We start from the raw sequence: 68,432 nt of genomic DNA on the forward strand, positions 1-68,432 counted from the left end.
ATCAGCAGTTCCTGTGGGCAGAGCCACTAAGAGGGGGCCCTCTAGGAATGCCTGCCACAGGGAAATCCTCTGCCTTTCTGGTCAGGGGGCCTGGCTTCCTTGCTCTCTCTTTCCACCTGCCAGACACATGGGTCCAGTGGCGGCTGCTACTCCATTCCCTCATCTCAGGGTAGGGGTGATGAGAAAGGGGTAGGGGCTTTTAGGTTACAATATATCCTTATAATGGAAATACCATGCAGCCAATAGAACTGATGACATAGAAGGTATACCTGACATAGAAGAGTGTTATAGTATATTAAGTTTAAAAAGCACCTATCCTAGTCTGAAGACCATGGAAACTGCAAAAGAGCAGGAAATGCTTCTGGTTCCAGAGGAAAAGAGTGGCAAAAGTAACGAGAAGAGCCAGATTTTTTGCTATCACCCTCGCCTATAAGTCCCCATTTCACCAGCCCAGTTGCACCCCCCTTACCCATCATGAGCAGTGTCAAAAGCAAGCTGCTGATCTCTTGCAGCATCGGTGGGCCCAGGACCAGCAGCAACCCAGCTAGCAGTTCCAGCCAGCCCACAGCCACCTGGTAGCTCCCGGGATCTGGCTGGTAGCCGAACACCTTCAGCGGAAACACCTCAGCGAACTGCACGAACAGGGCTTTCTAGGGGCGGCAGGGAGTGCCTGTCAGCCATAGTCACCAAGGATCCGCTGCCCAGATGCTCCACAGCGGCATTCTGTGCCAGTGCCCTCAACTCCCCCAGCAAAGGAGATACTACTCTAGGCCAGGTCCAGGGCTAAGGTCAGCCAGCCTGGAAAGGAGAGGGCCTCCCTGGGGGGCTGAGCTTTGGAATCACAAAACAGGCTTTACGCTCCAAGAAGGGTGGGGTGGTGGTACAGAGATGGACTGATTTTCTCACCAGATTACAACCCAACCCCAAATTCCGGGAAGAGGAAGCTAGGCTTGGGCTTTCTCATCTAGTGCCAAGGCCTTGGGAACCCTGCCACTTCTCTTTCTTTCTGTTTGGCCTGGTTTCTCTTCAGGCTACTATGCAGGGAATATTTGGTGAGGAGGAAGGGAATGGAAGGGGAGATTCTTGTTCATTAAACAGATTCTACTCAATATCGTATGCTGGGACCTGGATCTCATTGCAGTAGATAGAAGGGGAGTTGAGGGGGTCAAAGTGAGTGACTCACCTCGCTTGCTAAGTCAAGCTCTGTCCTGGGCCACATGACAACTTCACCTGGACCCTTAGGTTGGCTACCTTTGCTGGCTCTCCCACCTCAGCTCTACCTCCCCTACTCAGTGCTCTAAGGAAGAAACTCTAAGCTGTCTGGTTCTGAGGATGTACTTCCCCAAACAACCCACCACCCTAAGCCAGGCCTGGGAGAAGGAAACTAGCAGAGATCTAGAAGTCTGGCTTATTTGAGGGACTGGGCAGATTGGTGTCTAGAAGGACATGACAACTTTCCAGAGAGTCTGGAACTAGACAGGAAGTCGAAGGGCGACTTCTAGGCCTCCCTCTCAGGCTCCGGGAAGGGCTCTCTGGATTCTAAGTTAGGAGAGTGTCTAAAGTTTGGGTCCTGCTTCTTGACTAGCTGTGTAACCTTTAGCAGATACACTTCACCTTCAGGGCAGGTTTCCTACCCTGACAAGCTGGGATTAATAAACCCCTGCCTCATGAACCCCCCCAAGAACCCCCCAAGAACTCAAGCAAAGGAAGGAGGGCAGAAAGGGAGCTCGGTCCCTCTCCCTCCCCAAGGGTCCCAGAGCATTCCTCCTCGGCTCAAGATTTGCCTGGGGCCAAAAATGCCCGAATGGAAGGGAATGTGACCGTCCCCTTCCAGGGAAAATCCAGAGAACTCGGAGGAACTCCCGAGGCAGGGGCCCACGTCTAAGGAGCTGTCCAGGTGCTCCCCCCGGCTCTAGCGCCGTCTGGCCCGAAGACAGGAGGGTCCGCGGGGCGCGCGCGGGCGGGCGGGGCGGGGGCCGGCCGGGCACCTGGGTAATGGCCGGGGTCGCAGCCCCCGCCGCCGTGCGGCTAGTCCCCCGCCCAACCGCCCGCCGCCCACCCCGCGCCGCTCACCATCTGCTCAGACACCGGAGCCGAGATCTGCTCCGAGAGCTTGGCCGCCCCCGTGAGCGCGAAGAAGCCGCCCAACAGTACGCGCAGAGCGGCGAGCGGGAGCGCCATGGCCACGCAGGCCTCCGGGACGCGCCCGCCCCAGGGTGGGCCCCGCCGAAAACCCGCCCCCTACCGCCCGTCCGTTTCCTCCCTCCCGGGGCGGCCGGAAGACCTGCGCCAGAGCCGCCGCTCCTCGCCCCCTAGGGGGTTGCCGCCCTCTTTTGGGCCAGCACGGGCTGAGGGAGGAGACGGCGCTTGGACAGGGCAGCCCCATCTCACAGATGGGGACACTGAGGCCCACTTGCTCTTAACTAAACGGGCCCCTCCGAATTCAGGGAGTCTCCCAGCTAATATGGACAGAGTAAAATCAAACATGGGTATATGGACGTGACGTGAAGAGTTCTGTTATGGTCAAAAGACGTTGCGCGGCGGAGGGGGGCGGGGGTGGGGTAGGGGGGTAGGGGAGGAGGGAGTCGCTCCTGCCCTTGCCACACTAGCTTGGCGATCTGAGCTGTCACCTAACCTCTGCGGGCCTCAGTAGCGTCTGCATCTGTAAATGGGGATAATCCCGTATCAGTTCTGAGCCTATAGGAGGCCTAGCACAATGCCTGGCACATGTTAAGAGCTCAGAATTATTTGTAAATTAGTAAATTTATGAAATTATTAAGAATAAATCAATAACTAGTAATTTTTAAATAAATTGTTCTTTTCTATCATTGCCTGAAATATATTTTCCCTCTAATATCTCTCAGCTGAAATTAAAATGTGAAAGGTGTTTGAAAATTCAGATTCTTACAGCCATGGGTAGAGAGGCTTTCACTGAACAAACACCCTACAGGCCACTCCTGGCCCATCTGCTTTTACCTGGAAATCTATCTAGACCTGGATGAGAAAACTATGACAAATTCAGAAAGCGCTCTGGTTTTACTCCCTTCCCCTCCCTCAGCTAACAATGTTTGTTTGTTTACATTTTTTAATAAAATTTTTTAAGGCAGCTTTCATGACGCCTGAAAATTATATGAAATTCATGTTTCAGTGTTCATAAATAAGTTCATAAACTGTGGTTTATTGAACCACACTTTGCGTATTGTCTACCACTTTTGTGCTGCAACAGCAGAATTGAGTAGTTCCCACCTTATAGCCTGCGAAGCCTAAAATATTCATTACCCAGCCTTTTACGAAAAAGGTTTGCCAAGCCCTGGTCTAGAGAGCCAGAGAGGCCCCTAACAGGGGTCTAAAACTCTCCTGCTGCTTCCACTTCCTGATAGCCGAGCTGCTTGGATCTTTGTTTTCTACCTACCCACAACCTGCTGGGTAGATAGCCAGCAGGCTGAAGACTGAAATGTCCTATGTGCTTCTAAAGACCAAGCAGTTTCAACATCCAGGTGTGCTAGCTATTACATTATAAACTGGGCCTTTCATTACCTACATCTTTGTCACTAATCCAAATTATCTGATCAGTCAATAAAATAGCTAAGTTCTCTACCTTGGACTATTAAAATTATATATAATTATGTATAAATGCGTAATTATTAAATTCCTCAATGAAAAGAGAAAAATTATTAAAACACTTATTTAATCACCGAGAACACACATCCACATTAGGAATTTATATTTTAGGATACTTATCTCATACAAAATTTAACACAAAATTATAGACTTTGATAATAAGCAATATGCACATTACTATTCTTTCTCCTTTACTAATTTTTCTATCCTCGGAATTAAAGATGTGACTGCAAGTCGTAGGGCAGGGCCAGAAACCAACAGATTTCTTTGTTTTGACTCAGTCAAAGCTGAAAATGTAGCATCACATAAATAAATAGTTGAAAAAGGCAATAAAAATTTCAGTGCCTTTTCATGGAGTTCTGGGTAACTTGCCTTTGCATTTATCCAAAACTGAGTTACAGACATTGATTTAAATACTGATTGTAATCCTAAATCTGACGATAACTGTGCTAGTTTTTCTTCTTCGAAGTCCGTGAGATTACTACTTTGGTGATTCATAAAAGGATTAATTATCCACAAATTTCCTGAACACAAGTCTTCTTCTGGTGGGTAAAAGTCATTGAGCATTTGAGAAAGTCCTTCCAGGTGCTCAAAAATAATGCTTGCAATACTGCTCATATTTAAGCCTGATGAGTTTGAGAATTCAGAAAATGAAGGGAACATGTCATAATCATTCTCTTGCATGCGCTTCAACCACATTTTTAACTTTTTCTTAAGCATATCGATTTTATTATACAAATTGAAGAGAGTAGTCATAGATCCTTGGAGACTTAAATTTAGTTCATTTATAAGTGAAAAAATATCTGATAAGTAGGCCAGCTTTGCAACCCATTCCTCATCAAAAAAATACTTGGCCAAATCTGAATGGTTTTGATTTAAAAATATTTCAATTTCATGTCGTAATTCAAATAATCTTGTTAAAATTCTCCCTCTTGATATCCAACGTACTTCAGCATGAAGTGGTAAATTCACGTGCTCAGACCCCATCTCTTCACACAAAATTGTTAACATTCGTGAATTCAACGCATTGCTCTTTATAAAACTTAAAATTTGTGCTGACTGCAAAAGAATTTCATGTAAGCACGGAGACAACTTTGCTGCTGCTAAATGTTCACGGTGAATAAAACAATGTGTAAATGCCACTGTATTCATGGCAACTTCTTGAATTTTTGCCCTTAAACCAGAACACCTACCAGTCATGCTTGCAGCCCCATCTGTACAGAGACCAACACAATGCTTCCAGTTCAGAGATTTACTATCAATATATTTATTTATTAGTTCAAATATTTCAAAACCAGTCATTTGAGAAGGCATTTCAATGCAACATAATAATTCTTCTTTTATATCACTACAACCATAATCAATGAAACGAATATAGCACAAAAGAAGGGTGGTATTTGAGATTTCTGATGACTCATCTATCTGAAGGGCAAACCACTTTGACTCTCTGACTTTTTGAATCAGCTGATCTTCAATGTCTGCAGATAGTTCATCAATCCTGTGTCCAATTGTACTATTAGAAAGAGGAATGGTTTTCATTTTGTCTCCAGCACTGGAACCCAAAACTTCTGAACACATTTCTACTAAATATGGTTTAATTACTTCTTCAGCAATGGAAAATGGCTTTTTGCTGGCAGCAATTTGGAAAGCAATTAAATAAGAAGCTTTCACAAGTGACTTTTCAACTAGTAAACACTTTTTTAAAGCACTGTTTTGACATTCCATTTCAAGAGATTTTTCTTCAAAAAAATCTACTGGTTTGTTTTCTAATTCTGAATGCTTTGTCTTCAAATGATGAGAAAGATTTGCTGGCTTCATGTTTTCACTGGATAAAATTTCTCCACAGATGACACACTGTGGCCTTGGTGAACTTTCTTTTGATCCCGGACAGATAATAAAACCAACTTTTAAATATTCCACATCATAAGTCTGGAAAAAACCTATTCTTTTTTTCTTTGCAGGTGGAGAATCAAGTTCCGCATCATTTTTCTCGTTAGGCATAGATAAATCTGAATGAAATATTTGAATCACTGTTATTTTCAAGAACAAATAAGCAATGTTCTTTATGTTTTTACCCCACGTATTTAAAATTTATATTTTGTTACTATTTATATTTGTCAAAAGCATACACTAATTAAGGTTTAAACACAAACCATAATACTTCCATGATGCCATTAAAAACTGAATTTCTCGGGACTTCCCTAGTGCTCCAGTGGGTAAGACTCCACACTCCCAATGCAGGGGACCAGAGTTCGATCCCTGGTCAGGGAACTAGATCCCGCATGCATGCCGCAACTAAGAGTCCACATGAGGCAACTAAGAAGGCTGCAGGCAACAACTAAGAGTCCGCGTGTCGCAACTAAGAAGCCCGCATGCCACAACTATGAGCCCACATGCCGCAACTAAAAGATCCCGCATACCGCAACGAAGACTAAGACCCGGTGCAGCCTAAATAAATAAATAAATATTTTAAAAAAACAAAAAAATAAAACACTGAATTTCTCTTTGCCCAAAGCTTGGTCACTGACTGTAGTAAAACTGTAGGCAGTGGTATGTGTCCTAGCAGTGCCATGTATTCAGTAGATTAGTGGAATTAGGGCTGATGTACACAGAATACACCAAGTTAAGAGTAAACTATTTTAGGGACTTCCCTGGTGGCTCAGTGGTTAAGAATCCGCCTACCAATGCAGGGGACATGGGTTTAAGCCCTGGTCCGGGAGGATCCCACATGCTGCGGAGCAACTAAGCCCGTGAGCCACAACTACTGAGCCTGCACTCTAGAGCCCCCAAGCCACAACTACAAAGCCTGCGTGCCACAACTACTTAAGCCCGTGCGCCTAGAGCCCGTGCTCCGCAACAAGAGAAGCCACCGCAATAAGAAGCCCACGCACCACAATGAACAGTAGCCCACACTCACCGCAACTAGAGAAAGCCTGTGTGCAGCAACAAAGACCCAACGCAGCCAAAAATTAATTAATTAATTAACACCAAAAAAACAATATACTATTTTACTTTTTAAAAGATGGGGAAAAAAAGTGAGAGGAGAAAAAAATTTGGCAAAAAGTTAACATTTGGTGAATCTAGATGAAGGGTATATTCATTATGAATATTCATCTAAGGGTGTTCATTGTGCTGTATTTTCAATATTTCTAAATTTTGAATTTTTCAAAATTAGAGTTGAGGGGAAGGGGGTTAATTATTAGTTTTAATACCCAGTGTCAGTGAAGGTGTAGAGAAATGGATGCTCTCAAACATTGCTGATTGGATCATAAATTCATATAACTTTGCAGGAGGGCAATTTTGCAATACATATCAAAATCTAAGCCTTAAAATTCTATGAGAGCTTTTGAATCAGTAATTCCATTACTTAGGATTTATCCTAAGGACATAATTAAACAAGTGGAGAAAGATCCATTTACACAGCTTAACTCAATACTGTTTATAATATTAAAAAACTAGAAGCAAGCTAATGTCAACCTTAGGAGGATGGATATACATTATATACATCCATACGTTATATACATTGGAATCTATGCATCCATTAAGAATCTCAACGTATATTTAAATTTATGTTGATGTGGAATGATGTTTTCGTGCAATGTCAAGTGAAAAAGTAGTTTACAACAGTATACAGAAAACATCCTAATACTTAATCTAGAAATTCAAAAATGTATAAGCACACACATACCCACATATATAGCTGTCCAAAGATCCCTTACTACTTTCCACATGTGAATGTGTATTTAATAATTCATGTAAACAAAGAGTGTATCATTTTAACAGGAATATAAAACAATCAAATTTACTGAGGAAGGAAAACAGAATTCTCCTTGACTCCTACTAAAAGAAAGGCATCCTACATAAAAACTCATGGTCAGCTGTTGACAGACTAAGCTTTTACTTTCATTTTTTGGCTGCGCCGCACAGCATGTGGGATCTCAGTTCCCCAACCAGGGAACGAACCCGCACCCCCTGCACTAGAAGCGCAGAGTCTTAACCACTGAACCACCAGGGAAGTCCCCAGACTAAGCTTTTAAATATATTCTGTGAAGTAAAAGTATCATTAAAAACAAAAATCAAAAAATGTTTTGGGCAGAGTAGGCTATAAAAGTAACTGAAAACATAAGGGTAGTGGGATTAAAAGCAGTTAACATGGATTGGGGCAAGAGTGTACAATATTTTCAAGTATGAATTCAAATAATTTTCCTAATCACCAACACCTCAGACATATAGTTATACTCTTAGTCAGTCAATTCAGTGTTTAAAAAAAGAACCAAGGTTAAATCACTAATACTTTTAACTAAATTCGTATCTTGGTAATTATTATAATAGCCTGTCTGTACATTAGAAAAGCAGTGCACATGTACAGAAGATGTTTGTCCACTCTACACATAATGCTTTGCGTGCATATGGATTCGATTTAGTAGTTATTAGAGTTAATGACAATACAAAAGGAATAAATTAGATGTTCAAAGTATGTGATCCAAGAATTGTTTTCACATTTAAGAAATTGTCAATGACTTTCTTTTCCTTTCTTAAAAAATCAGAAACAAGCACACAAAACAGAAAACAAACTTACTACATGTGGAAAGCACAACAACACATACCTGTCTGACATTCCTTGTGTTGTGTATGTGGTTTGCAAGAGGTGGCCTTGGTCTGTGTGACGGGTTTGCACAATAATGCTTTGTTCTTTAAAAGCTTCAAAGACTGGGAGGACAGAAGTTTCATGGCATCTGTCTGTGTACTTCCCTAGTTAAAAAAATCCAGAAACCAGAGAGATTTTTTTTAGTACCTTCTCACTGACTACAATTGCTATCAGTTGAAAGGTGACATATATCAAGAGAAATATAATTCTCTAAAAGAGTGGTACAAGAAAGTTGCTTTGGAAAATATATACTAATTCCTAATTCTTCAATCAGTATCAGTACCATTTATTGATTTAAAAAAATACTCTGCCGATAATAAGTACAATCAAAACAAAGAAAACAATCTGCTGATTAGGACAATTGGCTATTCAGAAAACTTAGATCCAACTTCAGACCATATGTGAAAAAATATTCCATATCAATTAAAGACCTCAACATTAAAAACAATAAAACTTTAAAATCAATGGAGAATTTTCAAATAACCAGAACTCAGAGGAAGTATTCTTAAATAAAACACAAAAGAGTTCAAAATAAAGTAGAAAAGGTTGATACAACTGACTACCTTGAAATTTTAACTTTTGCAAACAAAGGTCTTTAAGGTTGAAGGATAAACAACAGAGTGGGAGAATGTATTTAAAACATGTTCTTTCATTCAGTAAACATTTACTGAACGTTTACTACAAGCCAGGCACTGTCCTTAGACCTGGGCATACAGCAGAAAACAAGACAAAGTCCTGCGCTTATGGGCCTTACCTTCTAGAGGGAGACACAGAATATAAACAAGTAAAACAAATACATAATGTATAATTCCAGGTCGTGATAACTGCTATGAAAGAAATAAAGCAGGATAGGGAATGGAGAGTGACAGCGTGAAGGAGAGGTAATTCTGGAGTAAACATTTGAGCAACGACCCTATGAATATTCAAAAGAGCATGCCACGCAATGCCTGAGGTCAGAGGATTCCAGGCACAGGCACTGAGGTGCAAAAGACCTGAAGTGGGAAAGAGCGTGACATGCTTTAGGAACATCAACAAGAACAAGACTGAAATAAAGTTAAGCCAGGGCTAAAATGATACATTTGGAAAGGTCGGCAGAAGCCAACTTGTATAGGACCTGGAAGGTCTTAGTAAAAAAAACAACAGAAAATTAGGATTGTACTTTAAGTGTGATGGGAAACCACCAAACGGTACACAGTAGCCTCCCTCATCTGCAGTTTTGCTTTCTTTCATTTCAGTTACCCATGGTCAAGTGCAGTCTGAAAATATTAAATGGAAAACTCCAGAAATAAACAATTCATAAGTTTTAAATCGTACACCATTCTGAGTAGCACTACGGAATCTCTTGCTGTCCCATTCTGTCCTGCCCAGGAAGTGAACCATCCCTTTGTCCAGCGTATCCTGCCCATTAGTCATTTAGTAGCCATCTTGGTTGTCAGCTTGATTGCCGTGGTATCACAGTGCTTCTAGTCAAGTAACCCTTATTTTATTTCATAACGGCCCCAAAGAGCAAGAGCAGTGATGCTGGCAATTCAGATATGCCGAAGAAAAGCCCTTAAGTATGTCCTTCAAGTGCAAAGGGAAAAGCTCAACACTTATCACAACGCCTACGTTTTTCACCTCACTTCATCACCTCATATCACTATGACAAAGGTGAATACAGTACAACAAGGTATTTTGAGACAGAGATCACATTCATATAACTTTTTTTATAGTATACTATTATAATTGTTCTATTTTGTTATTGTTGTTAATCTCTTACTGTGCCTAATTTATAAATTAAACTTTATCATAGATATGTATGTATAGGAAAAACATAGTATATATAGGCTTCGGTACTGCCCATGGTTTCAGGCATCCACTGGGGGTCTTGGAACGTATCCCCCATGGATAAGGGAGGACTACTGTTATTTAAATTTACTTTTTAAATAGGTGATAGATGCAGTAATTTTGAATGATGTAACAATTCAAAAGGTATAAAAGTGTATACATGAAAAGTAAGTTTTCCACACCTGTCTGCCATCTATCCAGACTCAGTCTTGAACACAGTGTTCCCAGTTTCGTATACATCCTTCTAGAGATGGGCTATGTAATTAAATACGTTGCTTCTGACTACACATGGTAGCATATTATTAGCAAGGCTCAGCACCTTGCTTTGCCACTTAGCGAACTATCTTGGAGGTATTTTCATAAAACTTTATACAAAGCTGCCTAGTAACAGCTTTATACACTGAATGTACTATATGTAATTTGAAGAGTCCCTGCTGCTAAACATTTATATGTTACAAATCTTTTGCTATTATAAACAATGCTACAATAAATATCCTTACACACAAATAGATTCTACACGTGCTAGTATATCTACAGACCAAGGTCTTTTTTCCTGCAAAAGCTTTGTTTCCATTGGGTCCATGGCTTGGGAGAGGGCTCCAGCATGGTTAAAAAGCTGCCTAGTGGCTGCAGGGAGAGGCTCAGGCAGAAGCCCTGACACAGGGGGATAACAGAGGGGCCCTTCAAAGGCAGCTGGGCTGGAGGCTCCTAGCCCTTCTTGAGTTGAGGGTGACCCCCTCAAAAGATATACTCGCCCAGCCCAGCCTAACACCAGCCGGTCTGTCAGGTGGTGGCCCATCTTCTTGATGAGTTTCACTTCCTCATCTATGAAGTGATTCTTCAGGACGTCACAGAGATGGGGGTCTGCACAGGCAGAACCAGGGTATGAAGATCCAAAAGGGCCTGGTTCAGGCTCTTCTCCACAACCATGGTGGCTTCCATGGCATCCAGGGTTTTACCCCACTCATCTTGGGACAGTTTACCCTGGAAGAGGATACAGCCACTGCGCTGGTTTTGCATCTTCAGGAGACTCGGAAGAAGTGGCCCACACTCTCCAGAGCCACATGACCATGGTGGAAATGGACGCTCAGAGAGTGGTATGTGTAGGAGGCCCGCAGAGGCAGGCTGACCAGGCGATTGACAGAGGCCTCCACCTTGGTGGAATAATTCTGACCAGTCTGGGAGTTCTTGGTTGACTGGCAGTAAGGACGATGTTGGCTGGTCTCAGAGACAGTGGATGGCTGAGAGGATGGTTCTGAAGGTTGGGACTGGAAAAAAGGCTGTAGGGTGGTCAGAGGCTGGAGGAAGGGGCGTCCCGGCGTCTATTCCAGCCAGACACTACTGAAGCAAGAGACATGCCCGCAGGACCACCAGGCACACTGACTGGAATAAGGTGTTTATAAGTGCTGCTTGGTGGGTCAAAGTATATGAAAATCTGTATATTATAACGTATGGGACCTAGTTCCCAATACTCTAAACATTATCAAACTTTTTTGCTATTTCTCAGTAAGTGAGAAATTATATAACAGTATTCAGGTTATATATTTTTCATGTTTAAGCATTATTTATATTTTCTCTTCTGTGAACTGTCTGTTCATATCCTTTTCCCTGTCTTCCTTTATCTTTTAATTCTACGCTTGTTTTTTGAATGGGTAATATAACGTTGACAAAATTCAAAGATTCAAATAGTAAACAATGAAAAAAGTAATTCTCCCTCTTAAAATTCTCCCCCCGTCTTTCAGTTCTCCTCAGAGGTAATCACTACTATTTATTGGCTGCCTCCCAGAGATATACTATACAAATGTAGAGGCATGTGTTTTGTGTTTTTTCACTTATTATATATGACTGCTCTATGTCTGTAGAGAAAGAGCTGTCACGTTCTTTTTAACTGCATGATATTCCACTGCATGGGATACAGTATATTTAACTACAGTCCCAACAGAGCCACTGTGTATGCATACAGGGAACTCCACTTGCCAGGCCATGTGACTAAGTGTGGGATTGGAGAGGGTGCATTTCAGACTCTCTAAGTAGGGCTATTTTTTTCTAATTTGCACAATACCTCAGAATGAACTCACAGTGGCCTTGACCACTGATGAAACAGTTAGGATGTTTACAGGCTTTTCCTCCTACAAACAGTACTGCAATTGTTATCCTTGTACATCATTCATAAATGTGCAAAATATACCTGAAGGATAAATTCTTAAAATTGGAGTTCCTGGGTAAAACGGTATTTACGTTTTAAATTTTAATAGGTTTTACTAAATTGCCCTCTGTAGCAGTTTTACCAACTGCTATTGGCAATATGTAAAAATGCCTTAACAGTGTAATTCATCATTTTTATCTTTGCCATCTGATGAAACTGTAGTTCTAAATGGCATTTCTCTAATCTTGAAGTTGAATTATGTTTGCATATGTTTAAGAACTATTATTTCCTGGTCTGTAAACTGATGGATCATACTTTTGCCCATGTTCCTAATGGGTGTTGGGTCTTCTTACTGACTCACAGAAACTCTCTACATATGGAAAAAAATAGCCTTTTATGGCATAAATTGCAACCTTGTTTTTTTCATGTGTCTTTGGCTTTGAAGTGTAGTTGAATTTTCCTTACAAATCTTTTATGGCTTTTGGGTTCTGTGACATATTTAGAAAGACTTTCCCCACTTCTGCACTAAAATTCTTTCCTATACTTTTTCCTAGTACTTTCATTATTTTTTAAAACTTAAAACTTTTCTCCATCTAGACATCATTTTGGTTTAACTTAGTAGAAATCCAACTGTATTTTCTTCCATATGTCTACTCAGTTGTCACAACACTATTTACTGAATAATCCAGATGTCTCCTACTGATCTGAACTGCCACCTTTATTGTTTCTAAATTCGCATATATATATATATATATATATATATATATATATATATATATTTTTTTTTTAGGTCTATTTCTAGACTTCTTTTCTATTGAGCTGTCTATCCATGGCTTCTTGTTGTTTCAACTATGTAGCCTTATAAAATTTGTTGTATAACTGATTCACTTTGCTGTACACCTGAAACTAACACAACCTTATAAATCAACTATACGCCAATAAAAATTAAAAAAATTTTTTTCTTAATTTGTAGTTATCCTATAATTTTGGGAACTAGCTCTTCCCCTTCTCTATTCTTTTTTCAGAATTTCATTGAAGGTTTTTAAAGCACTGGAGTGACAATCTGATTTGTGTTTTAAGACGATCATTCTGGCAACAGTGTGGAGAAAAAAACTGCAAAGGGCAAAAATGGAAGGAGGAAGACAAGTAGAAGGTCACTGCAGTAATGCAGAAGAAAGATGATGGTGGCTCAGACTAAGAAGACAGCAACAGGAGTGATAAGGAGGAACACTGGAGAGAAAGTGTGGGGGATATAAAACAGTTCTGCTTTATTTGAGATGGCTAGTCACAATCTAAGAGTAAATGTCAAGCAAGCAGTGGGATGGATACGTGAATCTAGAGCTCAGAGGTCAAGGCAAGAGAAATAAATCTGGTAATCAGCCACCATCTAGGTGGTTTAAAACCACAGGACTATAATGAGTCCCCTACAAAGAAATGTAGATTGACAAAAGGAACAAATGATTGACCTAGAAGTTGAAGAAGGTATTTCAAGGAATGAAGGAGAGATCAACTGTATCAAATGTTACTGAAAGGATGAGTAGAATAGGAACTGAAAATTGACCACTGGATTTGGCAAAATAAACACTGATGGAGATCTTGACAAGAACACTTTCAGTGGAGTGGTGCAGACAAAAGCCTGACTAGAGTGAGCTAAGGGAAGATAACAGATAAGGAAATAGTGGCAGCAAGTAGAGGCCACACTTAGAGGAGTTTTTCCAAAATGGAGAGCAGAGAAATGGGACAGTAGCTGAAAGGTCATGGTGTTAAAGAAGGATTTTTTTCAGGTAGGAAATATTACTGCATGTTTTTGTGTTGGTAAAAATGATAAGTAGAAAGGAAGGCAAATCCAGAATATATAAAGAAACCCAGGACTTCCCTGGTGCAGTGGTTAAGAATCTGCCTGCCAATGCACGGGACATGGGTTCAAGCCCTGGTCCGGGAAGATCCCACATGCCGTGGAGCAACTAAGCCCGTGCGTCACAACTACTGAGCCCACAAGCCACAACTACTGAGCCCACGTGCCACAACTACTGAAGCTCACGTGCCTAGAGCCTGTGCTTTGCAGTAAGAGAAGCCACCGCAATGAGAAGCCCACACACCACAACGAAGAGTAGCCCCTGCTCGCCACAACTAGAGAAAGCCTGCGTGCAGCAATGAAAACCCAATGCAGCAAAAACTAAATAAATAAAAATAAATTTATATTATTAAAAAAAAAAAAGAAATCCATAAGAAAAAGACAAACACAAATATGGGGAAAAATTAAAAACAGGAAATTCAAAGAAAATTCAAATGTTCAAAAACAGAAATATAAGCAAACACACTAGTAATCAGTGACATGTAAAATAAAAAGATATTACTAAACAGATTGGCAAAAAAAAAGTTTAAATCTGACAACATAAAATAACAATAAGGCTCTGGGAAATGAGTACAAAAATAAACTGCTGGTGGGAATAAAAACTGGAACAGCCACTCTACAGGGCAATTTGAAAACTAAAAATGCAAATGCACTTTGTCCCCAAAATTCCATAATTCCATGTCTACACTAGACAAACACCTGCACACGTGCACAAGGAGACATAAAATGTCCACTGTAGCAGAGATTTTTGATAGTGAAGCAACCTAATGTTTATCAATAGGCAATAGATAAATAAAAGATGGTACCTATGTACAATATTATACAGCAGCAATAGGAATATACCAAATCTATTAAATATCACATGGATATTTAAAAAAATAACATTAATTATTTTCCATGGATGTGTATATATGAATGTGAAAGATTAAAAATGGTCTGGGGCTTCCCTGGTGGCGCAGTGGTTGAGAATCTGCCTGCTAATGCAGGGGACACGGGTTCGAGCCCTGGTCTGGGAAGATCCCACATGCCGCAGACCAACTAGGCCCGTGAGCCACAACTACTGAGCCTGCGCGTCTGGAGCCTGTGCTCCGCAACAAGAGGCCGCGATAGTGAGAGGCCCGCGCACCGCGATGAAGAGTGGCCCCCGCTTGCCACAACTAGAGAAAAGCCCTCGCACAGAAACGAAGACCCAACACAGCCAAAAATAAAAACAAAATAAATAAATTAAAAAAAAAAAAAAAGGTCTGAAAGGAAACACACCAAACTCAGAACAGTAGTTGCATCTAGGGTTGTGAAAAAGGACTGAAGGTAGTGATTCATTTTTTAAAAAGGAGAAAAAAGGGAGGGTAGAAGAAAAAAAAAAAAACTGTGAGCTAATAAGCCAAATCTATCAATGGTTAATTCTGGATGGAGGGAATACAGTAGAACAGGGAGTTGGCAAAATATGGTTCATGGGCCCACCACCTGTGTTTGTAAATAAAGTTTTACTGTTCCAGTGTTTTACTCACTCATGTATTGTCTATGGCTACTTCTGCACTACAATGGCAGAGGTGAGGTGTTGTAACAGAGACTGTATGCCCTGCAAAGTCTAAATATTTACTCTCTAGGCCTTCATAGAAGAAGTCTGCTGACATTTGCAGTATATTCTCTTCTTTGCACTTCCCTGTATCTCACCTTTCCCCCAAATTTAAGACCACTTAAATAACCTGAAGGAGATTCAGACCAAAGTCCCAGAGAAACAAAGAAAAGATTCTAAAACTGTCAGGTTTTTTTTTTAAATCATAAAAATACTACATTATTTATTATTATACTTTTTATAGACTAAACTGAAAATATTAATCAGAACTATTCTGTAACATAGTTTAAATGATTGGTGAATTACAGAAATACTCCATATAGGGAAAACATACATAGGGCAGTCACATTTAATATGAGGGATATGTTCCTGAAAATCCTGAATAGTTCAAAACCAACATAATTCAAGACTAATTGTCCCATACGTATAAAGTAGAGGAGGGATGCATTATCAGAGTCATAAGCCTATAACCAATATAGAATATTTTTATAATACATATTAATAATACTTATTAATATAAGGTACATTAACAATGATTCATTATACAGTTAGGCAGTTAATAACAAAATTATTAATTCTACAACACAGTGACCTATTAATAATGTAATTTTAAGATATAATTTAATGTACAATACAAAGCACACATATAGATACAAAATTAACTTAATGGTAGTTCATTAACTAATGTGGTATACTGCCTGAAAATAACGACGTAGAGTTATCACCATCTTCCAACAACACTAATAATGGGAGAGTTAAGGGATACGGAACTAAGTAGGATAAACTCTCTCTCCACATTATGGTGAAGGCTGGTCTGATTCCCTGGAAGACTTTTGCTAAAGAATGAATCTAATGAATCTAACGTGGTTTGGTTTTTTTTCTCATTTTTTCTTTTTTCACTGAGGATTTCTTGATATGCAGACACACTGTCCGTCTTTCGCCTTGCCACCATGGAACCGCAATCCACATTTGGATCATCTTCAAATATAGCAACTGGTTGCTGAAATATGGTCAAAAGTCTACGCCAGTCACTTCACTGCTAGTTGATGTGTTAAAGGCCCAGGCTAATTGCTGGAGCCCTCTTCCTGCTACCTTTGTTTTTCTAATTCTAGCAAGTCTTCCTTTATTAATCCCTGGGGAACAACCCAAGCAAAATTTCAACATTCCTTTCAACAACCTTGCACAAATTTACCTCCTTTACCATTTTCATAGCTTTTTTTTTTTTAAATAATTCATTTATTTTTGGCCGTGTTGGGTCCTCGTTGCTGCACGCGGGCTTTCTCTAGTTGTGGCAAGCGGGGGCTACTTTGTTGCAGTGCGCAGGCTTCTCATTGCAGTGGCTACTCTTGTTGCAGAGCATGGGCTCTAGGAGCGAGGGCTTCAGTAGTTGTGGCTCACGGGCTTAGTTGCTCCGCGGCATGTGGGATCTTCCCAGACCAGGGATTGAACAAATGTCCCCTGCACTGGCAGGCGGATTCTTAACCACTGCGCCACCAGGGAAGTCCCTAGTTTCTTTATTAGCAGATATTATGGTGTCTTCCAAGTTAAAGCCTCTTTAAATTCTGGTAAAGCTGAAATGTTTTGATAGCTTCAGTGTTAGCAGATATAGCTGGCCTGCTCATTTTTATATTCTTAAAACCTTGGTGGGCTTTAAAATTGGAAAGCCAGCCATGACTTGGAGTAAACCTTTTTGTCTCAGTGTCGCCTCCTTTCAAATCATCAAAAATAATTCATGCCTTAGCACAGATGATAGCTTGGCCTTAGGGACGCATTATGGCAGCACTGATCTTGCAGCTGTGTTGCCAGGATTTCTTCCATTTATTCCATTATCCTTGCCTGGTTACAAGATAATTTTGTGAACTAAAGAATGTACCTGCTTTAATACTGCTTTGGGGTTTTTTGAGCATTATCTCTAATACTCTGCAGGGTGCACTCTCCTAAATTAACAGCATGAGATATCATAGCAATGGTCTGGCCTTCTTCACAAAGTTTTATCACATCTAACTTCTGCTCCAAATTTAGAATTTGTGGCACACTTTTTAGTATAGGATCACCACTTAATGAACCTGAATGACACTGTTATATGATATCAATATTTTAAAAAAGATTTTAATTGTATCAAGAGCAAATGTTAAGAGAGCAACACAACAGTCACTGAAAACATTAACTCAAGATCTGACACATTAGGTTCGTGTGATATTGATAAAGGATGATAGGAATTTTGTTTTCCTGTTAAAGTGATGCTGACATAGGACAACAATGAGATAGTCTGCAATTCTTTCAGCCTGCCAGATTTGAAATTATGTATTTCTTTAAATTTTTTTTTTAATCTTGGGAAGTTTCACAATAAAGTGGGAATTTAAATATATTTTTATTTTGCACTATTTTCAGCCTCACATAATTCAAAGATGCAGAAACCAACAATATACTGAACTTTTTCAAGAGACCTTCTAGTCTAAAAGAAAAATACTTGAATGTAGTAAAGGAGAAAAATAAGCAACCAGATGGAATTAACAAGTATTTAAAGAAACTAAGGAACCAGAACACAAACAATAAAATCAGGAATGCATTCTTATTAATGATCTAACTTTAAGATTCAAAAACAAAAATCAGTGCATAATATATTACTCTACTTTTTAAAAAGACTAAGCAGCAAATAGACATGAACTCAGACATACATTAGAAGGCTATATCCAAAATGAAACTAAACCCAAGGGGCATTAATCAGGAAAATAATTAATAAAACTTACATCTTCAATGATCTTTGCTGCCTCTTTAGTATTAACTGCACCTGTTATAAATTAAAACATACATTATCCCTAGAATATACAGAAGTAAACACTGAAACCAAGAGGTTACTTTCCTCTTGCTAAGGTTGTCTAGAGCCTAGTCCAGAATTTCTCAAAAAATGGTACAAGGAAACTTGGCATCAATACTACCTGGGGTGCTTGGTAAAGGTAGGGATTCCTGGGCCTAATCCCATCCTACTGTATTAGAATCTCCGAAGGTAAAGGCAGCGATATTAAAATCAATTGGGAGATTGGGACTGACATATATACACTAATATGTATAAAATGGGTAACTAATAAGAACCTGCTGTATAAAAAAATAAATTAAATAAAATTCAAAAATTCAATCAATCAATCAATCAATAAAATCAATTGGGTTCTTAAAAAAATAAACTATACATACCACTTCCTTCCCTATACACGCCACCCTGCTTGCTACCCACTTCCCTCAGAGACAGAGGGGCTTGTTTCCTCATATAAACATATATGTGAACATTACCAATAAGAGCTATTTACCCCAGACAACGCTCACCTCTACAGTCTACCCAAATGCCTTTACATCAAGTCATACCTTTTAAAACAACATTCCCTGTGAGCTGGGCAGGAGATATTTTTGCCAATGACACCACATTGGTTATAACTGGTATTGTATTTGTCCTTGCAGAAGGGAGCTCCACTGAAGCAGTTTGCGCCTTAGAAATATTTACTGATTAAAATAGACAAAAAGGTAAGACCTAGTATAAACAAAAGGATCACACACACACATTAAAAAAACCCTGTTAACAGCTAAGTTTCAAGGTACAATGCAAATATCTAACTCTGTATAATGTTGGGCTGGGTGATTCTGTTCAGATTAGTGTTCATTAGGACTTAAAGAGTACCTGATTCTCTAAAATTATAAACTTCAAATGATACTTAATAGGTGAAAATACAGGTATCAGCTTCAGGATTAACCGGACTTTTCCATTAGTGAATATTAAAATTCCTACACCTAAGCTTGATTCAAATAAAAATTTAACATGCTAATTTTTATAAGCAAGTTGGTGACGTAGCTGTCCATCCACATAAAAACAGTGACTTTGTTAACCCACATTATAGAACGAAAATTCTACCACCACCCTGACTGGTCTTAGGGAATGAATGATAACACAAAAGATTAGCACAAGGCATATGTGATTAAGGTGATGATTAATAAGATTGCAAAGGTAGACAAAGGCCAGACTTCAAAGTCAAAGCACACGAATTCTGTCAATTCAGCAGCACGCCAGGCTTTGATGAGAGAACATAACATCAGATGTTTTTAGTCTAACTCAGAAAAGTGCTACTTCAGAGAGCTACTTTCAGAACATGCCACATAGCTATTCATCTGGATATTTTGACCACATTAGCTGTCCTACTTGCAAAATTATTTTATTCTTAGCCAGGAAAAACTTTGCTACCTGTGAAGAACTGGTCTACTTTATTTTTTCTGATATAATTAACGTGTTGTTCTTTTTTCCTTGGCTACAAGCAAGCTCTGGATCAAATCTGACTCCAGTCACAGCAACCATATTAACGTACTTATATCCTCTTCCTTTGTTTGCCCTGATGTTCTGTTTTTATTTCTGGTTTATTAACTGAATAGCATATATCCCTTAGTGTAAGTTATTTATGTACAGATAAATTCAATCAAAAGCAATCAAATCTAATTTTCCTACAAAATTAGTGCTTATATATTTATTGATTCCTTGGTGTGTTTGATTTTGATAGCAAAAGGCATCAGGATTAATTTTCCCTCAAGAGCAATCTTTAAGAATTCTTACAGGAAAATTTAAGGAAATTCAGGCTATTTGACTCCAGTGAAATTTGTTTTATTATATTATTTACAACTGTGTGTGCTGATAGTAACTTAGCACTGACATAAAGACCCCCTTAGCCAAGTTTAACTTTACCTTTATTTTGTGACAGAGGGTCATTCATAATTTGTTGACGATGACAAAACTCCATGACACAAAATAGGTTACAGAAATGTTTGATGTTTCCTCGCCATTTTATGGACTCACTTAGCTTACCCTGTCGTTTACAACCATCACACTTGGCCATCTGAGAAAGAAATGTAAAACAGGATAGGCTTAAAACTGTAAAATAATGAAAATAGAACACTAATCATAAAATCAGAGGAACTATGAAAACAGGATACATGAGTCAGTTGAGATCACAAAATGTAAGGTTCCTACCTTAAGACACTGTACTTAAAAATATATACACTATTTGTTTCGTATAGATGCCCTCAATTGAGAGGATATAAAAGTTATCTCCTGTTTTCAAAATTACTGATGAAGGAATCTAAAGATAGGCTTTTTTTTTTTTTTTTAAACATTAAGAGGTAGCCTACTGCAGTATAAAGAATATGGGCTTTCGAGTCATAAAGACTTCGACTCATTCAACAAATATCTAACTAGATACCCTTCATCTTGAGCATTGAGATACATCTTGGTCATGTAATTATGAAAAAGACCCCCAAAGAAAGTTATGTGTTAGGTAGGTAGACAAGTAAACAGGTGATTTCACTGGAATGTTACAGGTGCTGTCCATCACCTACCAGCTTCTTCAGGGGCACATTACTTAACCTCCCTGGACCTTACTTTATTTCCTTATCTATAAACAGGCAATACTATACCTACCTCTTAGGACTGTGGTGAGGAGTAAATGAAATAACACTTATGAAGCACTGGACATGTATTAGTGGTTCAATTAATTGTAGCTTTTGTTGTTAGCCTTTCAAAAAAATTTTTTTTAAAGAAGGCAGGTGAGGGGTAAGGAGGTCAGAGTCATTTGACCTAGGAAGTGAGAACAAGGTCTGACTTCAAATTTCTCAGAGTAACCTTCTGAATGAGAGAGCAACTTAAGGCAACATAACTATGTAAAGTTCTAACTAAAAAAAACCCAAAGTTATAAATAAGGTCCGTGTGCCTTATAAGAAAGCAAAAATTAAAGGAACATATCTTCAAACAACAACAAAGTCTCCCGAAATTCTATACTCTTTACCCCAAAGATTTCATGTTTATATTCAATTGAATTTTGCTTTAGGAGCCCATAATTTATTTACCCAATTCTAAACACCCAATTTTTCTTCTCATAATCTGAATATATTTCAAAGAGAAAATAATTTGTACTAACTTCAGAAAGCCAAAGAGATATATTACATTTACCTGGTAAAACAGAACAGTAAATTTGGTCATGCAGTCTTCACAACAAAACTCTTCTAACTTGCCCTCCAATCGATTTTCTACCAAATTAGGGGATGTCTGTGAACAATAACTGCACATCTTACAGTAGTTTCCCCATCGTTCTCCAAAGTCACGGGCAGAGAGGAATTTGCAAACTGAGAACCAGAGGGATAAAAGCAAGAAACATCAAGTTTATATAAACTTGAAGACAGTAAAGTGAGTTTCTACAGTCTTAGATACCAACTTTAAGCTAATTTCTAAATACTTGACACAATTATTTGCCTCTAGGTTAAAAGACAGTCTTATCTACATTCACAAAACAAACATATCACTTTTGAAATATACTCTAAATATTAGGTCGTCTATGTTCAGAAACATCAGAGGTATTGGGTTGGCCAAAAAGTATCTTCAATTTTAAGTAAAAATAAAAGACACATTTTTCATTTTCACCAAGAACTTTATTGAACAACGTATTCACCCTTTTGTTCCACTACCTTCTGCCATTTTTCAGGCAACTTCACAATTCCATCTTCACAAAACTTTTTTATCTTTTTGAGCAAAGAACTGTTCAGGTGCCTATTACAGTCTTCCAGGGAATTGAAATTTCTCCCATTAAAAGAACTTTGTAAAGACCAAAATAAAAGGAAACCCGAAGGTGCAATGTCTGGTGAATACAGCGGATGAATCAAAATTTCCCAGCCAAGTTGTAACAGTTTTTGCCTGGTCATCAAAGAAACATGCGGTCTTGTGTTATCCTGATGGAAGGTTATGCGTTTTCTGTTGACTAATTCTAGACACTTCTCATAAAGTGCTGCTTTCAGTTGGTCTAACTGGAAGCAGTACTTGTTGGAATTAATCGTTTGATTTTCCAGAAGGAGCTCATAATAGAGAACTCCCTTCCAATGTCACCGTATACACAACATCACCTTCTTTGGATGAAGACTGGCGTTTGGTGTGGTTGGTGGTGGTTCATTTTGCTTGCCCCACAGTCTCTTCCATTCCACATTATTGTACACTATCCACTTTTCATCGCCCGTCACAATTTGTTTTAAAAATGGAACAGTGGGACTTCCCTAGTGGCGCAGCGGTTAAGAATCTGCCTGCCAATGCAGGAGACACGGGTTCGAGCCCTGGTCCAGGAAGATCCCACATGCCGCGGAGCAACTAAGCCCATGCGTCACAACTACTGAACCTGCTCTCTAGAGCCCGTGAGCCACAACTACTGAAGCCCATGTGTCTAGAGCCCGTGCTCTGCAGCAAAGACAAGCCAGTGCAATGAGAAGCCTACGTACCGCAACGAAGAGTAGCCCCTGCTCGCCACAACTAGAGAAAGCCCACGCACAGCAACAAAGACCCAACACAGACAAAAATAAGTAAATAAACAAATAAATTTATTTCAAAAAAAAGAGAGAAAAAAGCCAAGTTCAAAAAAACAAAAAAAAAAGGAACGTCTTCCTTACGTTTAAGTAGAGAATTGCATGCGGAAATACAGTCAAGAAGGTTTTTTTCGCTTAACTTATGTGGAACCCAAACATCAAAGCGATTAACATAAGCAACCTGGTGCAAATGATTTTCAATGCTTGATTTGGATATTTTGAGTATGTCACCTGTCTCCCGCGCGGTATAACGTTGATTGTTCTCAATGTCTCAATTTGATCACTATCAACTTCAACTGGTCTACCCAACCGTGGAGCATCGTCCAGAGAGAAATCTCCAGCACGAAACTTCGCAAACCACTTTTGACACGTTCGATCAGTCACAGCACCTTCTCCATACACTGCGCAAATCTTTTTTTTGTGTTTCAGTTGCATTTTTACCTTCCTTGAAATAATAAAGTATAATATGCCAAAAATGCTTTTTTTCTTCCATCTTCAATATTAAAATGGTTACATAAAAATTCACCAATTTTTTTATTTTTTTAATTTTTGGCCGTGTCGGATCTTAGTTGTGGCACACAGAATCTTCGTTGAGGCATGCCAGATCTTCTCGTTGCAGCACGCAGACTTCTCTCTAGTTGTGGCGTGCGGGTTTTCTCTTCTCTAGTTGTGGCACGCAGGCTCCAGGGCACATGGGCTCTGTAGTTTGCGGCACACAGCCTCTCTAGTTGAGGTGCGCAAGCTCAGTAGTTGTGGCGCATGGGCTTAGCTGCCCCGCAGCATGTGGGATCTTAGTTCCCTGATCAGGAATCGAACCCGTGCCCCCTGCATTGAAAGGCGGATTCTTTACTACTAGACTACCAGGGAAGTCCCTCAAAATTCACCAATTTTGATGTCTTTTTTTAAATGCACGCTGATATGACAGCTGTCACATACAACCTAACAAAATTGTTTCGAATGAAGTTAAAGACAACTAAGTGCTACTAGAGCCATCTTAGAGAAAAAACCGAACCAACCTTTTGGCCAACCCAATATAAAAGTTTCTTAAGCCAAGAAGCAGTAATTGCCTAAGTACCCTCTTTATGAATGGGTGCAAAAACAAAAAGATCTCTGAAGTCATAGCTAAACTTACGAAGAGATTTTCTATATACTAATACCATTGACCTAATTATATTTTGAAAGTTTTTCTTTATTGAGAGTATTATAACATTTAAAAGGACAGACTTTAAAGTGAATTAAGTATAAACTCAATAAAAAAGCTTCAAATTATAGTTCATTAAAGAAATTACTTGAAAATTAATTGTGGATTAACAGCTCAACTCATCATGAATTACTTCATAACAACCGTATGCTCTGTGGCCAAAACTGAGCTTTTTTCTTTACCTTCACTACAGAATGGCTTATCAACCCCTGAGAATCGTACAGTCTCCTTTATAATTTTCTGCAGTTTACAGTAGTCACACATTGCCATAACTTTATTTCTCTTTTTGTATTCATCAGAGCAAATCGTGCCACAAAACAGAAACATTTTACCCTGCAGAGGAAGAACAGTCATTAATATCTAATTAAACAGTTGCTTTATTGTTAAGAAATCCTTTTCTTTCTCATTTCAAAGCAAACCAAGTGACTGTCAAAGATGAAAAGACAAAAATGCTTCCATTAGATAAACTCATATTCAATCCCTTCCACCATCTCTCTTTACCTTGTAGAAAAGAAGTTCTGGTTTTGTGGCAAACAGATGGTTACAGTGCTGACACTTGAGTTTAACAACTGTATGGGTCAAAGCAACTTGCTGGGACTGAGCAGAAGGAGGCTGGAGATTGGCTGCGGCAGAGCCACGGACGGAGCTGGGGGAAACGGCAGAGGTGTCACCTCCTCCTGCTGGCACTGCTGACCCAGAGGGTGGACTTACAACCACTTGGCCCTGAGACAAGGGCACTGCTGAAGAGTTTGTTCCTTTTGGCTTGTTAAATACATTCTGAATGAATACAAATAAGGCAAAGATTTTATCAACTGAGAAATAAGATAACTTGATCAATTTCATTTTCTCATTTTAATAAATTAACTCCCCCCAAACGTTTCTTGAAAATTTTATTGAGTAGTTCACAGCAAGAGTTGAAATGGCATACTTCCAGAATAGGACTGAGAAATGCAACATTAAAAGATTGAGGACTAAAATTCAGGCTTTCCAGACAAAGATCTCTAGTACATGACTAATTAATAAATTAGAGCAGGCCTCTCCTTTCCCCCAAGATACCCCTTCACCTGCACTCCCATTACCAACCAGCCTCTCACGGCTATTAAGAGCACAGTGGCCACCAATACTCTCTTTCTCCCTGGTGCCAGGGATACTACATCAGGCATCTTCCCACCCAGGAGGATGGGAAACTCTACCCTTTCCCTGTGTATCAGAGAGGAGAGAATGGGACAAGTAAGTGGAAGCTTCCAATTCCACGCCAGGAGTCATTATGTATCTGGCCCAGGATGAAAGGAAGGGACACATGAGCACATCACCATGCCACCTATCCAAACCATAGCCTAGCTTCCATTCTTTTGAAAGGGAGAGAGCCAAGGGAGAAAGTGGGAGAGAAAGGTAGTTTAGGTGAACACTCTGAATAAAGAAGGACTGAGGGTCAAATCTTGGGCTCAGACATTTTGCAGAAATGACCTCTTGGATCACAGCTGAATAGAATTTTTTTCTTTCTAACTTAATAAGCATGGTCCTTCAGCAGTTAACATTTGCCATAGACCAACGCCTAAGAGAACTGCAAGGGTAAAATACTACCTTAGGTCATACCTGGAAAGCCACCACACAACTGGAGCTGCAGAAGCTGTATATAGTTCCATTGGACATGGCTAGGTGATACTGAGGGACTGCTGAGGTTTTACAACTATGACACAAAACCTGGACACCTTGGTAGCAAAAAATAAAAACCAATGAGTAAGTTACACAGATGAACAAATGATCCAAAAATGTATTAGGAGAGTAAAAAAACAAATATTCAGTAATATACAAAACAAAAATGAAGGAACTTTACAATAATATGTAAAGCTAACCTCAATTAAGTCCCACTTATGCAAAAATTAACTTGGAACTTATACGTGTTTTTTCTCTCTTTTCACATATGAAATTACAAAATAAATACTTCAATCAAGAGAATCACTGAAAAACTTCGTCACTTAAAAATCAGCTCTTTGTGGGACTTCCCTGGTGGTCCAGTGGTTAAGAATCCGCCTTCCAATGCAGGGGACATGGGTTTGGTCCCTGGTCGGGGAAGTAAGATCCCACATGCCATGGGGCAACTAAGCCCGTGCGCCACAACTACTGAGCCCGTGTGCCACAACTAGAGAGAAGCCCGCACACCACTACAAAATATCTCACATGCTGCAACTAAGACCCGAAGCAGCCTAAAATAAATTAATTAATTACTTTAAAAAAATACTGCATGGATCCTTCAAATAAAAATAAAAATAAAAATCAGCTCTTTGAAACTAAAATAACCTTGGGTCTTTATCTAACCACATAGATCAGTTTAGTTTGTAACGAAGTGAAAGAAAAGCAGTTACATTCTTCTTTAATAGTTATGAAATCTATAAATTTATCAAACTTAAACATTACCTGAAGAAATAACTGTCTTAACTCTGTAAGCAGATAAGCAATTAATAGAGCAGAAAAGCTCTGTTTTTCCTGAGTCATTCGTAGTCTCAATCATTTCAGCTGAGGGCCTCAATGATTTCCCCAAGGCATATGGAGGAGTTTGGGCTGAATTCTATTAAAATAAAATAACATTTAGATACCTAGGACAAGCACACGTATATACATATGGTTTAAGGAAAGAAAAAGAAAAGCTACCTACAACCAAAGCCTTTGGCTAAAATATTTGAGCATGACAATGATAGCAGCTACACTAAGTACAGACTTTCCTAAAAGTTGGGATGTAGGAAAAATAAGTTCTTTCAGACAATAATACAGGCATATCTCATTTTATTGTGCTTCACTTTATTATGCTTTGCAGATACTGCATTTTTTACAAATTGAAGATTTGTGGCAACCCTGTGTCAAGCAAGTCTATCAGCGCCATTTTTCCAACAGCATTTGCTCACTGTGTCACATTTTGGTAATTCCCACAATATTTCAAAATTTTTCATTATTTTTGTATTTGTTATGGTGATCTGTAATCAGTGATCTTTGATGTTACCATTGTAACTATTTTGGGGCGCCATAAACCACGCCCATTTAAGACTAGCTAAATTGATAAACGTTGTATGTGTTCTGACTGCTCCACTGACCGGCTATTTCCCATCTCTCTCCCTCTCCTCAGGCCTCCCTATTCCCTGAGACACAACAATATTGAAATTAGGCCAATTAATAACCCTACAATGGTCTCTAGGTAGTCAAGTGAAAGGAACAGTCACACGTTTCTCACTTCAAATCAAAAGCTAGAAATGATTAAACTTAGTGAGGAAGGCATGTGGAAAGCTAAGAGAGGCCTAAAGCTAGGCCTCTTGTGCCAGTTAGCCAAGTTGTAAATGCAAAGGAGAAGTTCTTGAAGGAAATTAAAAGTGCTACTCCAGTGAAGACACAAATGATAAGAAAGCAAAACAGTCTTACTGCTGATATGGATAAAGTTTTAGTGTCTGGACAGAAGATCAAACCAGCCACAATATTCCCTTAAGCCAAAGCCTAATCCAAAGCAAGGCCCTACCTCTCTTCAATTCTATGAAGGCTGAGACAGGTGAGGAAGCTGCAGAAGAAAAGTCTGAAGGTGGCAGAGGTTGGTTCATGAGTTTTAAGGAAAGAAGCCGTCTCTAAAACATCAAAGTACAATGTGAAGCAGCAAGTGCTGATGTGGAAGCTACAAGTTATTCAGAAGATCTAGCTAAGATAATTAATGAAGGTGGCTACATTAAACAACAGATTTTCAATGCAGATGAAATAGCCTTCCATTGGAAGAAGATTCCATCTAGGACTTTCATGCTAGAGAGAAGTCAATGCCTGGCTTCAAAGCTTCAAGGACAGGCCGACTCTCTTGTCAGGGGCTACTGCACCTGGTGACTTTAAGTTGAAGCCAATGCTCATTTATTATTCTAAAAATCCTAGGGCCCTTAAGAATTATGCTAAATCTACTCTGCCTGTGCTCTATAAATGGAAAAACAACGCCTAGATAACAGCACATCTGCTGACAACATGGTTTACTGAATATTTTAAGCCCACTGTTGAGACCTACTCCTCAGAAGAAAAGATTCCTTTCAAAATATTATTGCTCGTTGACAATGCATCTGGTCACCCAAGAGCTCTGATGGAGATGTACAATGATATTAATGTTGTTTTCACACCTGCTAACAAATCATCCATTCTGCAGCCCATGGATCAAAGAGTAATTTTGACTTTCAACTCTTATTATTTAAGAAATACATTTTGTAACGCTATTGCTGCCATAGATAGTGATTCTTCTGATAGAGCTGGACAAAGTAAATTAAAAGCCTTCTGGAAAGGATTCACCATTCTAGATGACATTAAAAGCATAAGTGATTCATGGGAAGAGGTCAAAATATCTACATTAACATGAGTTTGGAAGAAGTTGACTCCAACTTTCATGGATGACTTTGAGGGGTTTAAGACTTCAGTGAATAAAGTAACTGCAGACTGGTGGAAATAGCAAGAGGACAAGAATTAGAGGTGGAGCCCGAAAGATGTGACTCAATTTCTGCAATCTCAGGACAAAACTTTAATGAACAAGGAATTGCTTCTTATGGATGAGCAAAAAAGTGGTGTCTTGAGATGGAATCTACTCCTGGTGAAGAGGACTGCTGAAATGACAACAAACCATTTAGAATATTACATAAATTTAGTTGATAAAGCAGCAACAGGGTTTGACAGGATTGATTCCCATTCTGAAAGAAGTTCTACTGAGGGTCAAATGCTATCAAACAGCACTGCATACCACAGAGAAATCGTTTATGAAAGGAAGAGTCAATCCATGCAGCAAACTTAATTGTTGTCTTATTTTAAGAAACTGCCACAGCCACCCCAGCCTTCAGTAATCACCACCCTGAGCAGTTGGCAGCCATCAACATCGAGGCAAGACCCTCCACCAGCAAAAAGATTACAACTCGCTGAAGGCTCAGATGAATGTTAGCATTTTTAAGCAATAAAGCATTTTTAAATTAAGGTATGCACATTGTTTTTTTAAGACATAATGTTATTGCACACTTCACAGACTACAGTATAGTGTAATCGTAACTGTTATATGCACTGGGAAACCAAAAATTTGTGTGTCACTTTATTGCAATATTTGCTTTATTGTGGTGGTCTGTAACTGAACATGCAGTATCTCTGAGGTATGTCTATAAATGCCCTCTCTTTCTAAAGGTGAAGAAAAGACATAATCTATCTAAGTTAGTTACCTAGGAAGCTGCTTTCCTAGCTACAGAAACTGGATGAACTCAATCACATGTCTCTAAAACTCTTAACTGATGAAATGTCTATAAACACTATTTTAGAATTATTTAAGGATTAGCTCTTTACTTTTTGAAAGGACCCACATAGACCTGAAACATACCTCTTTCAACCAAGAATATATATCAATTATATATATATGTATATATATAAATTATATGTGTGTGTATGTGTATATAAGAATTGATATATATAATCTTGCTTTATTGCAGTGGTCTAGAACCAAACCCACAATATTTCTGAGGTATGCCTGTAAAATGTAAACTGAAAAAAATTAGTAACTACTCATATATATTAGCAACAACAAAACACATTAAAAGTAATAACTAATTAGTCATAACATACTTCTCTCATCACAAACAATCAGAGAGGACCAAGTAATCCATGAACCAAAGGACCACCCTCAGGACAGACTTGGACATCAATCTAGGATAGAGTCTACCACCTTGAAGGTTACTTAACTAGGAAGACTCTTCAGCAGGAGATAGAAAAGATGTTTAATGTATATTAGGAGATTCTACAGTACTACCTGTAGTTCAAGCTGAGTTTCATAATAAAATTTGCCTGTAAGGTTATTCATGTTTTAAGAAACAACAACAATAATAATGGCTACCATTTATATAAATCACCAGTGTTATTACTTACTGAGCGCTTACCATGAGCAGGCCCCACACTAAGCAATTTATATACACTGTACCATAAAATCTTTTCAGTAACATAGTGAGATACTTTAAAAAAATTATATATCTTTTTTAAAAAATTTAAACAAACTTTAAATTAACAAATAAACAATAAAGTAGGAGACTAAACTTACTTCATCTGGCTCCAAAGTCCAAGCTCCTAACTGCTACCCTATACTGTCACTGACACAATATAAGGTCTTTTAGTAATGAATTAAATAGGGAAGTAAAAGGAAGGAAAATATAAATTGCAAAGTTACAATACATAATCTTCCTGGTAAAAGAGGAACATCATTCATGCAGTTGATAGGGTATAATACCAGTAACAAAATCAGGAATGGAACTGATTTTTGGAATACATATATATATGTATATATATACACACACACATATATATAAAACATGGATTTTATTCTTGTGAAAGTAGTAACCAGACTGCAAAAAGTGGCTAAGTTTCTAGAAAAGAGATATTTTCCAAAGATGAACATCTATTACCAACTGCTCAAAGGAATTAAAAATAAACCAAACATCCTAACTGAAAAAAACTTTTAATTATCATTTATACCTTTTTAAAAAAATAGCTTTTTAAAGACCCCATATTATTCAGCAATAATTAAATTGACACAAATTAATATATTTAGTAACGAAACTAATAAATAAAAATTAGCTAAAATTTTTAAAAAGGTAGTTGGAAAATAGAAAAAAGAAAAAAAAAAGTTACAGTATTCTAATAAGGCAATGTTGCCAGAATAATTACATTTCATTCCAAGACACATTTAAAATATATATTTTCTAAAAGGAAAAAGATATGTTTTATATTTGCTGATTATATCATCTTTTAACTTTGGTCATAGTTTATTCACAATAATATGGGGTTTTCTTCACTATCAATATGTCACAGAATATTTCAGACTCATAGCAAATCATGAAATTATATTTGTGAATTCTTGGCCATGAAGGAAACCCTAAAAAATGACCTAGTTCACCTATATCATCTCACTATCAAAATCAACCCTTACAGCATCAGAATCTATCCCATTTTTCAGAAGGGGAAATCACACACCAAGATCAACTGATGGGAAGAGTTCACTCTTTTATTCTGCACTTCATCCCTGTGCAGCCATCTCAGAAGGGATAAGCCCAACTGTACACAACAGACTGATATTCATACCTGTTTATATGCTGTGATACTTGTTGAACTAAAAACCTTCTGGGACTGGCAAGGACCAGAGCTACTATAGCAATAGCTCCCACAGTTCTCACAACAGTTCATGGTAAGGTTGTTGGTAGAATGAAATTTTGAAAAACAGGCATCACTACAAAGACCATGTACCACATTTTGATATTTAACTTCAAATCGAATCTAGGAAATAAAAAAACACATACAGATACAAAATAAGCAAAGCCGGTTAAAAACCTCTAATCTGTGAAGAGAATCCCAATAAAGGTGAAATGTAACTTACATCAGCATTCTTCTGACACATACTGCACCTAGTTGAAATGCTATTGGTATATATGGTAACAACAGGTTTTTTCTTTAGCTCATAAGAAGAAAGGCATGATTGGCTGCAGAAATCTTTGCTAGGAGAGGAATTTTCAAATCGGGTTGTGATCACATCCTTTGGATTTAAAATGTTTCTAAAAATAAATAACAAAGGCAAAATGAAATGTGTTCTTCGTAATTGTAATTTCTTCCTCTTTGTGAGCTAAAATAACTACATTTACTAAGGGCAGCTATTGTATAGTAGTAAATGGGTGGCCCTGGAAAAGGCATCTGGAAAACTGGGTTTGATGATTAGTTCTATTACTTATCATCCGAGTGACAATGAGTGAGGCAATTACTGCCTCAATTTCCTCATGTATAAAACGGAGTTTATAATACTGAATTCATAGATGTGTTGAAGGAGAACTACATTTAAAATATATCTAGCCAGATGCTCATGAAAAAAACATTGAGGTTTCCAGCTCCAACCAAGTTTCATCCACTGGAGCCAACAGAACAAGTGACCATCCCACAACTCCAGACTACAAAACACTTGTCCTCTTACTAGCCAGTAGCTGCCAAGAGTAGAAACATGAATGAAACAAGGGATGAAAAAACTTTTTATTTAAATGTAAGATTTGGGAAACAGATGAACTACCAAAGATTAGCATTAAAAATTAGCATGATATATAAATCTTCACTATAACTGAAGAGACCAAAGAAACAAATGACAGACAAAAGCGCTATTAAGGCTTGGTATCAGGGGACAGATGGAAACAAGAATGAAACAAAAAGAATACAAATAACTGAGTTGTTCTATGAGACTTGTAGAGTTATTCTGTAAGAGCTAATTGTTACAATAAGCACTGCCAGTAAAAACAGAGACTAAGTTATTGCCATTCTTCTGACAAGTATAAAAATTGAAGGAAATAGGCATTAATTAGAAACACTAGTTTCTAATTAATGACCACAAAGTAAAGAAAATTAATGGCAATAATATTATGTACTACAATAATGTACTGGGTAATTTCTATGTGCCAGACATTGTTCTCTTTACTCAAATTATCCAATTTAATTATCAAAAAACTCTGTAAGGTAAGTATTATTAGGACACCAAATCAGAAAGGTTAAATAATGACTTGCCAAAGTCATTCAGCTGGTAAGCAGTGAAGCCAGAATACAAATCGAGGCAGTCTGATTCTACAGTCCATGGACTTCATCATTCCACTATTCTGCCTTCCATCCTGTACCTTTATTATACAGAACTCCATGGTAAACTACGAAAGAATAACAACAGCAACAGGGACTTCCCTGGTGGCCCAGTGGTTAAGACTCCGTGCTCCCAATGCAGGGGGCTCAGGTTTGATCCCTGGTCAGGGTACTAAGATCCCTCATGCTAAGATCCTGCATGCCGCACCACATGGCCAAAATAAAAAATAATTAAAAATATAAAAAAACAGCAACAGAGCACTACTTTAATGTTCTAAAACTCACCAAGCCTTACTAATACGACAGTGAATCTTGGAAACCAAGTGGATATGCTTACATGCAGATGAAGTATTAATTTTGAAAAGTAATTTTTCTACTAAAATCAAAGCAATTAAGAATTTTATTTAATAATGTAAATCTGCCAGTGCTATGTATATATAAATAAACCAATGAGAATGACTTTTTAATGAAATCTGTGCACATAAATATAAATGCATTCTAAACCTTACACATCCAAATATATGTTACATCTTAACATTTATTTTAGAGAAACCATACCTCTCCCAACAACATGGCTCAAACATTTTTTCTAATTTCTCTTTTAGTTTATAAGAACTCTAAGCACAACTTTTTAATTTTATAGTCAGAGACCATGTTTAACAGTATGACTCAGTTTAATCATCTACAGTAGTCAGCTGGTAAGACATCAAGTAACTTTTGGCAATGTGCAAAAATCAAACCCCAGCTTGAAAGATAGATTTATCACCTAACTTAGTCTAAAGGAATGTTTCACAGCCTCTGAAGGCAATGCAAAATCAAGAGACAAAAAAAAATTTTGAATAACAACAGCGTTGTGGTAAAAAGCCAAGGACAAGAGTGACTACTTTTAAGAGAATATGTATTTGGATGTACAGGCGGTGTTATGCTCTTTAAAATTTAATTAATTTCCTTTTGATATTTGATATGTTGAGATTGAATATCTAAAAACAAAAAACTAAATTTACTCTTCCAGATCAGTTTCATGAGAATGACATAAAAGAGTTAAAGTAAGGTATTAGAAGGGCATTTTGGAACAAAACTAAATTTGAATATTTAAGTAAAATGTTTTAAAATTCCTCTTTCCTTTTAGTTGGGGATTTCCATTTTAACAGGATCTACTTTTAGATACCTAAGGCCAACACACCAAGCAGATAAAGAAACTATCATATATCGCCAAAGACAAAATAGAGGCCTATAAATTATATGTTAAATATACATAATACCAAATTTATTATTAAAAGTAATAGGATCCCACTTATTAAGCATTTGCTATGTGCTAGGTCCTGTGCCAACACTGTCTCATTAAAACCTGAGGAAGTAGATACTACTTACCAATGAAGAAACTAAGGCTTAGAAAGGTTAAATATCTGGCCCAAGGTCATATAGCTAGTAAGTGATAGAGCTACAATCTAAAACCAAGCTCTTAACTTTCCTTGCTCTACATTAGTGACTACTGACAACATACTGTATTCCTAGAATTGCACTACCACACAAATAGGTAAAACGTGCCAAATTCTTCAAACTTACTGAGGTAGAGAAAGAAGTTTATGTACCTTCGTTGCTATTTCTTCCTCTCTCTGCATCTATGCATTATTATAAAGTAACAATGACCCCCAACAAAAGCTCACAAGGACTTTTCAGGAATAAATGCATTATTTTTGTGGCCATTTACCTTCTAAAGAATTAAATAACTTTCATATACTATTATAAGGGTGATATTATTTCATTCTATACTTCAATAACTTTCAAGATAACATAATTTTGAACAGTTGTTGTCTACAATTACAGTAGACACAATATATGAGTGGTCCTATAGTTTCTCACAAATAATTTCTTTCTAATTGAAAGAGACAGGAAAACTGGTCTAAGCAATACTTTTTTACATCAAGTCACTTATTTAACTTTACAAAACTTTAGAATTTGCAAACTTCTCAATTAGCTAAAAAGTATTTCCAGGGAAATGAGCTAAAGAGATTTAAAATAGCAATAGCATATTTGAACTAAAAACACTTAAAAAGTAAGGGATATAATTAAGAATTTCATACTTTGAGCAGTTTGCACAGGTTTTCTTGGGAGGAGGTGGTAGGCAGACAGGTGAAGAATATCCGATGATGCACCTTGTGGAGCAAAAGAGCTGAGTAGATCCTGTCTTATGAAATGCAGTTTGCCCCTTATAAAGCATTTTTTTGCAACCAGAACAAAAAACCTGAATAGCTACGGCTGGAACTGAAGGAAGCGATATATTTGGGCCAGATGATGCAAGAGAAAGCTGAAAGCCTGGGGTCAACTGTTGGGCTATAAAAACAAAATAAGAAAAAAAAACAACAACAACAAAAACTGTTTTCACATCAACATGAACATATATACATTCTCTATTTTTTAGGACAAATTCCCTCAGTCTTGAAATCCAATATTGAGGCAATAACCACTCTAAAACAGGCAGCTTCAAACTTTTTAACCATGACACACAGTTAGAACTACATTTCACATTATAACCCAAGAGACACACACATACATCTGTATGTGCATGTGTGTGCATGCACGTGTGTGTATATGTATATAAAATTTAATAACTGAAACAGTAATTTCATGAAATAACGTTTCCTTACTATATGCACCACATTGATATACAGTTGACCCTTAAACAACTCAGAGGTTAGGGGCGCCGACCCCACGCAGTCAAAAATCCGTGTCCTGCTATCTCTGTCTCAAAAACAAAAGAACTGAAAAAAAGAAATGACTCATCCAAGGGCAGGAAGCTGAAACAGTCTGGATAGAATCAGGACTCAAACCCTAGTTCTTCTGATTCCACATATTGTGATCTCCAATAGAACATAAAAATGTCCCCACACTTAATTTACAGATCTGTAGAATAAAAATACAGGTACTATATTTATTGAAAAAAATCACCTGTAAGTGGACCTGCGCAGTTCAAACCCATGTTGTTCAAGGATCAACTGTAATTATATTCCACTTTTTAAAATACTGGTCAAGACCAGCTAGCCAGTTTGAAAAGCACTGCTTTGTCTAAAGGAAGAAAAAGACTTACATGAGGTACTTTCCCTCAATTCTACTCGTCAGAATATAACAAATACTGATTCTAACTAACTTACAGTTCTGTTTCTTACCAAGAGGACTGTCACTGACTGAAAAGACAGCACTAATTTTCAGTTCACTTTCTTGAGTTTTCGGCTTTGAAGCATGTACATATTCCTTAAAGAAAACAAGAAGAGAGAGAGAGAAATGAATACAGTGTTAGTACTGGGGAAACTAGAAATTCAAACAAAAAAATAACTGTCATATTCATCTCTTCTACATTATAGTCGTAATCGCCTTCAAATACCTCAAAAGTCAAAATTTACAAGTTATCAGACTAGATTCAATCTTTTTTTTTCTTTTTTTTTGGCTGCGTTGGGTCTTCGTTGCTGCGCGCGGGCTTTTTCTAGTTGTGGCGAGCGGGTGCTACTCTTCGTTGCAGTGGGCAGGCTTCTCATTGTGGTGGCTTCTCTTGTTGCGGAGCACAGGCTCTAGGTGCACAGGCTTCAGTAGTTGTAGTACACAGGCTCAGGAGCTGTGGCTCGCAGGCTGTAGAGCGCAGGCTCAGTAGTAGTGGCACACGGGCTTAGTTGCTCCACAGCATGTGGGATCTTCCCAGACCAGGGCTCGAACCTGTGTGCCCTGCATTGGCAGGCAGATTCTTAACCACTGCACCACCAGGGAAGCCCTAGATTTAATCTTTACAAAAAGGATCTTTAGAATTGAAGAATCTTTTATGATAGTTATATCTACTTCTCAAATGTAATCTTGGTATATGGGAGTAATACACAGCTATTTCAATGCTGAGCACTACCCCTTTTATAGGCTGTGTTTATAAGGGAGCAATAAATGAAATTAAATCTGAATGATTTAGAGTTTGGATCAAATTAGTAATTTTAGCCAACAGAGTTGCAAGTGGCATATCTCTTAATGTCAGAAAAGACACAAGTTTCAATGCAATCTGCTCATTATACAAAAAATCAACACAGCCTAAATCAGGTTTATCTTTAATATATTCTTCAAAATGCTTTAAAATAACACGTAATCATGAAAGAAATTAAAATACATATACCTAACTTGAAAAAGCGTGCCCCTTATTCTGAGATCAGAACTACCCTACATTTTGGAGTGGTGGGGGGCGGGGGGGTTGTTAAAACAGCCTTACATATTTCAAATAAAGTTTATTTTTTTAAATGACAGTGTTCTTTTTTTTTAGTTATAGTATTTTATTTATTTTATTTGTGACTGCGTTGGGTCTTCGTTGCTGTGCGCAGGCTTTCTCTAGTTGTGGCAAGTGGAGGCTACTCTTTGTTGCAGTGCGCGGGCTTCTCATTGTGGTGGCTTCTCTTGTTGCGGAGCACAGGCTCTAGGCACGTGGGCTTCAGTAGTTGTGGCTCGCGGGCTCAGCAGTTGTGGTGCATGGGCTCAGTAGTTGTGGCACGTGGGCTTCAGTAGTTGTGGCTCGCGGGCTCTAGAGCGCAGGCTCAGTAGTTGTGGTGCACGGGCTTAGTTGCTTCATGGCATGTGGGATCTTCCCGGACCAGGGCTCGAACTCGTGTCCCCTGCACTGGCAGGCAGATTCTTAACCACTGCACCACCAGGGAAGCCCTCAAAGTTTTTAAAAATAGTCTTACTTTTTTGAAACAATGGTGATAATAAATGGTAGTTGTATTTTTAATCTCCCTGTACTTAGCAAAATAAATGACAAATGTATCAGTTCCCAAAGTTACTCTGGAATTTCTTTGGAATATTAAATGCCGAAGATTAAGAACCACTGCATTAATTTATCACTTCCCGTGATGTACGTTATGGCACCAAACAAACTGCTGCCTATAAGGTAAGAATTATTGAACCTTCTTTATGGATGAGGAAAGTGAGGCTTAGAGATGTTCATCAACTTGTCCAAGGTCACAAAGATACTAAGTGCACAGATGGGAATCAAACCCAGGTCTCTCTGTTTCAAAACCCATGCTGTCTCCCTCCTAAATGTACAAATACAATATAACATAATTACTATAATGAATTCAAACCCTGGTCCCCAATTGAAATTAAGTTCCCCTGTTGTAGCTTCTCCCATCTCCTTTCACTCATAGCACTTGTCGTAATACATCATATCATATTTATTTGGGTGATAATCTGTTTAATGTCTAACACCCCTCCTCCTCCCCCACACATACACTAGACCAAAAGGACCATGTCCACTAGGGACAGGGACCATATCTGTTTTTCCACCTCTGTACATTCAACACCCAGCACAGTCAACATAACAAAGACTATGGGTTCCGAGAGCAGACAGAAACAGGTGTGATCCTGGTTCTTTTTTTTTTTTTTTTTTTTGCAGTGGGGTGGCCGGGCACCAACACAACTTGATACGTTTGACTGTATAGGACAATGGTTACAGAACACAAAGATTCAGAAAGACCCACTGCTTGGGCCCAACAAAAGACAATATTCGCCCTCTGAATTCATAGTCCTCGGGGCTGCAAGGAGGACAGGTTTTTTCCTACATGCCTCTGGTAGAAGGTCCATGACAGTACTCAGTAGAGCCATATCTGAGCCTAGTTGTATGCGGTGGGTAGATAAGACGGGCCAGCCTCATTTCAATTACTTGGGTGCGACCCTGAAGACACAGATGTGGATGACTGAGTTGTTGTAGATCTGGGTCAGCAGTTCTCACGTGTAAGTCTCTGGTTCCAGCTCATCGACAAGCTCCACAGTGGAGGTACTGGCACCACCTGCAGGGACCCGAAGCTGCCAGCCTGAAGCTGTAGGGCAATGTTGATGGTGCAGTTAATGGCCAGGCCCAAGCCGTGGATGTAGATCTCAGTGCATGAGTTCTGACCCCATGCCCGTCCGTCCAGCAGTTTCTGGCAGTGGGCCAGCTGGGCCTTAACGTCAGTCTTCATGTTGACAGAAATGTCATTGGGCTTCCAGCACAGGCAGTGGGGAAGCCACATCCACAGGGTGTACTAAACCGGGTCCAGCTCAGCCTCGACGGCCCCGCAGGGCTCTCGGTTTTCAGCCATACTGTGTGCCTCCCTCCGGTCCACAGTGCCCTCCACGCGCATGTGGCCCACTCCCCTGCCAGGCCACTCAAGCGTTGCGCCAACCCGCCAGAATACAGAATGCTGCCCATGACCCCAAGGCCCCAAGAAGGGAAGAAAAGAAAAGGGGTATGCCGCAGGAATGCCAGAACACTAGCGATCCCGGTTCTTAAACAAGTTATTTAATCTTTCTCAGTTTCAACTTCCTTATCTATAAAGATAATATTATCTAACCCACTGGACTAGATTTATGGGGGATAAATGATTTAATACAAATAAAGTATGTAGTGTGATGCCTTACAGTTAGCCAGAAGTTAAACATGATTTAGGAACAAAAATGCTAGCTCTTACTATTTTCATAATTATGACATCGAATAAATATTTGTTGAATGAATGAATCTAAGTTCATTCAATTCAAAGTGGACATTCAAGTTCATTCAATTCAAATGTTCTTAAACATTATACTTAAATAACAATATTTATTTATTGGCACTTGCAAAAAAAGGAGGAAGTTAAAAGTACCTATATACACCTCCTTCAACTTACCAAAAAGAACACTTAAGACTCAATAAAAAATTATCATCTTACCATCAACTCAATCTCTAGTATTTTTCTAATATACCTGTTACATTTCCCTAGTCAGTTTCTTTTACTTCATAAAGTAACTGTTCCACACCTCCATCACTCATAAGTCCCAACCCCACATACTTACTGCTCAATAATGTTTCTATTTCACCAAGAAAACAGAAGCAGCTAAGTAAGAATTCCTGTAACATCCTGATTCCCCCCCTCCACCATGCCTACAAATTGATCAGCAAACTGTCCTTGAACCTTACAGGAAAAGGCAACTTTCTCAGCCATGACTAAAACAGTGCTTATGTTCAGGATCCCTTTCCCTCTCCCTTCTTACAGCACTTCATACTGTCTTTGTGTGTCCTCAGCCTCTCTCCACTTTGTCAACTAAAAGCAGCATGAACCGTAAAGAGGCAAAAAGGTAGTTTATTTGGGTTCTTAGAATTGTAATTCAGGGATCACAGATTCTGGAAGAACCCAGAATAGTGTCCCATTGGAGGAAAATGGGTAGAGGTTTCTACGGGGAAAAGGAGGAAGTTCACGAAGGCTTACACAAGCTGTTTACCAAGAATGTGGATTGGACGATAAATATGTTCTGTTCATACGATTGGGTTATCAAGCACGTCTCATCCATTACTAGGGAAAGGTATGGCTTCCTTAGTCCAGAAAGAGTCCAGTTCTCAGCATTGTTCTTTCCTTTTGGCAACTCAGCAACTATTCAGCAGTTTTACGTTAGAGAGTTCAGCAAAAGTTCAGCATGGGCAGCAAATGTGGAGATCCTCAAGACAGTCTCAGTCATTCTTGCCTTTGTTCCTTTCACAACCTCCATATAGGTTGCTTCCCTTCAGCTTATAAGGAACTTATTCCCTAAGGAACTACTGCCCTCTCTTCTCTCTCCCTTTACAACCGAACTTAGAGAAAAAGTATTCCATTCTTTCTCTACTTCCTCACTTTTGATTCCCTCCTGAACACAATGCAATCAGGCTACTGCTTCAACTGAAGGTGTTTTAAGATAACCAATCATCTCACTATTGCATAATTCAACAAACAATTTTAGGTTTTATCTTACTTGGCTTCTCAGATACATCTGACACTGCCAATGATTCCACTGGTTGTCTTCAGATTATGTTATTACTTCAATTCATCATTACTATTTCTTAGTATCCTTCATTGATCTTATATTCACCCCTGAAGTCAATGGTTCCAAATTCAGTGGCATCAGAAGCCCCTAAAAGTCTTATTAAAACATAGAGTGTTGGGTTTCAGGCTCAGAATTTCTGATTCAGCAGGTCTGGAGCAGGGCCCAAGAATATACGTTTCTAACAAGTTCCCAGGTAATGATGAGGCTGCTGCTTGGGGGACTACTTTGAAGCCATTTTGAAGCACTGAATTAATCTAGTTCCCAGCTTTCTATCCTGAGCTCTACTCTCTTTTCTCTACTTTATCACCTATATAGGGTTATCAGATATAGCAAATAAAAATATAAAATGACCAGTTAAATCTGAATTTCAAATAAACAACAAATAGTTCTTTAGTATAAGTAAGTCCCAAACATTGCATGCAACATATTTATATGAAAAAATATTCATTGTTCATTTGGTAATCAAATTTAACTGAGCATTCTACATTTTTATCTGGCAACACTATACCTACAGGTAGATAACTCTCTGATCTCTAAATACCACATCCATATGGGCAAATGCCTCCCAGTGCAAATGTCCCACAAGCCCCTTAAACACAACAGATTCCAATACTTATTACTTCCCCCCGAATCCTGTTCCTAGCCCCTCAGTAAATGGTATCATCACAAACTCAACTTACTGAAGCCAGAAACCTCTTGAGTATTCCTGGATCCTCCTTGACCCTCACATTTCATTTGCTATCTCTAAGTTGGATCAATTCTACCTAAGCATCTAAAATCTGTTCTCTTCTCCCACTTTACTACTGAAATACTCAACCACTAAACACACCACATTCTCTCACCCCTCCATGACTTGGCACATGCTCTTCTCTCTGTCTGAAGAGCTTAATCAATTGCTATAACTCAAGCGCTACCCACCCTGTGAAGCCTTCCTCTCCTCCCTAGACAGACATAAGGGATCCTTTCCCTGTGCTCCCAATGCACCTTACACAATATTTAAAATTACAGTAATTACATAATTACATACTGTGATTTTATATCTGTACAGAAGTGGCACAAAGCAACAGAAAGAATATGTTTGAAGCCAGTCAAAACTAAGTTCCTACTTTAGCTCTGATGCTTCCTTTGAGTTTGCAAGTTACTTAACCTGTCCTTCCTTCAGTTCCCTCCTTTGTAAAATGCGGTAAGGATACTTCCCTCCTGTTTGTAGAGTTTAAATGAGAATAGGTAAGACATACTTAGCATACCTTCAGGCAGGGAGCAGTCATCCAGCAAATAATTACCTCTCCCATTTCCATACCTTTATTCCCCCTTACACTATCAATTCTCTTGAGAGCAGAGGCCCTATCTTTTCATCTTTGTAGCTCCTCTGAAAACAAAATAACTAACAAAGCTTAGCATCCTAGTTAAGGGTTTGGGCTCTTGAACCAGACTGCCTGGGTTCAAATGCTAACTCACCCATTTACTAGTTGTGTTACATTTAGTTTAGCAAGTTACCATCTGTCTCTCTGTTTCCTTGTATGTAAAGTGGGGATAATAACGTACTTAACTCGTAGGGTTGTAAGCGTCACATGTAAACTGCTTACAATGGTGTTCAACAAGTGCTTTAGGTTATATAAACAGGAATAAAAGTCACTGAACGACTGAATGAGAGCTCAACTATAGCTTTAATATCCGGAACAGACCCTTAGTATATCATAAAATACTCAACTTTTCAATTTTTTGCCTCCTATTTTCCAATATTCAAATATGACATGAAAAATTGCACACACTATTTGTTCAATTGGCTTTTCCATCATAGGCCACACTCTCAATCATGAAAAATTATAGCCTATTCACCTTGAAGCATTAATATAAACCAAAAGGAACTAAGTAGGTCCCTATCCACTTAAATTTACAATGTAAGCTGTTAATGGGATTTTCATTATCACAATTTTTATACAGAAAGAATACTCAATTAACTCAGTACAATATTTCTTAAATTTTTATACTACAGGCAAGGTACGATGAAAGAAATATTGGATCTGGAATTTTAAAAAACTGGTTTTGTATCCCAGCTGTGCCATGAGACCTTGGTGAAGTCACTTATTCCGTCAGGCTCAGTTTCCTCATCTGTGAAACACAGGCTCTTTTATTTTAATTATTGAGCATGTGCCAGTCATTGTGCAAGGAATTGAGATCAAATAAAACCAGACCCGGGAAAACAAAATTCATTGACCTCCAGATGCCATAATAAATGTAAAAGCACTACACGATTAAAAAAAAAAAAAAGAGAGAGAAAGAACGGCTAATTCTACCTGAGTGACAGTTAAACTATATCTTAAAAGAGGAGGAACTTTTTGCCAAGCTACCCAGTTTAGGATACACAGGCAGAAGAAATGGCATGTGCAAAGGCAAGGAATTAAAAATCAACAGAATATACCTTTCTGTGAAATGCAAATAGTTTGCAGGAGCATAGATTAGAAAAGGTGGGAAGCACTACTGGGCATATACCCCGAGAAAACCATAATTCAAAAAGAGTCATGTACCACAATGTTCACTGCAGCTCTATTTACAACAGCCAGGACATGGAAGCTACCTAAGTGTCCATCGACAGATGAATGGATGAAGAAGATGTGCCACATATATACAATGGAATATTACTCAGCCATAAAAAGAAATGAAGTTGAGTTATTTGTAGTGAGGTGGATGGACTTAGAGTCCGTCATACAGAGTGAAGTCAGAAAGAGAAAAACAAATACAGTATGCTAACACATATATATGGAATCTAAAAAAAAAAAGGTTCTGAAGAACCTAGGGGCAGGACAGGAATAAAGACGCAGACGTAGAGAATGGACTTGAGGACATGGGGAGGGGGAAGGGTAAGCTGGGACGAAGTGAGAGAGTGGCACTGACATATACACACTACCAAATGTAAAACAGATAGCTAATGGGAAACAGCCACATAGCACAGGGAGATCAGCTCGGTGCTTTGTGACCACCTAGAGGGGTGGGTTAGGGAGGGTGGGACGGAGATGCAAGAGGCAGGAAACATGGGGATATGTGTATATGTATAGCTGATTCACTTTGTTATACAGCAGAAACTAACACACCATTGTAAAGCAATTATACTCCAATAAAGATGCTAAAAAAAAAAAGGAAGAAAAGAAAAGGTGGGAAGGATGAGTGATGACACTGAAGAGGAAAACAAAGGCCTAAACATGGATAGTTCAGATGTCACTCTAAAAAGTTTATGTTTGTCCCGCATGAGGAGACAGGGTCTTTAAAGAGAGCAGTGTCATCAGATCTATAAAGAGTACCATAGTGCTCTTTCCCTGTTGCTGGGGAAATGCATGGGAGGTAGAGGCCCCGGTGCATTCAAGATTCAGCTCCACCCATAACCAATTGCTGTGGCCATAACCCACCGCCTTGGTGGAGGAAAGCATTTCCACTGGAGGTGTAATGGACATTAATACTGCTTTACAAGAGGTGCTGAAGACCACCCTCATCCAGGATGGTCTAGCATGTGGGATTCCGAAGCTGCCAAAGCCTTAGACAAGTGCCAAGCCTATCTTTGTGTGCTTGCATCCAATTCTGATGAGCTTATGTCAAGTTGGTAAAGGCCCTTGTGCTGAATGACAAATCAACCTAATTAAGGTTGATGGTAACAAGAAACTAGGGGAATGGGTAGGCCTCTGTAAAACTGACAGAGAGGAAAAACCCTGTAAAGCGGATGGTTGCAGTTGTGTGGTGGTTAAGCAAAGAGTCTCAGGCCAAGGATATCATTAAGGAGTACTTCTAATAGAAGAAATGATCAAAATAAAAACGTGGCTCTTGTTCCTCAAAAAAAAAAAAAAAAAAAAAGAATATCACTATACAGAGTTTTGGTGAGATATGTGACTGAAGACATGACGATGAATAGGAAACTGTTATAAAAGTCCAGATGAGAAATAATAAAACAGGGAGGAAAGAGCAGGGTAAAAAAAAATTCTTAAAAGGTAGAACCCACAAAACTTGACAAACAAATGGTTACTTCTGGCAAAAAGAAGAGAAAGAATTTACCATATGGAGGGAAAATAAGTGTCATGGATACCACCATCCCCCACCCCACATCCTGTAGACACTACCTCAGAACCCTTCGCAGCACAGCATTTTAGGAAGGCGTGGAGTGGATGAACAAGACAACATCTACTTGACATCCCTGTCCTGGAATGACACTGCCTTTGAGATAATATGAGAAATAGAGTATTATCATTATTACTTATTTTATTATTTATATTTTCAATATTATTGATTTGCTTATGCAATGAAGCCAATAACTAGAGTATAAAGCAAAAGAACTGTCCACGAAAGAAAAAAAAAATCGTTTTTTGCCAGAACAACTAACTGGTCTCTCCACACTAATCTCCACAGATTTCCAATCTGGGTCCCTAAAAGGTAGCCATATGATCTTCCCAAACATGTTTATCTTATTCTCCCAAGTAAAACCCTACAATGGCTTCCCAAAGCTCTCAGGAGAAGACCAAAATTCGTAACAAGGTCCACAAGGTTCTGCATAATCTGGCCCCAAACTACCTACAGTGCCTCATCCTAGAAGTAGGATAGCATAGGCTCTGAAGTCTGATACCTGGGTTTGAATTCAATCTTTGCCATTTATGAGCTGTGATCTGTGGTAAACTGCGTGACCTCTTTGTACTTGGTTTCCTCATCTCTAAAATGGGGATAATAATATGGTTGTGAGAATGGTGCCTGGCACAGTCTAAGTACATATAAGTATTAATAGTAATAAGTTAGTATTTATAAGATCATGTTACTATGATATAATATACTCTACATATTGACATATTAATACCACTATTAGTATTGTTATTATGATCATCACTATCATCGTCATCACCATTTTTGCACCTCTTCTGTTCCAGACCCGCTGGTCTCGCAGTCCTTCAAAAGAACCATGCATCTTCGCAAATCAGAGCTTTCCTGTATGCAGATCACTCTACCTGGAACTCTCCTCCATGCCTTCGCCTAGTCAATTCATTCTTCATAATTCAGCTGACAAATCCTTCTCTAGCCCCCTGCCCCCAGTCAAAACTAGGTCAGATTCCCCATTTCAGGCTTTTCTTCCACAGCACTTGTCTTAGTTTGTAATTATATATATCATGTGATCAATTACTTGTGTAATGTCTATCTCCTCTACTAACCTGCAAGCTCTATGAGGGAAGGCACTAAACTGATTTTGCTCACTCCTGGATCCCCAGAGCCTGGCATAGAGTAGACCACAAATACCTACAGAATAAACGGAAACTACTATCGGATACAAGAGAATTTTTTAAAAAGGTACCAATGGAAAAAGGGTAATACACATTACTTTCTTCTCACAAAAAGAAATATAATAGAGTTACCAAGATCTTTTTTCATTCAAGGAGCAGAAAAGGTGATTTACTTATCTAATGGGGAAAAAATCAGTTCGGGTTACCTTACAAGTCAGAAACTAACTAAAAATTTGAATTCACCTGGTAGAAAATAAGAAATAAAAAAAAATTTTTAATAAATATGAAATGCTTACTTGAGCATTGTCAGGTTCTTCTTTAATTTTGTCCACAAGCCCCCGCTGTGGTGCCATCGCTTTGCCACATTCACCATCCAAAGGTTCTTTCATTCTAATTTTTTAGGTAAAGGAATTCCCCAGTCTAAAACTAATAGATTTCTTCTTGGTGATGGATAGCTGGATTCCTAAAACACAACATAAAGGATTGGTATTCTGGCTTTTTTTTTTTTTTTCCATGTTTATCTATATCAAAAGCTTTGTGTTGAGCACAAGGTTTTAGAGCTAAGCATTTGAAAAAAACAACTCTTCTGGGGCCATGACTCTTCTCCTTTCTTCCTGCCTTCTGCTTCTTTAGTAGCTGCCTTCACATAAAAAAAGTCTTACAGCAATAGCTCCCACTTCCCTGATAGCTTTAAATACAAATACTCTGGTCTTTTATATGTTGAAAGTTACTGAGGTAATTAGACTGGCAGACCAACACGTGAGAGGAAGTTACCAAGCTCTTAGAAGAAAGGACTCAGAAATACTGTTTCTGAGTCCATGAGAATTAGTACTTGGAGGCCCACCTCAGCTTATATTTCTCAAAGTGGGGCACACCAAGCTCCCCACCCCCACCTCTAACTCAGCCTTCACTAGAGGCCTCCATAAGGGCCCCAGCTCTCGGCTTAAAGATAGATGAGAGCTCAAGTTGCCACCACAAATGAACAGGTATACCCTTACTTAAAGTGGACCACCTGCAGGGTCTCATGGGGGGCCGTGCCCAGGAATGAGCCCCTCTGAGATTCGCTTCCCAATACGCCTTCTTGTAAACAAGATTAGTCATTCAGCGGACTTCCCTTCCCCTAAACAGGACGTAGTACACCTGAAGCAAAAAGGAAACTCTCCAAAGTTGTCTTTACCCAGTCAAGCCAGACATGGAAATGGGCAACTGGCTTAACAACCAGTGCGAGGGATGAGCACTTAGAACCACCGGCCACAGTTACAACAATCTATGGGCTCTCGTGTCGTAATCGCTCCCAAAATCTCGTCCCCACCAATAATTCCCACGCCTGTCACAGGGTACAAACGCTGCAACTTTGTATCTTTTGGAGAGAACGCGACCCGCAAATGCCTGTCAGCGTGTCCCTGCAGCGAAACCGCAAAGCCCGACGGCGCCGCTTCCGCCCAGCGCCCGCCTCGTCACGTGGCGCGGCCGCCGCCCCGCCCCACGCGGCCCCTCCCGCTGCTACCGGCCGCGCTCACCTTCTGGTGGCTTCCCTGCTCCCGGGGCGCACCGACCGGGGAAGGGGGAGTAGAACCCAAGGCCCCCACGCTGGGACGAAGATTATTTTCTCTTACGGGAATTTTTCCGCCTCATCCATTGCAACGCAACACCCGGACAACTGCGCGTGCGTAACCCTAGTCTCCGCCCCCTTTCCCATTATGCTCCAGACCTGAGCTGAGTGGATTTCCCAGCATTCCTCTTTCCTCAGTTATGGTTGACTTCTTAAAGAGACCAAAACCCAATGGTGAGAAGATAGAGGAAGGGATTGGGAGGAAACTAAGGGGCGTAAGATGACGCTGTTAAGTGCCCTGCACCATTCTTTATTGCCCATGTCTGGAAAGGTGACCTGCCAAGAGAACATGAATAAATAATAGCTGATATTTATTAAGCCAAGTGTTTGGTAAACACTTGATATGAATCTTTCCACTTAATGCTCACCACAGCTCCAAGAGGTACAAATTTTTGTCTGGGAGCTGTAAATGAAGACATTAACTTGTTCAAAGTCAAGATTTGATGTGTTTTCATTCAACATTGTTTTGGAGATACATCTATGATCTGTGAGGCTGTCGTTTATTTGTTTTGACTGCTGTATAGTATTCCACTTTATGAATGTGCTACAGTTTAACTGTCTACTTCTGATGGACATTTGAGTTATTTCCAATTTTTGGCTATTAGGAATAATAGTGCCGTGAACATTCCTGCCTCTTGTGACACATATGCTAGGTTTATACCTAGCAGTGAAATTGCTTGTTGTGTATATATGAAACTTAAGTGGATAATTTCAAGCAACTTTAGAAAGTGGTTGTTTCAGTTTGTACTTCCACCAGCCATTTATAAGAATTCCATTTACCCCACATCCTTGCCGGTAATTACTACTGTACATCTTTTTAATTTTAACCATTCTGGTGGGGGTATAGTGGTATCTTGTTGTGATTTTAATTTGGATTTCCCAGATTTCTAATGAGGTTGAACCCATTTTCATGTTTTTTGATATCTGGATAGCCCATTTTATGAAGTGCCTGTTCAAGTCTCTTACTCATTTTTGTATTGGATTGTCTGCCATTTTCTTATGGATATAAATTCTGGTGTCCTTTGATGAACATAAAAGACCTTTATGCTTAGTGTTTCTTGTGTCCTGTCAAGAAATATTTTCCTACCAAAGGTTCTGATTGACTTATGGAATTGTTATTACTTTGTCTTTCTCATTTAGATCTACAATCCATCTAAAGTTGTATCTTCTGTATGGTGTGAAGTAAGTCAGGTTTCATTTTTTCCATGTGAATGTTAAGCTGATTAAGTGCTGTTGTTTAAAAGTCTGTGCTTTCCCCCACTGTTCTTTATCATCACCTGTATATATATAAGTTGTCTATAAATGCGGGTTTGTTTGAAGACTATGTAATCTATTCCTTTTGTCTCTTTTTGTGGAAATATCACACTGTATTTCTGTAATAGCTTTATAATAAATCTTGATATCTGGTAGAAAAAGTCCTTTGTCCCATTATGTTCTTCAAGACTGTCTTGGCTTTTCCTGGTCCTTTGCATATTCATATACATTTTAGAATCATCTTGCCAAATGTGACAAAATTTTCCTTATAAATTTTAGAGTCAGCTAGGATTTTGTTTAGTATTACACTAAGGCTGTAAACCTGTTTTGGAGAATTGCCATTTGTTATACACTGTGTTGAATTGTTTCCCCCAAAAAGATATGTTGAATTCCTAACCCTCAGAATGTGACCTTATTTGGGAATACGGTTGTTGCAGATGTAATTATTTAAGACAAGGTCATATTGGAGTAGGGTTGGCCTTAATCAAGTATGACTGGTGTCCTTATAAGAAGAGGAGATGTAGAGACAGACACATGAAGGGAGACCACCAGTTGACAATTGGGGCAGAGATTGAAGTGCTGCAACTGCAAGCCAAGGAATGTCAAGGATTGGTGTTAAACACAAGAAGCTAGAAGAGGTAAGGAAAGATCCTCCCATACAGATTTCAAAGAGAGAATGGCCCTACTGAAACCTTGATTTTAGCCTGCAAGCCTCCCGAACTATGAGACAATAAATTTTTATTAGTAGCACTTTATGACAGCAGGCCCAGGAAACTAAGACAGCATTATATAGGGTTGACTCCTCCAATCCATGAAAATGGTATATCTGTCCATTTATTTAAATGCCTGTAATTTAATAATGTTTTATAGTTTTTAAGTATAGCGAGCTAACATCCTTTTAAGATTTTTTTCTGGATCTTTGATATTTTATGTCATTTTAAATGGTAAAATTTCATTTTCTAATAGTTCATTTCAATTGTAGAACTACAATTGACTTTTGTATGTTGGTCTTGAAGCCAGCACAGTTGCTAAATTCATTTATTAATTCTAACAGTTTATCTATATATTTAAAAAATTTTTTTTAGTTTTCCAACTATGTAGAGAATAATGACAAATCATCTCTTCCTTTCCAAGCAGATGACTTTTATTTATTTAATTTTCTTGCCTTATTGTGCTGGCTAAAACCTCTAGCAATGTGTTAAATGGAAATGTGACATTGGGCATCTGTATCTTCTTCCTGCTATGTTGCTTTCAACATAAAATCATTAAATACTATATTTGCTTTAGAATTTTTGCAGTCACCTGTGGGGGATTAAATATGTTGTATTGTTTGCAACTCTTCCCATCAAGGAAGGGAGTCTATTTCCCTACCCCTTGTTTCTGGGTTGGGCCTTGTGAATTATCTTGACTTATAGAATATTACAGAACCAATGTCATGTGAATTCTCAAGCATAGGCCTTATAGTCCTTGCAGCTTCTGCTTTTTTTTTTGGCTGCGTTGGGTCTTTGTTGCTGCACATGAGCTTTCTCTAGTTGCAGCAAGTGGGAGCTACCCTTTGTTGCAGTGTGCGGGCTTCTCATTGAGGTGGCTTCTCTTGTTGTGGAGCACAGGCTCTAGGCCCACGGGCTTCAGTAGTTGTGGCACGCAGCCTCAGTAGTCGTGGCTCGTGGGCTCTAGAACGCAGGCTCAGTAGTTGTGGCACACGGGTTTAGTTGCTCCACGGCATGTGGGATCTTCCCGGACCAGGGCTCAAACCTGTGTCCCCTGCATTGGCAGGCGGATTCTTAATCACTGTGCCACCAGGGAAGTCCCACATCTTCTGCTTTTACTTTCTTGGAACATTCCTACAACATATCAAAGTTAGATGGGTTAAACTACTGAATGATGAAAAGTCATGCAAAGAGTGGCCCTATGGCCAGCACCAAGGCCCCATACTTGTGAGTGGAACCATCTTAGATCCTCCAGGTTGCTAGATGACTGCAGCTTCATGAGCAAGCCCAGGCAGAAGAATTGCCTAACTAAGCCCAAATTGTAGAATCACAAATAAGTAAATGGTTTTTGTTTTAAGTAAATAACTTTTGGGGTGCTTTGTTATTTAGCAATAGCTATCTGTTCCAGAATTAATACTTAGAAGTGGAGTACTGGCAATACTAAAACCTAAAACATACAACATTGGCTTTGGGACCAGGCAGCAGGCAGGGTCTGGAAAGACAGCAAGGAAACTGTTAGTGGAGTCTGGAAGAGCAGTCAAGAAATTGTTATTGGAGCCTAGAAAAAGACCAACCAGTGTTATGTAGTGACAAAATGTTTGGCAGTGCTGCCACCTGTACTAACTTAGAAGACAGAAAATGTACTTAATGAACTTGTGGACCTAGATTAGGGGATTTCCAGAAAGAATACTAAAAGTGCCTATTGATTTATTTTAACCATCTGTGATAAAGTATTGTAAAAGAGAAATAAGCTAAAGAAGAAACGATTTTGTTTTCAAGCAGAAATTAGACAAAATATAAAGGGTCCAGGACAGTCTCTCCAGCTAGCAAAATATCATCAAAATAAGAAATGGCAAGGGACTTCCCTGGTGGTCCAGTGGCTAAGACTCCGTCCTCCCAATGTAGGGGGCCTGGGTTCGATCCCTGGTCAGGGAACTAGATCCCACATGCCGCAACTAAGAGTTGGCATGCCGCAGCTAAAGATCCCGCATGCCGCAACTAAGACCCAGCACGGCCAAATAAATAAATAAAAGAAATGGCCTCAGAAGAAAGACTGAATCTAGGACATTATAGGTAAAATATGGCCTCAAGGTCAAGATCAACACAAGAGTGCAGCTGTAAGAACTCATAAGGAGTTAAACAGTACCTCATAGACCCTCTCTCTCACCTAGATAGAAGGGCTTCTAAGAAACTTAAGGACCTTGTCCCATAGCAAAGTGTGGTCGAAGCAAGTCACAGGCCAGCTTTATGAGAGTTCTGTCTCAGAAAGAAGTATGGATGTGGTTTGTGGGGCATGGAATGAATCCCAGTAAAACTCATAAACGCCCACAAAGTTTTTAAAAGGAACATTTCAGCAAAAGCAAAACCTTAGACTATAAGGGGCAATGACAATTTGAAATGAAAAAATCTCTGGTCCCCAACTTGCTATGGGCAGAGAGGAGCTGAAAAGTCTACTCAGCTGCAAAAATGGACCATTTCTTATGGAAAAGGAAAATTTCTCAGGGAGCAAAGCCACACACCCAGAGAGCAGAAGCAAACACATTTGAAAAATGCATAAAGAAATCATTCCCAGAGAACAGAACAATCAAAGAACATTCCCTGTCCTTAGAGTAGGAGAATCTAACAACAGTTGCCGGGGTTGTGAATTACTATGAATCAATGACTGTTATGTGCTTTCTGTTCCTCCTCCTTTTGAACAGGAGTGTCCGCTGGAGTCATTATGTCTCTGTATCATCAGATGTATAGAGTGTGAGGGGCGGGGAGTAGGCGGAACTCCCCTAGCTGGTCTTTTTAGTTCACAGGTCTCTGTGAAACTTGATTGAAAAACTACACCAGAGGAGTTTCATCCTCATAGGCCTAATTTATATGGGAGATTGTTGGAGGATGGAGGGAACAAAAAGTGCCCACCAAACTGAGAAGGTATCTTGAGTTATTTTCCTCAAATAAAGTTATGGATGATAAAATGTTTGAATCCCTGTGTATTAAAGACTAAATTTCTATAACAAAGAAACCCCAAAATGCAATAGCTCAGATAAAACTGAAGTTTATCCTCTCATGTCACAGATCAAGGCATGTGTTCCAGGTCATTAGCAGCTGCGCTTCCACACAATCATTTATGGACAGAACATTCTCCCAACTTGTTTCTCCATCACTGAATCTGGGTAGAGGCACATCTTGCTGAGAGCATGGAGTAGGCACATATGTGTCTTAAGTTGCTGGGCTCAGGGATGGCACTTAAACATTCTGAGCACATTCTGTTAGAGACAGCTTTGTCCACATGGCCATGTATAGCTGCACTGAGGGTGGAGGGAGGGAATAGTGTCATGTCCAGGCTACAGTTATAATCCCACAGAAAAGGGGACTGAATTTTATTGGAAGGTTAGCGATTTCCACCACACTTTGTATAGTATTTCCAGAAATGTCATCAGTTGGCCCTGATGAATGATTCCTTGACTGTGTATAACATTCTTGGATTTTAGTTTCTGTCATAGTAATGCAGATGAGAAGTCCAAAGCTAGTCTAATCTTTTCACTTTGTAATTAAATGTTCTTTTTCATGCCTGGACTTGTTTCATTTAGGGTTTTCCCCACTAACACATCCTGCACTATGCTCATGTACTGGAGAGTAGCCTGACACTTCCAACTTTTTTTTTTTGAATTTATTTTAAAATTTATTTATTTTTGACTGCATTGGGTCTTCGTTGCTGCACGCAGGCTTTCTCTAGTTGCAGCAAGTGGGGGCTACTCGTCGTTGCGGTGCGTGGGCTTCTCATTGCAGTGTCTTCTCTTGTTGCAGAGCATGGGCTCTAGGCGCACAGGCTTCAGTAGTTGTGGCACACGGGCTCAGTAGTTGTGGCTCGTGGGCTCTAAAGCACAGGCTCAATAGTTGTGGCACACGGGCTTAGTTGCCTCGCATCATGTGGGATCTTCCTGGACCAGGGCTCGAACCCTTGTCCCCTGCATTGGCAGGCGGATTCTTAACCACTGAGCCACCAGGGAAGCCCCCCAACTTTTTTTTAAACATACTTTTACTTTATCAAAGCTGAAATGTAATCAGTAGTACTGAAATTCACATATTTACTATTTATTATAAATTACTCTTTTCTTTCATTTTTATACCAGGAAATCCATTTGAAACGTGGGGTGTTGGGACTTCCCTGGTGGCGCAGTGGTTAAGAATCTGCCTGCCAATGCAGGGGACACGAGTTCGAGCCCTGGTCCAGGAAGATCCCACACGCCACGGAGCAACTAAGCCGGTGCACCACAGCTACTGAGCCTGTGCTTTAGAGCCCATGTGCCACAACTACTGAGCCCGCAGGCCTAGAGCCCATGCTCCGGAACAAGAGAAGCCACCGCAACTAGAGAAAACCCAGGCACCGCAATGAAGACCCAATGCGGCCAAAAATAAATAAATAAATAAATAAATAAATAAATAATTTTTTAAAAAAAGAAACCTGGGAAGTTCTTTTTTTTCAGGTATAGTTGATGTACAATATTATGTAAGTTTCAGGTGTACAACATAGTGATTCAGGTGTACAACATAGTGATTCACAATTTTTAAAGGTTATATTCCATTTATAGTTATAATAAAACATTGGCTATATTCCCTGAATATATCCTTGTAGCTTATTTATTTTACTAATTTTTTTAAAGGTTTTCTTTTTTATTTATTTATTTATTTTTGGCTGTGTTGGGTCTTCGTTTCTGTGCGAGGGCTTTCTCTAGTTGCGGCAAGCGGGGGCCACTCTTCATCGCAGTGCGCGGGCCTCTCACTATCGCGGCCTCTCGTTGCGGAGCACAGGCTCCAGACGCGCAGGCTCAGTAGTTGTGGCTCACGGGCTTAGTTGCTCCGCGGCATGTGGGATCTTCCTGGACCAGGGCTCGAACTCGTGTCCCCTGCATTAGCAGGCAGATTCTCAACCACTGCGCCACCAGGGAAGCCCACTAATTTTTTTTTAATTTGGCAGCACCTCATAACCAAGTAAGTTATTTCTTTTTCAGTGAAAGCTTAATGATGTCATAATAAATAGGGTAAATAAAAACTAAAAAGAGCTTCACATTAGTTTTGGTCAGATTTTGTTGTTAAAAGAGTTCAGACCAGGTAATTATGCCACCAACTGAATTGTGAAAAACTTTCAATTTTTGGAGCATTTTGGATTTCAGGATTGTAAGTGAGAGATTGTGGACCTTTAGATTTAGGTTTAAACTTTTCCTACTTTCTTGTGAAGTTTTTGTTTATAATGGTAAGAATCAGGGACAAAGTTTTTGTTAATATGCCCTCTACATCACCCCTTTTCTAGAAATTTGGGAACACTGACTTGGGTCTACAAGTGGCTTAAACATAATGAGAGTTTATTTTTCTGTTATGTAGAAGTTCAGAGGATGTTGGCCTGACAGATTCATAGTCATCAGAAAAGTATACAAATCATGAGTTTATTATAATATATGTATAATATAAGTAATCATGAGTTATTATAAAGTGAACATAGCCTTGTAAACACCAACCAGATCTCGATGTAAGACATTACTAGTCCCCCAGTACCCCCACTTCTAGGGAAATGAAATTTGGAATGCCCCCCTCTGTGAGCACTAATTTTTTTTAAATATCTTATTGGAGTATAATTGCTTTACAATGTTGTGTTAGTTTCTGCTGTATAACAAAGTGAATCAGCTGTATGTATACATATATCCCCACATCCCCTCCCTCTTGAACCTCTCTCCCACCCTCCTATCCCACTCCTCTAGGTCATCACAGAGCATCGAGCTGATCTCCCTGTGCTATGCAGCAGCTTCCCACTAGCCATCCATTTTCCATTTGGTAGTGTGTATATGTCAGTGCTACTCTCACTTCGTCCCAGCTTCCCCTTCCCCCCGGAGCACTAAATTTTAAACTGGGAAGATAAGTTGTCCTAATGTAGCCGGATGAGGGAGTGGACTTGAGGGAAAAATTGAGGGGAGGGGACAGTGGTGCCAACACAGAAGTCACATGGTTTATAGCAAGAGACCAGACCCAGATAGGAGCCTGGAGATAGAGGTAAAGGAGCCAACCTTACCTGGACAACCTTACCAACTCCAACACAAAGCTCTGGGTTCAGGACAGAAAAGCAGGTCATTACAAGGGCTGTATTCAGAGACATCTCAAGGGAGTAATACAGTAAATGTGTACCATCCCAGGAACTTGGCCCCTTCCCTAATCAGAAGGGGAAGAATGCATCCCTGGGATTACATGGTCTGAAGCCCTGGCTGGGCCTTGACCAAATTCTGGTCCAGAATCTGAGAAAAACACTTGCTACACCTTCTGGGTAGCCACCCTCTGACCAGTCTTGGGTTCCCCTGGCCTCCAGCAGTGTCAGCCATGCTCAATCACTGTCCTCACCTACGAACACTCTGGTCTTGCACTAAGGCTGCAGGGCCAAGACTGGTTCAGGGTTTAATCCAGAAATTTCTGTACCCTGGAGACAACAGAGATAGTCTCACTCTCTCACTGCCTCTCAGGCTCAACCTTAGGTCTCCCCCCGTGACCAGGGCTGGCCCAGGTCCTCAGCTGTGCACACACCTGCACACACCAGCCTTGCAGCCTCTCTGACTCTGCCTACTCTTGCCTGGATTCTCACCCTCACCTCCCGCTCTGCCCCCACTTGCTCCACAGGCCTCAGAGTGAGGTCTCTTTCATTTCTCCCCTTTGACTTTAGGCTTCAGAACACTCTCCTTGCAGTGGCTTCTCTGACCTTGGCATCTTCTTTTCTGCTCCCAGGAGGAGGAAATAATCCCTTTGGGTCCTAGAGACGCTTTGTGGCATTAAGTTGTCCTTATCTGAGTCAGAAACCACTAGACTGTTATCTGACCTCCAGGAACACAACTTCTTTTCTGTAAACTGCTGGCCAGAAAGGATGGCGTAAAACTCTTTCTGGGACTTCCTCTTCTTCTGGGATTCTCTGGACATTTTTCTGTCCTCTAGATTGGGCGTATCCTGTAAGTGGCTCTCACAGAATGGGTTTCTTTTTAAAAAAGTTTTAATAGCTTTATTAAGATATAATTCACATACCATGCAATATACCCATTTAAAGTGTACAATTCGGGACTTCCCTAGCGGGCCAGTGGTTAAGACTTTGCGCTCCCACTGCAGGGGGCACAAGTTCGATCCCTGGTCGGGGAAGTAAGATCCCACATGCCACACGGCACAGCTAAATAAATAAATAAAAATAAAATGTACAATTCAATGGATTTTGTGTATTCACAAAATTGTGTGACAGTTACCACAATCAATATCAGAACATTTTCATCACCCCAAAAAGAAACCCTGTATCTATTAGCCATCACTCCTCATTTCCTCCCAACTCCTAGGCAACTACCAGTCTACTTTATTTCTCTATAGATTTGCCTATTCTAAACATTTTTTACAAATAGAATCATACAATATGTGGTCTTTTGTGACTGGCTTCTTTCACTTAGCATGTTTTCAAGGTTCATCCACATTACAGCATGTATCAGTATTTTATTCTTATTGCCAATTAATATGGATGGATTACCATATTTTATCTATGCATTTATCATTAAATGGACTTTTGATTATAATGAATAATGCTGCTATGTACAATCAGGTGCAAGTTCTTATGTGGACATAGGTTTTTATTTCTCTTGGGTATATACCTAAGAATGGCATTGCTAAATTATATGGTAGGTCTGTGTTTAACCACTTGAGATTGTTTTCCAAAGTGGTGTCCCTTTTTTGCATTCCCTCTAGCAGTGTATGAGAGTTTCATTTTCTTCTCATCCTCTAAACATTTATTATTATCTCTCTTTTTGCTGATAGCTGTCTTAGTGGATGTGGAGTTGTATCTCATTGTGGTTTTAATTTGCATTTCCCTGATGACTAATGGTGTTGAGCATATTTTCATGTGCTTATTGGCCAATTGTTGATCTTCTTTGGAGAAATGTCTATTCAGATCATTTGTCCATTTACTGGCTTGTCTTTTTGTTATTGAGATATAAAAGTTCTTTATATATTCTCATTGCAATGCCCCTATCAGATATGTGATTTGCAAAGATTTTATCCCATTCTGTGGGTTGCATTTTTACTCTCTTGATGGAATCTTTAATTTTGCTGATGTCCAATTTATTTTCTTCTGTTGCTTGTGCTTTTCAGTGTCATATCTAAGAAACCATTGCCTAATCCAATGTCACAGAGATTTATGTCTATGTCTTCTTCAAGAGTTTTATAGTTTTAGCTCTTACATTTAGATCTTGATCTATTTTGAGTTAATTTTGTATATAGTGTGAGGTAGGGGGTCCAACTTCATTCTTTTGTATGTGGATACCAGTTGTCCCATCCCCATTTGTTACAAAGACTATTCTTTCCCCCACTGAATTATGTTGGAATCCTTGTGGAAATGAATTGACGTGAAGGTTTATTTCTGGTCTCACAATTTTTTTCCATTGACCTATATGTCAATACTTATGTCAGTACCATGTTGTTTTGATAACTACAGATTTGTCATAAGCTTAAAATACATATATTTTTCCAGGTTTTTCAATACTAAAAGAGGCCCAATAGCAGCTCTAATATTTTTGCCCAACATTTACTCTTGTGTACACCCTTAAAACCTAAATTTGGTCTCTGGTGGTTTTCTCCCACCAAAAGAATCTGGAACTCATTGCAGAATAGATGATTCTATGGGGCAGGAGAAAAATCAGTATGGCTTTGGAACATTCTGTTGTGTCAAGAAAGAGTGTTTCAAGGATGTCAGGGGCAGAGCTAAAAGGCCAAAGGTTAAAGATGTGCTCACTGACCAACTTGCAATCATTTTATTTTATTTTAAATTATTTACTTTTCAGTTTGTGTCTCTTAATTCCCTACCCCTATCTTGTCTCTCCCCCATTCCCTCTCCCCACTGGTAGCCACTAGTTTGTTGTCTATATCTGTGAGTCTGTTTTTGTTTTCTTGTATTCATTTGTTTGTTTTATTTTTCAGATTCCACATGTGAGTGATAACACACAGTATTTGTCTGTCTTTCTTTGACTTATTTCACTAAGCATCATATCCTCTAGGTCTATCTATGTCATTGCAAATGGTAGAATTCCATTCTTTTTTTCATCATCAGTGATGACATATGGTCCTAGGCTTTTCTTTGTTGAGAATTTTCTTATTATTACTGATTCAATTTCCCTACTGGTTAGGTTTTTTTGTTTTTGTTTTTGTTTTTGTTTTGCCATGCCACACAGCTTATGGGATCTTAGTCCCCCCACCAGTGATTGAACCTGGGCCCCAGCAGTGAAAGCACTGAGTCCTAACCACGGACCACCAGGGAATTCCCAAGAATTTCATTCTTTTTTATGGCTGAGTAATAATCCATTGTATATATATATACCACATTTTCTTTATCCATTCATCTATTGATAGACACTTAGGTAGCTTCCATATCTTGGCAATTGTAAATAATGCTGCTATAGACATTGAGGTGCATGTATGTTTTCGAATTAGTGTTTTCATTTTCTTCATATATATAACCAAAGGATTGGAATTGCTGGATCACATAGTAGTTCCATTTTTAGTTGAGGAACCTCCACACTGTTTTCCATAGTGGGTGCACTAATTTACATTCCCACCAACAGTGTGCTAGGGTTCCCTGTTCTTCACATCCTCACCAATATCTGTTATTTGTAGACTTTTCGATGATAGTCATTCTGACAGGTGTGAGGTAATATCTCATTGTGGTTTTGATTTGCATTTCTCTGACTATTAGCGATGTTGAGTATCTTTTCATGTGCCTTTTGGCCATCTGATACATATTTTTCAGAAAAATGTCTATGTAGGTCTTCTGCCTATTTTTTAATCAGGTTGTTGGTTTGTTTGGTTTTTTTTTTGATACTGAGTTGTATGAGCTGTTTGTATATTTTCAATATTAACCCCTATCGGTCATATCATTTGCAAATATTTTCTCCCATTCAGTATGTTGTCTTCTCACTGTTTATGGATTCCTTTGCTGTGCAAAAGTTTTTAAGTTTAATTTGGTCCCATTTGTTCATTTTTGCTCTTGTTTCTTTTGCCTTAGGAGACATCCAAATAATATTGCTATGATTTATGCCTATGTTTTCTTCTGACCAACTTGTAATAATTTGATTGTAAAACATCATAATTTGGGTTAATTGGAATAAGTCAAATCTATAAAGGTTATGCATCCATACTAAGACTGAAAAGAGAAAAACAGCTTTAATACAATAAAAGGATGAATACAATATGATACATTTAATAATGAGTTATATGTGTATCTGCAAGTAGAGGTGTGAATGCACATGTATTTTTTCTTCTGTAAAGGGTATGTTGATTTAAATATATCTACATATAATTTACTTATGTTTATGTTCTATGTATGTATGTATGTGTGTGTGTATATATATATATATATATATATATATATATATATGCAAGCAAGTAAAAATGAACCAAAAATTTATGAATAAGCCAAAGCACCTTTAAAAAGTACCAGGTAGGGGACTTCCCTGGTGGCACAGTGGATAAAACTCCACGCTCCCAATGCAGGGGGCCCTGGTTCGATCCCTGGTCAGGGGGACATGCATGCTGCAACTAAGAGTTTGCATGCCACAACTAAGGAGCCCACCTGCCACAACTAAGACCCAGCACAACCAAATAAATAAATATTTTTTTAAAATAAAAAAAATTAGATGTACCAAGTATAGGAAGGAGCCATCAGCACTAGTGATTTCATAAAATTATCATGACCAGATAAAAGACAGTCCAGCAGTTACTCAGCACCAGATTAACAGTAAGCAAGTAAAAATAGAGTTCAACAGATATTCTAAAGATGAGAAAAGTGAATCAAACTTTCAACTCTCAGGTGATAAAACAACTAAATGGCCCTACTACTTATAATAAAATACTGGTTAGAAATACCTAAGTTTTCAAGCAGAATGATGTTATGTAATGGCAGGATGATTGATTAGGGACTATTGATCATGCAAAACTTAGAGCTTACAAAATTTCCAGTATAGACACTAAGCTTCGAAAATTAAAAACCATAAGGATGACAGAGAGTTATGTCTTATGATATTTTTAAAAATTTTATTACCTAAAAAAAGGGTTTTAAATTAGTCTAAGTTACGTTGAACAGCAAAACTAGGTCTTAAATCCCAACTAAGAAAGAATTAGTTGATATCGCAGATCCCAGAACCTCAACTGGTCTAAAATTGCATTTATTTTTCTATTGAATTTGGTAATATTTCTGAAATCCCAGAAATATTTAAAATAATATTACTAAAACCTTAAGAAGATAACGAAGTATAGGTATAATATAGGCATAAACTTAAGAGGTATAAAAACAGTGCAAAAATAATGCAGTTATATTTAACCTACGGCATTGAATAGGTTAAATATAAGTGTAGTCAATTGTGTAATCTTTGCATTTGTACATGCTTTGCTGATTTTTAAGGCATATGAGATATTCAAAAGTATCAGCCAGGGACTTCCCTGGTGGTGCAGTGGTTAAGAATCCGCCTGCCAATGCAGGGGACATGGGTTCGAGCCCTGGTCCGGGAAGATCCCACATGCCATGGAGCAACTAAGCCTGTGCACCACAACTACTGAGCCTGCACTCTAGAGCCCGCAAGCCACAACTACTGAGCCTGTGTGCCACAACTACTGAAGCCCGCATGCCTAGAGCCCATGCTCTGCAACAAGAGAAGCCACGGCAATGAGAAGCTCACGCACCACAACGAAGAGTAGCCCCCGCTCACTGCAACTAGATAAAGACCGCATGCAGCAAGGAAGACCCAACGCAGCCAAAAATTAATTAATTAATTAATTAATTTTTTAAAAAAGTATCAGCCATATTAAATTTGTAACTGCAGTTTAAATTGTTTAAGGAAGTTAAAGTAATCAAACGTGTATTCCATGTTTAATGCTCAAGAAAAAAATGATTTCAACATATTGTTTATTAGAAATATGACTTTAGTAAATTGGGTGTTAAGCAACAAACAAGTAGCTGTGAGTATTCTTCCCCAGGCACAAAAGTCCCCTGGATGTAAAAGAATCCATCAAAAATACTGAATCATAAGTCACAAAGTAGATAATATGCTTTTACTACTCCTTAGGAAGAAGGGAATGTAATAAATAGGGGACTGGAATAAAGGGTTGGTTGAAAGAATCAGGGAAACTGTGGCACATACACTTTCTGAGAAGAAGGACAGACAACCAAACAGATAATTAGTCTACAGTGTGGTGAGTATTACAGAAGAGATACTCTGGGAGCACAAGGAAAGAGAAGTTAACTCAACCTGTGCACCCTTTACATACCAGACATAATAGAATACTATGCAATTGACCAGATGTTTGTAACCAAAATCATGGAAACCTCACATCCAATGGCCACAATCTGAATCCTTCGACCACCTAAATTTGCTCCACCTCTGAAATAATATATTAAGATATCCCACTTTCTGACTACAGCCTTCTATCTTTTCTATTTTCTCACTCAATTTCTCTCTCTAAAGCTATACTTCTATCTTATGAAGACATCTGGTTCCTTAATCAGTCTATTTTCATCCTATTAACCTTCCACTGTCTTCTCTTCCTTTTAGATTTTTGTACTAGTCACTTGCCAATATGCTCACCTTTCTCCTATGGCCCTTCTGTTGTACCTACCTGGAAAAAACAACCCTGAATCAACTTCTCCCTGCCTACACCTGGGCTGCTTACTATTGTTGGTAAAAAATCATACAGCCTACCAGGCTGGCACGAATATACATTCAAGTTCCTCAACCTCAGCTGTGCTAATGGTATTGTCCAGAAATCTTCCCATGCCTTTTTTGTCAGTTCTCTCTTTCATTCTTCACAATGACTATTCAGAGTTTCTCCCTTCTCTTCAAATCTCTGACCCTTTCATCTCACTCATGGCAGATGACCTGACCTCTTAGTTCACAGAGAAAATACCATAGAAGCCATTAAGTAAGAACTTCTTCAGTTCCTGGCACCAAACTTACAAGGTTTTCTGCAATTATACCAACCATTCTTTCTTTCCTCCAATTACAAAGCAGGGAGTGTCTTACCAGCTACCACTTTATCTTCTTTGTCATAACAACACACCTCTTGGAAGAGCTGATTATACTCACTGTTTTCATTTCTTCATATCACACCCACTCTTCAATCCACTGCTATGATACCATATTCACTGCTTTGTGATACCATATTCTCGTACGCCTTGGTCATTTCTTTTTAATCTCTTTCCTATGTTCCCATATCTGTACTAACTTTTAAATTATCAGTGCTCCTCAAGGTCTCTCTCTTTGGTCTTCTTTTCACCTCATTGTACCCACAATAAGTGTACTCTCATCACCCACTTCTGTGGCTATAATCATCAACTCTGTGATGACCCAATGCTGTAACTCTTTCCCAGATATTTCTTCTGAACTGTTCCAGCTGCCTATTAAATATTTTCCTTTGGGTATTCCATAGGACCTGAAACTCAACAAATCTAAAATTGCACCCATTATTTGCCCCAGTGCCCCACCCCCTCAACTACTTCTCCTTCTCCTGTGTTCCCTATTCCATGGAATGATACCACCATCCACCAGGTTTTCTTTCCACCCCCCATCCCCCCCACCCCCGCAACTGGCAATGGAAATGCGTAGTCCTAACCACTGGACTGCCAGGGAATTCCCCACCAGGTTTTCTGATCATCATGCTTAACTCCTTCATCTCATACTAATCCACAGTGATTCTTCTCTTAAACATCTCTTTAACAGGTCCTTTTTTCTCCATCCTCACTTCTACTCCCAGGTCAGACCACCATCATCTCTGATTTGGATTACTACAGCAGTCTCTGAATTGGTCTTCAGAAGTGGTCTCTGTACCTACAGCTATTATGCCCTTCCTACCCTTACCCCCAACAGCAGCAGCCAAAGCAATTTTTCTAAAGTGTAAATCTGATCAAGTAACTTCCTTGATTAAAATTCTTTTGTCTTCCCACTACCCTTCCCACTCCCTAACCTAGTTTATAAGGCCCAACATGATGTGACCCCCATCTACTTCCAGCCTCAATTCTAGCTACTCCTTCCACTTTGTATAATAGGCTTCAGTAATACTGAATTTATTTCAATTCCTCAAATGCTTCAAGCTCTTTCTTGCCTCAGCCTTTGAACAGGCCGTTCCTAGAATATTCTTCCCCCTTCTCTTTGCCTGGCTAAGTCCTACTCAGACTTCTTATATCAACTTTTATGTTATTTTATCCTGGAAGCCTTCCTTGACCTCCAAGCCTGAGCTAGACGGGAACTTTTATGGGCCTCCCAAGCATCCCATACTTCCACTCTCATAGGGTCATGTTGGTAATACCTATTTACATGTCAAAATCCCCCACTAGACCAGCTCCATGAAGTTAGGAATTTGTGTATCTTGGTGCTTTTTTTTTTATTTTTATTTTTTATTTTTTATTTTTTTGCAGATTACATTTCATTCATTATGCTTAATTGTTTACAACAATCCTGGGTCAGGTACTTTTTTTTTTTTTAATTTATTTTTGGCTGTGTTGGGTTTTCGTTTCTGTGTGAGGGCTTTCTCTAGTTGGGGTAAGCGGGGGCCACTCTTCATCGCGGTGCATGGGCCTCTCACTATCGCGGCCTCTCTCGTTGCGGAGCACAGGCTCCAGACGCGCAGGCTCAGTAGTTGTGGCTCACGGGCCTAGTTGCTCCGCGGCATGTGGGATCTTCCCAGACCAGGGCTCGAACCTGTGTCCCCTGCATTGGCAGGCAGATTCTCAACCACTGCGCCACCAGGGAAGCCCTTGGTGCTTTTTTTAATCCCCACCATCTAGTATAGTGCCTGTCACATAAACAACACTCAACAGATATCTGTTAATTAATAATAATAATTACTGATATTTATTCAGCACTTACTTTTGGGCAGATATTATGCTTTACATACATTGTCCCGTTTGATCTTCTCAGCAACCCCATAAAGTATTATTGCCATTTCCATTTTACACATGAGGAAACTGAGGCTCACACAGGTTAATGCCCAAGGTCATTCAACTAGTAGTGAGAGAGCCAGAGTTTACACATGGGCTGTCTGACTCCAAAGATAGTATTGCCATATGCTGATCTTTAAAATGGGAAGATGAGCTAGCAGGAAAAGAATATTATTATTTCAGATATTACCAACTAGGTTGGCCCAGATTAAGTGACTCCAAGAGGTCCATGGAGGTCATGATGGAAACATTGGGGAACAGTGCCAAATGCCAGGCCCCTGTAAGATTTAATATCAGCTGGAAAAAAAATAAGCCAGTTTCAAGGTGAATTTATTTAGTATTTCGTCATTTGGATTCATAGTCCAGAGGCCGTGACAATGAGAAATAGAAACAAAGACATCCTGAGGCAGAAATGATACATTCACCGATCCATTCATTAAACAAACATTTATCGAGTGACTCCCTGTCCACTATTGTGTTAAGTGCTAGGAGATGAGATGTAAGAGGCAAAGACATCCAGTTTCAGAAACAGAGAAAGTGCATGTGAGGCAGAGATGCAGAGCAAGACTCACACAGAGAGTTTCGTCTGAGTTTGTTTGTGTGATAACCAGCAAATAAAATCCAAAATATATTTCAAATAATTGTCCTGAGACACATAATTAAGGTGCTTTTTAAAAAAAATTTTTTTAGCATAAAGAACTTTGAGGAGGGAGAACGGCTCTTCAAGGAGACAAACAGAATTGACACATTCTTACTCTCCCTGTGGCACATTGTTCCACTTATTGCCAGTTAGCTACGAACTCACAAGCTGGTGAAATCTCACACTACTGTTTTGCATCATTCTTTGACTCTTGATTTTCTTTCCCAACAAATTTATGAGGATTTTTTTCCCCATTATAAAAGTGATACAAGGTTATGGTTGGGGTGGTGGGGGGAGATAAATAAATAAATAAATAAATAAATATTTTAAGTTGTAAGGGAAAAAGAAATCTACCCTCAGTCTCATTGTCTCAAAGACAACAATTCTTTACATTTAGCGTATTTTCCCTTATCTTCTTTCCGTGAGTTATTTTTGAAAATGTATTTGAAATCATGCTACTTATGCTGTCCTCCGTTCCAACTGTCCTCACTGTGTGGTAACCATGTCCTTCAAATAGGACTGATACTACCACTCAATTCCAAGGGTTGTCCCTGATTGGTATAATTCAGTAACAGTATCCTAGACTCCTTACCACACTAATTGGTTCAAAATCAGCACAAGATCCCAGATAGGCCAGCTGGTTGTGAATGAGAAAGTATACTCCATGGTAATGAGCTTGCTACCATGAAGGAGGCCAGCTTGAAAATAAAGTCAATCAAAGAAGGGAGAGCTATCAGCTTGGTGCTTTGTGACCACATAGAGGGGTGGGATAGGGAGGGTGGGAGGGAGACACAAGAGGGAGGGGATATGGGGATACATGTATATGTATAGTTGATTCACTTTGTTACACAGCAGAAAATAACACAACAATGTAAAGCAATTATACTTCAGTAAAGATGTTTAAAATTTTTTTTAAAAGGCAGGTCTTCATTATGTAATACACCTGAAACTAACATACGTAACTCAACTGTATTTCAACTAAAAAAAAGAAAGAGGGTAGAGCTGAGAGAATTACAGAAAAATACAACCTAGTCCAGACAAGTATTGCGTTTATCCTCTTTCTATACTGTTCAATTTTATGACTCAATGCATTGCCTTTATTGTTTAAACCCGTTAAAGTTGAGTTATATAATACTTGCAAACAAGCACGCTAAATGGATATACTACCCAAATGGGATAATCAAATGAAGCAATTTTAGCACTAGACTTTAAAAAAATAAATGAAGCCTATTTTGGGGGGGGCATAGAATACAAAGAATAAAGTTGTGGTATTAATTCCCATTCTTTCTGAACTCCTACTCTTGGGCCAAAAGCAGGATACTCTTAATATCTAGGTGTTTTCCTAAGGGTATGAATGTCATTGATTATGGATGAAATCCTGAGGGCTTTTCTTGGACTATGGCTTGACTCCTACTGGGCTTCTCTCTTTAGATACTTATTTAAAAGAGGTAAGTCAAGGAAACAAGTTGGGTTCCCATGCTTCATCCAAAAGTAACAGGTATGAATTTTAGGGCATATGCAGGTATGGAGGAAATAACTTACTTATTTTCTCATAATCAGCTTAAATCTAAATCTGAGACCTCATGCTTCTACACTGGCAGAAAATTTAATCTCAGTCATTATTGGTGTTCCCAAGAAGAATGCCACCAGAGGTATGTATAGGTCTCATGGTGGGTCTTACTCGCCACCAAAGCACCATGGAATCTCTGCAGCTATTAGCTCAGTAGTCCAGACTGGTTACATCAGAGATGACCATTGTCCCAGTCTGCAGGTTCTCATCAGGACCAGTGGCTTGATCATGAGTATCTTCGGCAAGGATGTAACTCCTTATTCTCAGGGTCCAGCACTCTCCCCATAATGCGGTTGAAGAACATGTTGCAGGTCCCCTAAAATCACAGAACTATAGACCTTCATCCTCTTCCTGTACTTCTGAAATCTTTTCTTCCTTGGTTTCTTCTAAGGCACGTCTCTGCCTCCTGTCTCCCCAAACAACTCTCTCTCTCTCTCTCTCTCTCCCTCCCTCCCTGGATACTTTCATACTCTTTTCAGTCAGATTTAATTTTTACAAAACACGAGACCAGCTCTTGACTTCCAACAGCTTCTGCTTTTGGTCCTCCTAAAATCCCTGAGATAATGATGCAAGGCAGGAAAAGTGTACAACAAATAACACAAATTAATATCTCAAAAATTAGATAACTGTCCCATGAACAAGCAGTTTGCACACTCGATGGAAGTCCTCACCCAGAACCAGGATTCAATTTTTTTTATAGTGTTTTTTTTTAGTTTTCCTCAGTCCTGTTATCAGAAGCAGGGGTATGCACTCACTGCTCCAGTTCTCTTAAAGTTGCTACACAGAAGGTAAGGCTTATCTCATGGATATTTTTTACTGGTAAGAGTCATTCATTAGAAACAGGAGCCTATGCATCTTATAGCCTCAACTGCTTTATCTTGCTGAGTGAGACAAACTTTATGAACCTAGAAAGTAAAACACATTTATTGTTAGGAATTGCTCATGAGTACGTTTATTAAAAGGCAAGATTTTGTGGACTTCCCTGGTGGCACAGTGGTTAAGAATCCGCCTGCCAATGCAGGGGACAGGGGTCCCGTCCCTGGTCTGGGAGGATCCCACATGCCACGGAACAACTAAGCCCATGCACCACAACTACTGAGCCTGCGCTCTAGAGCCCGCAAGCCACAACTACTGAAGCCCGTACTCCATAACTACTGAAGCCTATGCGCCTAGAGCCCGTGCTCCGCAACAAGAGAAGCCACCACAACGAGAAGCCCGCGAGTAGCCCCTGCTCTCCGCAACTAGAGAAAGCCGATGTGCAGCAATGAAGACCCAACGCAGCCAAAAATAATAAATAAATAAATTTATTTATTTATTTATTTATTTAAAAAAAGACAGGACTTTGTGCTGCAAGTGACAGAAAACCAAGTCAACATAGGTTAAGTACAAAAGAAAACCTAATGGCTCACATAATTTTAAAGTTCAAGAGTTGGACATCTGGGACATCCCTGGTGGCGCAGTGGTTAAGAATCCGCCTGCCAACGCAAGGGACAGGGGTTCGAGCCCTGGTCCGGAAGATCCCACATGCCTCGGAGCAACTTAGCCCGTGCGCACAACTACTGACCCTGCACTCTAGAGCCCCCCAAGCCACAACTACTGAAGCCCGTGCTCCCCAACAAAGAGAAGCCACCACAATGAGAAGCCTGCTCGCTGCAGCTAGAGATATACTGTGCGCAGCAACGAAGACCCAACACAGCCAAAAACACAGTAA

The 68,432-nt window shown here is 39.2% G+C and overlaps 2 protein-coding genes and 2 pseudogenes across 6 annotated transcripts in view; 1 reads left to right on the forward strand and 3 right to left on the reverse strand.

Moving 5' to 3' along the window:
- TMEM35B (transmembrane protein 35B) overlaps positions 1 to 2,204 on the reverse strand; it is a 3,253-nt gene extending 1,049 nt beyond the window's left edge. The window contains exons 1-2 of the mRNA XM_059896817.1: positions 2,074 to 2,204; positions 470 to 650 (exon numbers count right to left, since the gene is read on the reverse strand). Coding sequence (XP_059752800.1) covers positions 470 to 650; positions 2,074 to 2,181 — 289 coding nt within the window. The 5' untranslated portion in view covers positions 2,182 to 2,204. The remainder of the gene's footprint in view (positions 1 to 469; positions 651 to 2,073) is intronic.
- A 1,533-nt stretch (positions 2,205 to 3,737) lies between these two features.
- On the reverse strand, positions 3,738 to 47,613 carry ZMYM6 (zinc finger MYM-type containing 6). Of its 5 annotated transcripts, none has more exons than XM_059918728.1 (16): positions 47,482 to 47,613; positions 46,258 to 46,424; positions 36,047 to 36,131; positions 34,964 to 35,213; positions 31,651 to 31,825; positions 31,359 to 31,550; positions 26,667 to 26,817; positions 25,845 to 25,960; positions 24,750 to 25,025; positions 24,431 to 24,581; positions 21,654 to 21,826; positions 20,394 to 20,544; positions 19,034 to 19,168; positions 18,424 to 18,464; positions 8,229 to 8,373; positions 3,738 to 5,630 (listed from the first exon to the last, which is right to left on the reverse strand). In XM_059918728.1, the coding sequence occupies exons 2-16, from the start codon at positions 46,348 to 46,350 to the stop codon at positions 3,799 to 3,801; spliced, it is 3,966 nt and encodes a 1,321-aa protein (XP_059774711.1). In that variant the 5' UTR covers positions 46,351 to 46,424; positions 47,482 to 47,613; the 3' UTR covers positions 3,738 to 3,798. The 5 variants fall into 5 exon arrangements, with proteins under 5 accessions (XP_059774711.1, XP_059774730.1, XP_059774721.1 ...); XM_059918747.1 differs by lacking the exon at positions 47,482 to 47,613 and adding an exon at positions 47,274 to 47,390; XM_059918738.1 differs by lacking the exon at positions 47,482 to 47,613 and adding an exon at positions 47,139 to 47,390.
- On the reverse strand, positions 38,559 to 38,980 carry LOC132348882 (ribonuclease P protein subunit p20-like; annotated as a pseudogene).
- On the forward strand, positions 44,112 to 44,493 carry LOC132347043 (small ribosomal subunit protein eS12-like; annotated as a pseudogene).
- Positions 47,614 to 68,432: the final 20,819 nt, after the last annotated feature.

This window comes from Balaenoptera ricei, chromosome 1 (genome assembly GCF_028023285.1).
Source record: "Balaenoptera ricei isolate mBalRic1 chromosome 1, mBalRic1.hap2, whole genome shotgun sequence".
In the NCBI taxonomy this organism is placed as follows: Eukaryota; Metazoa; Chordata; class Mammalia; order Artiodactyla; family Balaenopteridae; genus Balaenoptera; species Balaenoptera ricei.

Bases quoted from the DNA above. Each gene is read 5' to 3' on its own strand.
- ZMYM6 (XM_059918728.1), bottom strand. From the start codon at position 46,350: ATGAAAGAACCTTTGGATGGTGAATGTGGCAAAGCGATGGCACCACAG. The intron at 35,214-36,046 runs GTAAGAAACAGA...TTGTTTTTATAG, and splicing joins AGTCAGTGACAGTCCTCTTG to CCCAACAGTTGACCCCAGGC. The intron at 25,961-26,666 runs GTAATGTTTAAG...TTTGCTACCAAG, and splicing joins TAAGACAGTTATTTCTTCAG to GTGTCCAGGTTTTGTGTCAT.